General features: G+C 41.8%; 3 protein-coding genes and 1 long non-coding RNA gene across 6 annotated transcripts in view; 2 read left to right on the forward strand and 2 right to left on the reverse strand.

Moving 5' to 3' along the window:
- LOC110076784 (neuritin-like) overlaps nt 1-5,922 on the reverse strand; it is an 8,112-nt gene extending 2,190 nt beyond the window's left edge. Inside the window, exons 1-2 of the mRNA XM_078391493.1 lie at nt 5,454-5,922; nt 4,299-4,452 (exon numbers count right to left, since the gene is read on the reverse strand). Coding sequence (XP_078247619.1) covers nt 4,299-4,452; nt 5,454-5,505 — 206 coding nt within the window. The 5' untranslated portion in view covers nt 5,506-5,922. The remainder of the gene's footprint in view (nt 1-4,298; nt 4,453-5,453) is intronic.
- Nucleotides 5,923-9,864: 3,942 nt separating this feature from the next.
- On the reverse strand, nt 9,865-17,827 carry LOC144588964 (uncharacterized). The gene is made up of 2 exons (XR_013544750.1): nt 12,892-17,827; nt 9,865-12,686 (listed from the first exon to the last, which is right to left on the reverse strand). It is a non-coding gene; the product is annotated as an uncharacterized LOC144588964 (long non-coding RNA).
- Nucleotides 17,828-31,099: 13,272 nt separating this feature from the next.
- On the forward strand, nt 31,100-58,205 carry DBNDD2 (dysbindin domain containing 2). Of its 3 annotated transcripts, none has more exons than XM_020789275.3 (4): nt 31,100-31,279; nt 47,885-48,040; nt 48,263-48,409; nt 57,607-58,205. In XM_020789275.3, exons 1-4 carry the CDS (start codon nt 31,237-31,239, stop codon nt 57,807-57,809), a joined length of 549 nt encoding a protein of 182 aa, XP_020644934.3. In that variant the 5' UTR covers nt 31,100-31,236; the 3' UTR covers nt 57,810-58,205. The 3 variants fall into 3 exon arrangements, with proteins under 3 accessions (XP_020644934.3, XP_078248718.1, XP_078248717.1); XM_078392592.1 differs by lacking the exon at nt 31,100-31,279 and adding an exon at nt 46,132-46,303; XM_078392591.1 differs by lacking the exon at nt 31,100-31,279 and adding an exon at nt 47,035-47,387.
- A 13,342-nt stretch (nt 58,206-71,547) lies between these two features.
- Nucleotides 71,548-72,089, forward strand: part of PIGT (phosphatidylinositol glycan anchor biosynthesis class T) — a 15,242-nt gene continuing 14,700 nt past the window's right edge. Inside the window, exon 1 of the mRNA XM_020789250.3 lies at nt 71,548-71,821. Coding sequence (XP_020644909.3) covers nt 71,641-71,821 — 181 coding nt within the window. The 5' untranslated portion in view covers nt 71,548-71,640. The remainder of the gene's footprint in view (nt 71,822-72,089) is intronic.

Below are 72,089 nucleotides of genomic sequence, written 5' to 3' on the forward strand. Positions count from 1 at the left end.
CCCAAAATTCATTTGGGTATACATCTGAGAATTCTAAGCACATCATCAAACTATAGGTTCAAAGACTGCATCACATGGCATATGAGATCTCCATCTGACTGTAAGAGACCCTATTTAGCCCACACCAGGCCAGTCCAAATGAGTTCTGTAGCCATGCCCTTGGTTGACACTAGTTTCAGTCTTGCATTGTGTGGACATCAGGATGCGGTACTAGTATCATGGTTGCAAGGGAAGTTGGACAATTGTTCAGTGTAGGCAAACCCGAACTTGAACAAAGGGGAGAATGCAGTGCCCTGGTTTGACAAATAACTTTGCCCCGTGTTTAGTGAAAAGTGACTCATATCCTTTTATTAGACTTGGTGATATCTTTTTCCTTGTAGAAGAATGCTTGATTGTAATGGCCAGGGTTTCAAGTAAGAGGAGGTTTCAGCTCATATGAACCCTGATTCTGTAGAAAGTAAGCAAAGTTGGCCAAGACCAGTCTTCCCAAGCCTGCTATACCTCAAACTTTGTTGAACTACAACTCCCACCATTCCCAAGGAACAATTTTGCTTGAAATGATGGTGGTTATAATCTGATAGCCAGAGACAGGGACTTGAGTCATGGGACTCACTACCAAGTCAGACTTAAGTTGCACCAGTGACTTGACTTGGAGTCAATTGGGTTTTGTTCAATGACTTTGACTTGGTTGTGATGCACCATTCACACACTCATTCCCCGTGTTTTTTTTTCCTGAGAAAAACAGCTTGTTATTAGTAGGGACTCGGGACTTGGTATCAAAGATCTAGTCTTGGAACTTGGTATCAAAACTCAGACTTGCCAACATCCCTGTCAATATCTCAGGAAAGGTGCCAGGCTGAGGAAAGATATGCACCACTGTCAATATGCACTCATGAAACACCACTGGTTTGTTTATGTGTGTGTTTTTTTAAAGGAACAAAAATCAGATAGAACATTTCTCTGAATGCCAGCTGCAAAGAGCTCATTAAATAGAACCATTCTGGCAGAAGAAATATCCTGAGTCTGTAATGAGAAAAGCTGGTGCCAAACAAGGTAAACCCAGTTTGGACCTTACCTCCTGAAAACTGCAGCACGTTTATACAGTGCTGCAGAGGAGGGAATTCAAAACAGTCTGACTTTAGATAAGGAAACCGAGAAAGGAAATGTGGGCAAAAGTGTCAACTTTCACTGGATCTTCCTTGTTTATTTTTGGTTTCTCCCCCAATCCCCCACTTTCCGACTGGGTGGTCGCATTTTGCCAAATGCTTCTGTTGTTTGCAGCTACCATCTGTTAAGCAAGATGGGCGATCATCACATGACCCATCAGTGTCAGACTGAGCAAATGTTGCACACAAAAAACAAAACTGCAACCAATTTCATAGCAGGCTGCTCTCAGAGGCATCAATTATACTGATCTCCATATCTGTCACTGATCAGCTTTTTCTCACTAGCAGAAAACGAGCGAGCAAAAAGGAAAGGGAACTGAGACATCCTGAGAAACCCTTTTGTTTCATGCAGCAAAGCCTATGGAGAGTCTGTTAGATTGATGTGTTACAGCAAAACCGCATGAGGCCCATACCATAGTCACTAAAGGACCCAATGGGTCTTTCTAAGTTAAAAACAAACTTTTTTTATAAGACAAAATTTCTAAAGGTTGTGGAAGGAGATCCAAAGACAGGAATATCCAGGGGTATATGTTTTCTGGCCTTCATCCATCAGGAAGCACCCACCGAAGGTCCAGGGAGATTAATATGTAGCCTCTGAGCTTCATCCACCCCTGCATTAAGAGCAAAAGCCAACTGATGCATCTAGAGCAGCGGCTCCCAATCCTTGGTAACCCAGGTGTTCTTGGACTGCAACTCCCAGAAACCCTGGCCAGCACAGCTGGTGATGTTTTGGAATACAACTCGCATCATCCTTATCAATTATTCTGGCTAGGCTTATGGCAGTCCAAAACATCTAGAGGATACTGGGTTCCCTTAGTCTGAGTTAAACAATGCTTGTGTGAGGCACTTAAAAATGCTATACTTCGTTTATTATTTATCAAGCTAGGGTTCCAGTCCCAATTATATTATTTCCAGATCAACTACCTTTCATTTTTCATCTTTTGAGATCTTTTTGTTCCTTTTATTAATCCCTTCTCCCTGCTATATGAAAAATTTCTTCACCCTCTTAATCTGGCCTGTCTTTTCCCCCATATGCTATTCTGATTCGTAGCCATATTTGCTATTCTGTTTTCAGTAGCTCTTCTCCGACAGGGGTCCTGCTCCCCCTGTTCCACTCAGCCAAGTTTGTATCTTTCCCCTGGTTGGTTGCTTCCTGCAGGACCTAATCTCTCCTTTGGCCTTCTCAATCCAGAATCTTCACACCTAGACACCCATTTGTCTTAGCCAATTTTTTATTTTATCTCTCTTCCTTGTTTGCTTTTCATCAAGCCCTCTCCTCACATATAATCCAGGCAGAACTTTGAGAGCCCTGGTCCTTAGTTATTTTATTGCATTCCTCTTGGCCCTGATGACATCATCAGGAAACCAAGGGATGCATCCATTTGAACTTCATGTGTCCCATGGCTAGACATCACGGAAAGAGTTAAGATTCAGAGTTTTCTAAACTAGGCCTCTGTATGTTTATTCAACATAGACACTACTCAATGGACTAAGTGGGTCTTTTTGTGGACCAGATGGTATATCAGGAAGTGAAACCAACTCCTGTCCCTGCTTTACCTTCCCCTCGGTCTGCTTTTATACCATCATCCCCTTTGTTTACTTCTGTTATAGGAACCAGAAGTATTCAGCCCAAGACATTCTGCTGCCTGAGGCAAAAAATAGTATCTCTATCCTTTACTCCATTGACAGTGGAAGGTGGTGGACTCCCCTTCACCGGACATTTTTAAGTGGAGGTTGGATGCCCAACCATTAGGGATGCTCTAAGGTGCTGACTTCTTCTACTGGTAGGGGGCTGGACCAGTGATCCTTGGGGAGACCTTCCAGCACTACAATTCTATGAATCTGTTCCACCTGGGGAAACCAATGGAGCTGGCATTTGAATAAAATCTGACAATGGAATACAGACGTGACACAGCCTAGTTAAGCAGATATAGGAGAAACTGTGTGTTTGGGAAAAAATATCTCCCAGTCACCCCCTTTCTGTATGATTTGTTCTTTAGTGTCTGACTCTTCATGACCCCATGGACCAGAGCAAGCCAGGCCCTCCTGTCTTCCACTGCCTCCTGGAGTTTGGTTAAATTCATGTTGGTAGCTTTGATGACACTGTCCAACCATCTTGTCCTCTGTTGCCCCCTTCTCCTCTTGCCTTCACACTTTCCCAACATCAGGGTCTTTTCCAGGGAGTCTTCTCTTCTCATCAGATGGCCAAAGTATTGGAGCCTCAGCTTCAGGATCCGTCCTTCCAGTGAGCACTCAGGGTTGATTTCCTTCAAAATGGATAGGTTTGTTTTCCTTGCAGTCCAGGGGACTCTCAAGAGTCTCCTCCAGCACCACAGTATGGCGCTGTAGTGAAAATAGCCTCCACCCAACCCCCAGCTCTTCATAGCACTGTACTCCAAGAGAAGGGAATGGTTAAAAGTCTGAGAAAGCACATCTGAGAGACTGACTTTGCTGCCCACCCTGTATCCGCTGCCTGACCCAGTAGCTGCAGTGCACCTAGCCCCATAAGTAGAGTTGGGTGGGTCCTGATTAAACTACCAAATGCAGGAAGGTTAGGCGGGCCAAGGGGGTGTGTTTCTTTCCAGTCTTGCCCACCTATATTGCAGTTAATAAAAAGAAACAAATTTTTACTCCTCTTTTACAGAGGAGAATGCACATATTTACTTAATATGCACATATTTGGGTTGATCCTCATGTTGTCAGCCAGTGGTGGACTGGAGGCTGAGCAAAAGGAGCATCCCACTGCAAAACGTCAGGAGCCGGGCAGTCCTAGCAACATGCTAGATATGCTGCCACACTTCCATGTGACCTCAACCTTTATCTACATTTGACCTTGCAAAATTCTAATGTTTTCAGTATATTAAGGGATTTGCTAGATATGGAGAAACACAACTAACAGGGTCTATGGGTTCCTGTATTTTGCTCCACTGCTGCTTGGTAAAGGACGAGCCTCTTCAGTATAAAAAGATATTACAGTCAAGTATTCCAAACCTCTCTGCACAATAATCCACACGAAAATTCAGCAGGGTGAATTCAGGCAGGAACTAATTCTATATGAATGTGTATCAGCATTGCATATATCCAGTGGTCTTACACACATGTAATACAGAAGTCAGATAGTTTGCTGCTCACCCACAGACAACATGTAGCCCCTGGCTCCTTTCTTCACTGTCATACTGTTCCTCATAGCTGGCCATGTTTTCTCCTAGTTTTAAGATGCAGTCAGAGAAATCTTGGTAAATGTTTTCACACCCAGCTGCTGCAGTCAGTGATTTGAGCAGATACCCTGTTTAAAAGAAAAATGAAAAGGGTCCTTAATAATATGCAACTCATCTCTTCCTTGTATCCTGTACTCAACAGCAAGAGCCGGTGCCTAGAAACCACACTTTAAGAAGGATGCCAACAAACTGAACAAGTTCATGGGAGGGTAACAAGGATGCTCAGGGGACTGCAAACCAAGCCCTGTGAGGGAAGACTGAAATAACTGGGTATGTTTAGCCTTGAGAAAAGAAGACTGAGGGGAGATAGGAGAGCACATGATCACTTGAGGTTGTCAGCTCTCTCCCCGCCCCCACCCACTCGATCCCGAGTCCCTTTTCACCACTACATAAGTTGTGCAGGTTAAACTTTCCCCATTATTTTAATCTCCAAGCGGCATGGGGTGGTGGTGGTGGGGAAAATGTCTGCCATCTAGGCTGGTTAACGAAACCACCGCAGTGCCAGCGAAAACAGTGGACAATCCATACCTGTGTGACACACACCACCACCCCAATGATCAGAGCAGAAGAAACTCCGCTAAAGATCTGTGCACCCTTTTTTGAAAGGTTCCTCGAAGTAAACGGGCGGGAGGTGACTAGCTGTTAGATGAAGACAGCAAATGCGCGCCACCCGAGAGGTAGGGCGGGCGCGGAAAATGGAGGGAAAGATGGATGGATCGATAGATAAATGTGTTTGTTTGTTACCTCGCTTTTCTCCTGGAGAGGACCCAATGCGGCTTATAGGAAGGGGCTCCCGTACCTTCAAGGCCACTTCGGAAGTTGTCGCTTAAAGGTACAGGCGCCTCGTCCTTCGCGCCAAGTGGCCACCGCCGGGAGCAAACGGTCCCCACTCCGGGATCGGGCGACTCTTTGGCAGCGGCACCCCGAGGGCCCCCCCACCGCGCGCCTTCCCCGGGTCTTCGGGTCTCCCTGTCACGCGGCTTCGGGACTTCGCGACTCGGATCGAGCCCAGAGGAAGGGGGACGCCCTCGGATCGAGCGCGGGGGGGGCAGCTGCGCCCGGGACTCACCCAGCGCGACGAGCAGCAGCGCCGACCCGAGTCGCTGGCCCATCGCCGCCATCGCCTGCCGCCGCCTCGTTCAGAGGCTCCTGCCGGACTCCGTCCCGGACGTCCCGAGCGAGCCCATTGCCCCCCACGCAGACGGCGGCGCCTCGGCCGCCTTCCCTTCCCGGCGGCGTCCGGGGCTCCCGAGGAGGGAGCGGGAAAAGCCACGCGGCGGCCCGTGGAGTAACTTGGAGGGAGGCGACCGGGCTTGCAAAGCCGGGGGGGGGGGGGCGGCGGTGTTCTGTCCTCCCAGTCCGCTGCCTCCAGGAACAGTTTGCCCAGTTGCGATTCTGGGGGGGGGGGGGTCTCGTCCGGGAAGCGGAGTCGCCACTTCACGGGGCTTCGCGGGATTGATGGTGCGAGAGCAACACCAGGAGGAGGGAGGAAGAGGAGAAGCAGCCTGGCGGGGAAAGGCGTCGGGAGGGGAGGGGAGGGGAGGCGATCGCTCTTGGTCTGGACGTGGACAGGGCAAGACTGTGCGCGTTGACTCGGAAGCGCAGGATGCTAGATCCAGGCGGCTTACTTCTCTATAGCTGTATGCTTAGGAACTCAGACCGAGGTGCCGGAGGGGCTAAATTACGACAGATTCTTTACAAAATCTCAAACCTCAGGAATGGTTATTATTTGCACCTTCAAAGAAGCTGATAGTCTTCTTTGCACTTCCCTCCTTCACTCCCTCCCTCCCTCTCTCTATTCTTCTTTCTTTCCTTCTTGACTGATTTAATACGCTACCTTCCTCCCAGCTCTGGGACCCATGCCTGGGGTCAAATCGATGGAAGATGTGACAGGTGAAGAGGAAGCAATTACCTGCATGCTGAATAACTGGCCATCTTTTGTCCGACAACATTGGGACATGCATTCCAATGTACACCACCAGGAGTGGAACCTGAAACCTGCTCCTCTGACCTGAATCTCTAGCTGCCATTTTTGAAACATGCTTTGAACAAAGGAACCTGCCACATACCTTTGGCCACATTTTTTGGAATGTCTGTGTAGGTGGGGTTTGCACCATCCAGAACTTTGCAGTGCTCACCCCATTGAAGGATTGAAATCTAGCGTATGCTTCTAATGCCTTGGTGGTCTAATAAAGATAGCACCCACCCTTGGCTTTGAATATATACAAGGAAGACATTTCCCCCCTTTTTCAATACAGTAAAGCTATGAAAACCTCTTCCTAGGCAAGCCCGTTCAGTTTCTTGCTGGGTAGGTTTCTAACAGCAAATAATGATTTTTTCCAAGCCTTTGGTCTGTAGAGCTTTTTTAGGTCTTTGGCCTGTTCTTCTTTTAAGTGACTGATTTATCAGTCTACGCTGGCTTGGGCACGTCGTGAGAATGGCTGATGGACGGATTCCAAAGGATCTCCTGTATGGAGAATTAGTGCAGGGAAATCGCCCCAGAGGGAGACCACAGCTGCGATACAAGGATATCTGCAAGCGGGATCTGAAGGCTTTAGGAATAGCCCTCAACAGATGGGAAACTCTGATGTCTGAACGTTCAGCCTGGAGGCAGGTGTTACATCACAGCCTCTCCTAATTTGAAGAGACCCTTGTCCAGCAGGCCGAGGCAAAGAGGAAGTCACAAAAGCAGCAAAACCAGGGAGCTGGACAGGGGACAGATTGGATTTGTCTTCAGTGTGGAAGAGATTGTAACTCTCGAATTGGCCTCCTCAGCCACACTAGACGCTGTTCCAAGTCCTCCATACAGAGCACGTTACCATAGTCTTTTGAGACTGAAGGATGCCTACTATCAATCTATGTCCATCTCTTATACAGTGTTATGTTTTCATCTCCCCACCCCAAGATGTCTGTGTGATTACAGATGTGATTACAAGTCTCCATATGTTCCACAGAACAAAGAGTGCTGTAAAGTCTTAGCTTCCGGCCCTAAAACTTACTGTAGCTTTTGGGGTGCATTCTCTGGTTTTCAGGCTTTGGACATCAAATCTCAGGAAGTGGGACGCTGGCAACCCAGCTACCCATGGTTCATTTTGAGATTCATTCTCATGGCTTCAGGACATGCCATCTAGATATGCTCAAAAGGACACTTGTGGATGGTTTGGATTGCAGTCTTTTAAAAAGCTTATGCCAAATGAAACTTTTTAATCTTTCAGATGCAACAGAATATTTTTGATCCCACAGATGAACATGGTTATGCACCTGGAAACTAGTATTTCCCAGATGGAATCCTACTGGTGTAACTGTGCCTGCAGAAGGCTGCTGATGTTTTCGGAAGCTGGGAGCTACAAGACAAAAATATTTCATGAAAAATTGCTCCTGCTGGTAATATTATCTTTCTGCAGGCACAATTACACGAATTTATTTATTTATTTATTTATTTATTTATTTATTTATTTATTTATTTATTTATTTATTTATTTATCTATTTATTTATTTATTTATTTATTGGCATGCACATCTTACATTTTATCATATTGTTTTATGGGATTGCTAACTTTTATCTTATTCTTGCTAGCCATTTAGTAGAACAGAAATGTAGAGTGTTTTAGCAAGTTGAAAAAAAGTGGCATTCATTTTTTTGAGCCAAAACTACGTTATGTTGACAATAGTTTAAAAGCTTAGCACCATCTGCTGGCTTTTTCTTGTGCTTTCAAAGAAATCCATATTGGTAAGAGTAAAGAGGGAAAGGGAAAAAAGGCAAAAGTATTATAGTGCTTTAAAGATTGATAGTACAATATTGCTACAACATTTTCCCTTCCTTTCCCTTCCCTGAAGGAACCATGTGATCTGCCCATCTGTGTAATACCTCTGTCTAAATTTTGCTGGAGCAGTGAGAGACTGCGTCTTCTCCCAGTAGAACAGAAGTGGACCATGTGTGGCCCCCCTTTTTCCTCTAGATGGTGAAAAGATATCTATATATTTCCACCTTTGCATCTACAGTGTACATCTAAATAAGTATATCCAATTTTTATGCAAATTCATGAAGTACAGGTGGCCTTTATAATGCAATGAGATGCATTGGACCTCATTTTAATTCATGACATTTATTACTAATTTTGCATCTGTATCTATAAATCTATAAATTGTATGGTTGGATAGCCCAGTGGTTGAGGTATCTGGCTGTGGAGCCAGAGTTTGGGAGTTCAGTTCTCCACTGTGTCTCCTACAAGTACAGCCTGCCTATCTGGCCTTGGGCAAGCTGCACAGTCTCAGTTCCCCCCCCCCGGCAGGGGGGGGAATAGTAACCACTTCTGGGTGTTTTCTACTCAAAAAGGGTTGCCATCAGTCAGAACTGACTTGATGGGACATGATTATTATATACAAGTCAGCACATGCAGTTTTATGCAAAACAGAACATATTTTTGAGATTCACATACACTGTCATGGATCCTTTATTGTAGTTGATATGTAAGTGGCTACTCTAATCTTAATACAGTACTCAGCATCACCACAACTACCATTTCAAGTTTCTTTTTAAGTCTTATGACTAAGGACTGTAATTGGGCTAAATGAGGACATATTGCTTCCAACTCCAAAGCAGGGACAGTCTTTGCTAAGATTTAGCAGAACAAATTGTACTTTTAAATTCAGATTAACCTAAATGACTTCTTGAGAGTCAGGGTGGTGCCGTAGATACAATATAAGAGTAGGACTCAGGAGATCTGGGTCCAAATCCCCACTTGGTCATGGGATCTCACTGGGAAGTGGCAATAAGTAAAGCACTCCTTGAACATCTTACATACGTACTTTGAAAACTTTGTTGCATTAGCATAGTTTGGAAATGACCTGATGGCATATAGCAACAGCAACGGCAACAACTTCTTATCAGAAGCTAGAACAATCCTGAGCTACTGGAACTTTGCTCAGCAACAGTTATGTGACAACTTGCTTGAGAACAGACTGCTTTGTGGATGGAGAGTGTTCAAGGGGAACCAAAGGCTAACTATTCAGGGACAGATAAGTCTCTGTAGTACGTTGCTATGTGCAAAAACTGTCCCAAGCAGATCTGCAGCAATTGCATTGTTGCATTCCTATGCAAACTGCTGCTCTGCAATGTGAAGGTTTCCAAATTAAATTTAGCGGTTAAATTTCCTCCTCATATCCCTTTGCACTCCCATTTCATTGCAAAACAGAGAAGAGCCACGCTTTGCTCAATATCCCATTTATTGCAGGAATATGAGTCAGTAGGACACTCAATAGATCTATGTCTCCAAAGCTGTTCTCAATAGCTTCAGAACATCTGAAAGGAGCATTAATCCAGATTCTTGGGTTCCTTTAAAAAAAGAAAATACACCAAGGTTTCTCAATGCAAGAATTCCCAAAGTACCATTCTAAAACACTTCTTACTATTGCATCACCATCACCATTATCATCGGTATTATTTTAATATTACTTGAAACCTTCAAGTTATATTTGAGTTTTCTTTCTTTTCTTTTCCCATTCTATATGGGTTTCCTTTCTACTACTGAGGCTAAAGAAACCATCCCATTGTAATCTGGCATAACACTTTTTAAGGCTATCTTCAGTCTAATAATATTAATCAAGTCCTTACTTTGTATGAGGGCTATCCAAAAAAAGCCCTTCAATTAATCCTTAGGGGAAAAAACTTGCATGAATATTGTGCAAATGTAGTTTGAGCACCCTAGCACTGGATGTGTACAAAGGTCCTCATTCCCATAGCCAGGAGTTAGGAAGTCTCTTTACTGGGAAATAAACCATTCAAAGCAATACCCAAAGCTATTGCTGAGTGGGCCTCTTGTTTGCACTTAACCCAAGCAGTGGTGAACTGTGATTAATTAAAATTAGTTATAATCTACAGGTGCTTGGACTGCTACCTACTAGTTCTGGATCTATATTCTGGTTCAGTGGTAAACCACACAGATATATGGACTGGGAAATATTACCTGACTGTTTTTCAGGAACAGGTTTTGGCTACTGACAAAGGTCCATAAAGAGACCTGGTTGAATAGCCTCAACCCATCTATCCTACAAATATTCACTCGACCCTAGGAAGAAATAGGCAATTTTTGGCTGCTTACAGGCTGCAATTTCTGACACTTTGAGTAAGGGATGGTGATGACATGCTCCAGAGTCTCATAACATGATCGGGTACAACAGGGTTTCACCCATCTCATTGCTGATGGTCTACAGAGCATCTTGGGTGCAGGCATATGAAATCGCTGAGGCAGGCCTTTCAAGCAGAGCGCTTCATAGAGATCTGAAGAAGCTTCCAAAGATGTCTCAACTGAAGGTTTAGCTTCAATCTCCTTGTCAATTGTGACCTTGTCAACATCCAGAACAGGCTCGCCAATCTCAACAATCACATCTGTTATAGGCTGCAGAGGATCCTCAGAATTGATGCTTATCCTATCAGATGAACAGAGTGCAAACACTATGGATGGCTTTGCATTGCTTTTGACATGTTTCTATTATCATGTTACAAAGAAAAACAAGATCCACTTGTATTCTGTGATCCTGGAGCAGTGATTTATTTATTTATTTATTTATTTATTTATTTATTTATTTATTTATTTATTTATTTATTTATTTATTTATTTATTTATTTGATGGCAAACGTATGGCACATGTGCCACAGCTGGCATGCAGAGCCCTCTCTGCAGGTGTGTGAGCCATTAGTCGCCAGATCGCCAAACCTGAGAAGGCGGCTGCAGCTGCAGTGCTAGTGCCACAACAGGTGGCAGCAGGCCAGGATCCGGAGAACTTGGTGCTGATGGTGGGTCTGGCGTGGAGTCTCAAGGTACCTCCATGCCTGGGGTTCCTCCTTCCACCACCACTACTGCTTCCACCGCTGCCACTTCCGCTGCCACCACTGCCTGCCACCTGCTGGGTTTCTTTCCTTTTTTTGTTTGGGCACTCAGGCCCAAAAAGGTTCACCATCACTGCCCTAGAGGTACTGGGAACATAGCATGGCTTTGGGCAATAATGCAATTCAATACAAACAAGAAAGATCTAGGAACAGAGAAATCAAAGGAGGACCTGATGGGGATCCACTGGGGGAAAAAAAGCAAAACCTCTAAAAAGGTATCTGAATGTTTGACTGAAAAGCCTAAACAGAGTGAAATTGCTGTGTTTTCGTCATTCATTGGACAACCTGGTGCATAAACTGTGGAACTATGTTCCAGTTTGTCATATAGATTGACAAAAATTTAATCCTTAACAAGATTGACTGGATTGACCAAGCTGGTACTGAGAGCACAATCAGAAAAGGTCAACATGGACTGTGGCGATACAGACTGTGAGGTGCTAGATGTTACAGTTCAAATAAACAGCATTTCCTGTTTTTGGTCAGAATTGCAGTTAACTCTGAATTAAGAAGACTTTTCTCAATTATCCAAGAAATGGTGCAGATATTTGGGAGTCCCTCTACAGCAGTGGTTCCCAACAGTTTTTAGTTGCGACCCCCCTTTTTATAAGAGTTAAGTAACCTGTGATCCCCCATATTTGCATAAAAAGGCATATTTAATAGAGTAAAGTCATCTCTTCTCAGAAAGGTTTCTTCCTCCTCCAAAGGGTCTCTTTTTCATACATACACACACACATTAAACTTTAATATCCCTCTCCAAAAGGTCAAGAAAGATATTACTTAACAATTATTTAACCCCCACAAACCCCCAGAAAACACTTCATGACCCCCTGGGGGTCACAATCCCCTGGTCAGGAAACATCGCTGTATAGGCTGAAATATTATAAATTTTCAAATTCATTCTTTTATCTCTTCATTCTCCATGGCTTCCTTCAAATGTAGAAAGAGCTAGAGTGATAGTTTCTGTTCTTTGTAATATGCAGGCTTGAAAAACAGTCATTTCCCTGGTTATTTGAGTAAGAAAGAATCAATCTTAGGCAGGCAGAAAGAGGAAGTTTAACAAAATTGGAAAAGTGTTGGTTCCTTCTTCTGTTTTTGGCCAGTGATGGGGACTAACGCTTGCACAGTTAGTACAACATGTAGTTTAGCCTTAGACATTCTTAAAAAATCAAAATAATGGCCAATCTTTTCTCTTAAATAATCAAAGATGAGAAGAGATCTTAAATTTTTGTGTTCTAGTAAAACACACAGAGAATTGTTTTGATCTACACTCACTCACCCTGAGGGGGAGGCAGAGATGTCCAGAGGGCTCCCAAGTGCTAATGTCTTTCGGTATTTGCGGGCTAATTCACAGAGACACTTGATTCTGCGATTGTGGGTCTTGAGCATTTTAAGCAGAACCAGCTTCTTGATTATCTGTCCAAGCACAAAAGAGCAAGAATTAGTTCACAAACGTTTCTAAACTGCTTACTTCAGGAGGATACTGACTTCCTGTTGAAATCCCTTTTTGCACCTAATTTCTCCAAACTGTTTATCAATGAAGTTCCTTCTTTCTGACTGAAAAGAAGGTTTGTGAGATAATTTAAACTTTGAAGTATAAGAGAACAGAATGATATCTTACCCTCCTTAGGTGGCTCCTGATGTGTACCAAATTGCTTGTTTGAGATGCTCCATTCTCCCCATCATTGATCTGGGAGGAAAAGACAGAATGACAACAAAGGACCACTTAAGCGTAATGTTCTTCAAATATGGCAATTCAGTTTATCATTATAACATCTTAACTCTTCTGGTTTTCTTGACCCTGCCGAGCAGGATGACTGTGCAAACTATATTCAAGGAATGAAATGTCAGTGGTTATTGAACAGCAGCCTTAGAATAAAGTCCAATTGATCTGAAACTTGGCTGTACAGTATAGCTACAGTATTGTACGGGTGGATAAGCCTGGAAAGTTCTGTTTCTGGACTATAGTTTCCAGAATCCTCCAGCCAGTGAAGCCACTAAGGATGCTCCCTGGGGCATTCTGGATTTTTAAAACAGCTACAACTTGTTCAAGCTCTGGCCTTTCCCCACAGATGTTTCTGATTCATTTAGTCAGTTACAGTATATCAAGATATCTTAATAAGCATAGTGTTCAAATCACCCTTCCAAAGTATAAATAGAGTATTTGTATTGCATTAGTCTTTCAGGACCATGAGTCTAGTTCTTCAGTTGCTAGAAATGTTAAGAATGTACATGACAAAACTTTCATCTTTGTTTCATTTGGGGCTCAGAGGGAGCCTCTTGTGTTTTTGTGTTCATCAGTCCTTTCATTAAAAAATGAAAGAGACCACTTTGGGGTTCTTTCATTTCCTTTCCCCTCATTTGTGTTTTTTAGTACTAGTCCAAAACAACCCTAAAGAACCCTCAGAAACTACTGCAAAAAAGGGCAAGGCAGGCAACAGAGAATCAATCTATTCCAAAAACAGACAACAGTATAACCAAAAACAACCAGTCGCCCCCATATTCACCTTTAACAAATGCACAGTGCATTAACCAAATAAATAACAATGAAAATGGATCTGTTTCAGGAGTTCTAAAATGATAGAAGACAAGGAGAAAGAAAGACTTGTCTTTCTGGATTAACGTCATCTGGTAACTGGGGCAGACAAGACAAACTGGAGGAGGGTGAAGTATTGGTGAAGTACTGAAATAAGGAAGTATTGCATAGCTTCTACCTGCTATCTGGCACAAAACATAATTTAAAAATTCCCACACTATTATTTACTATTTATCAGACTGAAACAGAACAGGATTAAAGAGATTTATATGTGTACTGGAGAGGGATGATGGAAGAGCACAGAGCAATTTAAATCCTGACGTGTTTTAGAAAATGTGCATTTGAAATCCTGAAGGAATTAAGAGTTCCCTCTTCCCGGCTTTTCTTTCATCCCCGTCTTGCAGAAACAGCGGGGGAGATGGATTTTAACTACAATGTCCCATCAGTCCCCTTACTTCCCAGTTCTGAAGAGAAGAAACCAGGCTTTCTGAAAGCTGAGATGATGCCTGGACCATTTCACATTGTGAGGCTCCCTCATTGTTTGGGGAAAATGACAAAAATATGTGAATGGCATGGGGAAAAAATAGAGCCATAAACTGCCACCTTCTCCTGCTTCTCCTCCCTTTGCAGTTTCTTCTTGTGTTCTGTGGGAAAATACCCAGAAAACACAGAGACACACCAAGGTCCAGCAGGCAGAAAGGCAGCCCAAGATGGCGGATGCTAGGATGGAGCTCACCCACCCACAAGGAGCAAGTGGAGCAGGATCAGTGAAGTAAAGAAAAAACATGTTTTTGTAGGTTTTTCAGGCTGTTTGGCCATGTTCTGGAGGGTTTTCTTCCTAATGTTTCTTCAGTCTCTGTGGCTGGCATCTTCAGAGGACAGGAGTTAGAACTCTGTGTTTTGGTGTAGTGTGTGGGATAGTAAAAAAGAAAAAGCGCTCTGACTGAGTTGCTGCTAATTCAGGCCCTTTCAGGATCCCTGCTCCCCCTACTGGACGTTCTAATTAGCTGCTGACAGCAGCCTTTGTGATACTATCGGATGGAAAATTCTCTAAGCTATTTGACCTAGAAAGGTCAAACAAAAGAGGGGAAATAAACCACCTTGAAATTTTCATATCCCCCTGTTTTGTTAATATGAATGATAGATATTTCAGAGGCTGTCTTTTGGAAAGTAATGAAAAAACACAAAAAGAAAAAAAGAGGTTCTTTTTTACAAAAAGTATCATGTTAACGTGAAAATCTTGTTCCTAAAAATGTGCCCTGACACCTTATTTGTGGGGGAGGGGCTACATATAAAACTACAGATGACAAAACAAAGACAGATAACTTAGCTTTGTGACCAAAGGACAAAATAATACCTCTCAGTCTGCTGCGTGGTCTAAGGTAACCTACATGCACACTTAAGAATCATATCTCATTATATGCATATAGGATTAACCTGTGCATCTACCCTGTTTCCCCAAAAATCATACCTAACCTGAAAATAAGCCCAAGTATGATTTTTCAGGATGCTCGTAATATAAGCCCTACCCCAAAAATAAGCCCAGTTAAATGAAACCCCACCCTCCACCATTGTGCAGCAAAGAGAAGAAGATGACATGATTGTAAAATAAAACATCCCCTGAAAATAAGCCCTAATGTGTTTTTTGGAGCAAAAATTAATATAAGACCCTGTCTTATTTTCAGGGAAACACAGTATTTTAATTTTTTTTTTAAAAAACTTTTTTCTACTGCTCCCTATTTTAGATTGTAATTTCTTAAGGACATCTAAATAGTGACTAAGACAACTAAAATACAATAGGTTCAGTGTAGACGTTGTAATACTTAGAGCACAATACTGAAACAAATAGGACAAAAATGTAATCACTGACTCAAATTGCATTGTTTCTATGGGGTCTACTCTGACTATGATTAAGCCTGGAGCCAGTCTTATGTTATCCAAAATAACCTGTTGTACTAGGCAAAGCTAACAACACCAAATAGCACCAGTTGCCTAGTTGAAGAACCATGCTTTTAATACACTATAAAAACCCCATTAAAATAGATACCTGCCAAGTGGGCACGGGAAAGGGACTCCATTAATATGGTGGCACTGTGAACCTCTGGGAGCTGCCCAATTTATATCAAATTTGGATCTTGGGAAAGATGTAAAGAGAATTCAGGTTCAAATGAAAGCCAGAAGATCCATATTAGAATAAAACTATCAATAACATTCACAGATATCTGGCCCCTTTTTTTGTTCCTATGATTGTCAGGATGTACATCAGTAATGCTGCATCTCATGAGTCACTCAAGGCATACACCAATCAGAACTTGGCCTAATTTAAGTCACCCTTCCTGCACAGATGCAGTGGCAGAGAGAAAGTGAAAAAGACCATGATGCATGCTTGCAAACTCTGCCTACCACCGCTGACAACATCTTAAACCACCATCATCTAAGGAGTCCAAAACACTTTCCCCATCATCCAATGGCCCTCTTTAGGCAGCCTCATTCTTAAGATGAGAGACATGGTTTAGAAGTTCTTGAACTGGTAATAACGCTGCTATATGCTTTGCTAGATACACAGTTATACATATATGTGTAATGCCATAATCAATTCGATACACAAGTCATGAGATATAGAGGGAGCCCCACAACAACACTGAGCATTTGTTGCCTATCTCTAAAAGGGGCCTCTGATGATTTTAGTCCATAGGTCAAATTTCATTATCACACATCACTTATTTTCAGCTCTAAATAAACTAAACTTCCTGCCTACTTCTTTAATTTTTTTAAAAAAACATTCATTAGGCCTCTAATAGTTTAGTCCACTAGCCTTACCATACTTATCTGGACTTAAGTCTTAATGGGTCTTGTGCCAAAGGAGGCAAGTATCATTTTGCAGTGCATGCCCTCTACTATGTGATGTATAATGATTTAATCAACAACAACAACAACAACAACAATCATACAAACCAAAAAGGATGATAAATAATCAAACAGAATACAAATCTGCAGAAAAAAATTACAGCTGCTTTAAAAAGATGGCAATTATTCCAGAAGGGCAAAAAGACAGTAGTGAGATGTCAGCATAAAGGTTAAAACAATGATTGTTGTTACAGGCTGTCAAAGCCCCTCTGATTTATGGTCACCCTATGAATGAATGAGTGATCTCCAAAATGCCCTGCCATCAACAGCCCTGCTCAGTTCTTGCAAATTCAAGGCTCTAGCTTCCTTTATGGAGTCAATCCATCTTATATTTGGTATTCCTTTTTTTCTGCTGCCTTCAACTTTTCCTAGCCTTACTGTCTTTTCCAATGAGTTTGCCTTCTCATGATGTGCCCAAGTTACAATGGTCTAGCAGCTTTAAAATAAAATCTAGACTAGAGCTAAAAGAGGCTACTTTTTGGACTTGAAAACCCTGAATCTTGGAAATGTAGTCCAAGGAAGAAACTTTTCCTAGCTCTGACTTACATAATACAGTATCTGAAATGATAAAAGTTGAGCTACCTTGGACCATTCTTTCTTCTTTTCTAAGGCCTTCATATTCTTTCGGGTGGCTCTACAAGAGTTTCAGCAGTAGAGTCTGTAGCACACAGGCAAGATAGCTGAGAGAAAGATGGCTGCTCCCTCTGTCTCTGAGATGCTACTGGCCCCTTTAGGGTTTGGGGAGCCCCAAGTAATGTTAAATACACAGGTGCTGTGACATTTCATTGTGACATCAGAAACCAGTTACCATCATAAAAAGAGAGTCATGAACTTGAGGGTTGGCAGGATGCAAGGACTAGAGAGGGAATAAGGCCAGCCCTACCATTAGATGGAGTAAAGCATTCACATCAGACAGCAGATTTTGTTGTGAAAGAGCTATATGTTGTTAAATTACCTAATTGGTGGTTACTGTAATTTTACTGCCAAGGATGGAAAGAGATGTTTCTGCCATTTTCCTTCTTCACATGCCAAAGTAATTTCTCTGGCTTTGGACACTATGTTAAATCATGGAAAAATTGTGAATACTGATTTTGAACAGAATGTGTTTGTTTGTTTGTTTGTTTGTTTGTTTGTTTGTTTGTTTGTTTGTTTGTTTGTTTGTTTGTTTATAGGCTGCCTTTCTCCCAGTAAGGGGACTCAACTTGGAAAAATTACTTTTTGGGGACTAGTGGTGTAAATGACTAGAGTGATCTGAGATCTGTACTCCAAAAGGTAATTTTTCCAAGCTGTGCTTTGGACGGACAGTGGCAAGCACAGAAGGAAGCACCTTCCCAAAGAAGAAAGTTACTGTGTTTGTAACTCTTCATAAAGGATCTATCATTGTGAAAACACAATCATCTCAACCTATCAGCTTTTCTTCCTTGGAATAGAAGATTAGAATCCTAATCCTAATATTCTGTTTCTACCCATGATCAGCCAGAGGCTTCCAGGAAACCCACAAGTATGAAAACAATCCAAATGTGAAATCTTGTTGCTTAGCATAATAACTCATAACTAACGTCAGCCCATTGAATCGATGGAATGTATGGAGGAGTAGACCCACTGATTTAATGGGTCTACTCTTTACATGACTTACTATACTACACAACAGGATTTCAGCCATCCACGTAAGGACAACTCATGATTCATGGAAGGAGTTGTAATGCCAAGAGCTCTGAAAATAAGGATAAAATTAGGGTAATTTGTTCATTCTTTACAACAATGAAAGTGGTGATGGTTGATGGTTAGTTGAGAAAAACCTGGTACCCTAAATCCATAGGCTTGGACTGAGTATTCTTGTTTGAGATCAAGGCTCAAGGTATCCTCTGTAAAGATGGTAAAACAGCATTTTTAAGTAGTGATGATATTAAGATTTAGTGGCTGACTGTGTTTTATTCACTCTGTGTGACTCTGCTTTTAATAGCTTCTTTTGAGTTCACTTCTGGCTTTCCATATTTAAAGGAAAGGCAAAGAAACAAATAAGCAAGTGGAGCAGAAAACACATACACAAAACCAGTCAAAGCCTATTTTATTATCAAGATAATTGATCATTGGAAGTACAGTGAAGCCAGTCAAACTATGGCTGCCTGTGAGTCACCCTTTCCGTGTTGACAAGTACGTATTGTTTTTCCTATGGGTTTCTAGCAACACCTCCAGCATACCATATTACCACAATACTATATATTTGTATTTAGCCATTAATTCCCGATTAGAAGAACAGAAATGAAGAGAGTAGTGTATTTCATATATAAGAATAGTGATGGTGGAAAGGAGGAGATGATCCAGTACACAGGAAGTATATTGATTTGATGACTGAAGCGGTATTAGGGAGACTGTTTAAAACACAAAATGTTCCAGGGGTTTTTCTTCAGCAGGGGGCAGTGTTGTTCATTTCAGTGTCTTTACGCTAAAATCACCATGGAAACAACAAAGCATGATTGGCTGGTAAGGGAAAGGAGGACCACATGTTTGTTGTTGTTGTTTTAAAGCAAGTGTGTAGCTCATCAAGTGTCTGACCATTAGTTAATTAATTAATTAGTTAACATAGATTTTGCAGTCTGTCATGGCTAGTTTATACTACTGGTTGTTTTCTATTTCAAAGTCTTTTCTATTTCCTAACCATTTCTTACGTAGAATTTGCCTTTCCACTATCACTAGACAAGGAAGTGGTGTTTTCAGTTTGCAGTCTACAACATCCCCCAAAGATATTTGGATAACTTCTGTCAGTTCAGATTTCATTGGTGTCTATGTGTGTCACTGAGATAAAATGAGGATAACACAGTTTCCTGACAAGAAACACTAGACTGTTGGAGATCACAGTCTAAATATGACCCCACAGAGCGAAGTGGCTGCAAAAAAGCCAGTGCTGTTTTAATGCTGCATTAATAGAAATACAGTCTCCAAATCGCACACTAGTTCTCCTCTATTTGGGACTGGTTAGGCTGTATCTAGAGCACTAAGCCCAGTTCTAGACACCACACTTTGAGAAGGATGCCGACAAACTGGAACAAGTTCATCGGAGGGCAACAAGGATGATCAGGGGACGAAGTCATATGGGGAAAGATAGAAAGAATTGGGCATGTTTAGCCTTAAGGAAAGAATATGAGGGAAGTTGCAATTGTTGTTGTTGTTGTTTAGTCATTAACTCGTGTCTGACTCTTCGTGACCCCATGGACCAGAGCACACCAGGCCCTCCTGTCTTCCACTGCCTCCCAGAGTTGGGTCAAATTCATGCTGGTAGCTTCGATGACACAGTCCAACCATCTCATCCTCTGTCGTCCCCTTCTCCCCTTGCCTTCACTTTTTCCCAACATCAGAGTCTTTTCCAGGGAGAAGTTACAATAGCAATCTTCAAATGCTTGAAAGGTTGTTATACAGAGGAGTGTAGGATCAGTTGTCAATCATTCTAGAGTGCAGGACACGTAATAATGGACTCAAGTTACAGGAAGCCAGATTTTGGTTGCATGTCAGGAAAAACTTCTTGTTAGAGCAATACAACAATGGGATCAGTGACTTCAGGAGACAGTGCAGGCTCCAACACTGAAGGCATTCAAGAGAAAGTTAGACAACCATGTTGCAGATCTTCTTTGATTCAGATTCCTGCATTGAGCAGGAGGTTGGAATCAATGGCCCTATAGGCCCCTTCCAACTTCATTATTCTATGATTCTATTATTCTGTTCAAGTTGATTCGAACATATGGAGACCCTAACAGAGTTCCAAAGTCTGTGCAATGTATAAGGAATGGTTTTACAATGTCTCCCACCAAGTGAGTTCCCATGGCCTAGCAATGATTTAAACGGTTATTCTAAAATACCTTACAGACAGAACAACAAATATTACATTCTATAGAGACTAAAATTGTGTCACAATGACTTTCCTTATAACATTTGCATTTTATAAGAAAACCTCTTTTTGGAAAGAGTAGTTTTGAGCCAGCCTTGCTCAATTTGGCACCTTTTCAGATATGCTGGATTACAACTCCTGTCAGCCACAGCCATGATTGGGGTAAGACTTGCCTTACTCTTTCCTTGCGCATTGCTTTTGTCCTCTGACCCACAGAAGCCCTCTTTAGTTTCTTTCTGCCCTGCTGATTTTCAGAGGTCTGTTTGTTTTGCTCTTTGCTTTGCAGAAAAAGTAGGGGGCATTTATTTTGTCTCTCAGATGAAACACAGGAGTGGCATTTGCCTTCTCTGCTGCCCCCTTTTCTGCCTCTCACTTTCTGCAGATAAGAATATGCAGCTTCCGGCAGCTGGCCAGGATGACTCCCTTCCCCCTTTTGCACCAAAGTGATGAGCAGGGGAAAAAATTCTCTGTGTTATGTCAAGGAAGTGTTATTAGAAGCGTTGCTGAATAAAAAAAATGTTTACATCATCACTAAACTTTCTTTCACAAAGGAGAACTACAATTAAAACCTGATTGTAATATCACCTTTTATGCCTGCAAATGAGTCAGTTTTTATGCCTTTAAATGCTTTTTTTTTTTTTTTTTGTTAAGAAGCAGATTTTTGGAATGCCTTTCTATATATAAGCAGGATTTGAAAAATAGTTAATGTAAGCTGTGTATGCTGAGTCAGTGAGACCTGAAGAGGCCCAGATTGGATCCATTAAGACATTAAGCTTCCAAGCAGAAAGAGGGTGAGAACTATTCTATTAGGCACTGGAAAACATATTCTTATCATATCTTCATGTCTCGACATGTGCCATCAAGTTGGAAGCGATTTACAGCAGCCCTAATAGAGTTTAAAGGTAAGCTATTTAAGGAGGGCTTTTATCAGTTCCAGAACCCTGTGAGCTTCCATGGCAAATGCTGTTTTAGACTGCATTAACAGAAGTATAGTCTCCAAATCCTATGAAATACTAGGTTCCCTCTATTCAGTACTGATTATGCCTCATTCTGAGTACTGTGCCCAGTTTTGGACACAGCATTTTAAGAAGGATGCTGTAAAACTGGAACAAGTTCACTCTATCCACTACACCACACAGACGATTCTTATCATATCATGTAGCATCAGGATGTTTATCTTAATATAACTTAATTTAATATAAAGGGAGATATCACAAATTGGTTATATAAGTAAGTTTCAGTTCTTCACTTCAGGCCTAAATAGAGATCAAGGCTTTTTAGCACATTACAGATATTAGTAACCCAGCTTCCTGAAATATCATGCGGGTATAAAACAGTTGACCCATTTGACAGAGTCTGACTTTTGTTCCAAAAACAAATTTTAGCATTTCTACAGCATCTAAATCTACCTGGCATACTACTCATCACCTGACCAGGACCTGTAATTTCAAATGATTAGCAGTGTGACAATTCTGTTTTTGTGTTAATGAACCATTATCATTTTGCCTATTTGTATCCTCACTTACTCATGAAGCCTATAACCATGGAGTTATGTATAATAGAAGAAGATATGGTTTTGGGGCTCCTGAAGAAGTGGATTTTGATCGACTAATGGAGCAGAGTTTGGTCCCCCCCCCCCAGTGGTACTGGGGGTGAACAGGTCTCCTAGCAGTAATTCGATGGGCTCCAGAATGGGACAATAGCCGAGGACACTCTTTATTGTGACCAAGGAACCAATAGAAACAGGAACACTGCCCTTTTTACTGCAGGAGCTTTCTGAGGGGTTGAGTTCTTTGCATGGATCCCTCAGAGAACCTCCTTTCAAGAGGGTACCCTGTTAAGACCCAGGGAACCCTGAGGGTCCTGGTCTCACAAAGCAAGAGGGAAGAAGGAGCCTTGGCTTTTCAAGGACAGCTGGTAAAGCTGGGCAGGGGATACTGCAGCTGGGTTGGAGTGGGTGCCGTTGCTCCCATTAAGCAAGGTGGGCACTAAGGTCATGTTGGAGGTATGGTAGGCTCCTGGAGTCCAGTCCCCGGGGTCCTTCATTTGCAGCCACTTATTTTACTCAGTAGGCAGGGCTCAGGGACCAGGGCCTCTCTTCCCAGGCAGCCTCCACCTCAGCTGAGGCACAGAATGGGTGATCCCATGCACCAATAGCTTCTCCTCCTCTCAAGTCTTCACTTCTCCTAACAGTTTATTTCTTAAACTGCCCCGTTAGGGCAATGCACTACTCTGAAGGAAGCTCCTGAGCTCTCTCAGTCTTCCTCTTTCATCCTGGCCTCTGCCTTGCCCTCTCTGCCTCTCAGGTAGCCCTTACCAGCCATCTTGTTTGCAGGTACCTGCCATCCCTCCCGCTTGCCTACTAAGGGCCTGGGATCTAGGGCCTCAGACAGCTCAGCCAGGGCCCCGACAGCCACCTCCACAGAGAGTCACGAAATAAAAGTTTTCAGAGAAACAGCTGTATTAGTTGGTTCCAGCAACCACAGAAACAAAAGCATTGTGACACCTTGAAGACTTATCTCAGTGTGAGCTTTTGAGAATACAATCAAATGGGTTCAGTTTTACTCATAGTATGTTCTGAGTTGAATTTAGAGGTGCTTAATCAAAATTAAAATATTACTACTTGAACAACTATAGCAGAACTTAGAGAAATATATAGAGTGTCATTGGCCTTCTGTGGTTACAGTACTTGACTTTCTGGCCCAAAATGTTCCAGGGCCACAGTTTTCTAATTAGCTTTTATTACCTATGCTTCCCATTCCCTGATTAGTTCCACTGGCGACATAAACAGGAGGGAGCAAATGCTTGATTTCTGGCATCCCTCAGGTGACACTCAGTGATGTGTATATGGAGGCCAAACATTCAAGTGGCAGTGAATAAGCACAGAGAGAAGGAGGCCAGAAAAGCTGAGAGCAGGAACAGGACAATAGTGGCCAGCAGAAGGCTCTCATGTTGACCCAGCTGGAGATGTTTTGTTTCCTAAAGAGAAAACCAGGGCGGTGCCCCCTCCAGAGTTTGGAAGTAAGTGATTACAAACAGTGTAGTAATTAGTGACTCATTACTTTGGGGGTAAGAACTAATGTTACAAGTAGATATAAAGCCAATATTTAGGTGCAATTAGTTACTTTCATGAGTTATGGGGGGATAATCTAGGGCATTTTAAGAGGAATAAGAATTTGTCTAGTTCTACGCCAGTCTCATCAATTCTAAATGGCAAAGGAAGTATTGTCTTTTATTATTTTTATAAAAATTTGCAACATGTAACATCAGAATTCACCACTAGAGGGATCCAGAGTATTCCCTTGTTGGAAAGGTACTGCAACATGTTAATAATAAACGGTGGAGATGGTAGTGGACTTTCGAAAACACCCCCCTTGTATACTCCCACTTTCCGTCTTAGGCAGCACGGTCTCTGTAGTAGAGTCGTTCAGGTTCCTGGGCACTGTACTCTCTCGGGACCTGAAATGGTCAATTAACATCGATGGCATCATTAAAAAAGCTCACCAGCGTCTGTATTTCCTACGACAACTTCGGAAATTCAATCTGCCTCGGGAGCTGCTTGTCCAATTTTACAGAGGCATTATTGAATCTGTCCTCTGCTCTTCCATAACTGTTTGGTTCGGTTCGGCAACCAAACTGGACAAGAACAGGCTCCAGAGGACTGGCAGAACTGCTGGAAAAATAATCAGAGCTGATTTGCCATCATTGGAAGAGTTGTACATTGCACGGGTTAAAAAGAGAGCGGAAAAGATTGCGGCAGATCCACGGCATCCTGGTCACAACTTGTTTAATCTTCTCCCCTCTGGTCGGCGATACAAGACGCTGTATACTAAAACATCGAGGCACAAAAATAGCTTTTTTCCCTGTGCCATCAAACTGCTGAATTTGTAACCATCTGACGCAACTGGGAGTTGAGGCAATCAGTTTTTGTAGAATTTGTTCTTAATTGTCTTGTGAATTTTTCTGTTTATGGTGTGTGTGTGTGTATGTGTGTGTGTGTATTGTTTTTAAGTGTGGCCGGTAGCCATATTAAATTCCGGGTATGGTTTACATACCTGGCCAGTAAATAAATAAATAAATAAATAAATAAATAAATAAATAAATAAATAAATAAATAAATAAATAAATAAATAAATAAATAAATAATAATAATAATAATAATAATAATAATAATAATAATAATAATAATAATAATAATAATAATAATAATAATAATAATAATAATACCCAACAGATTAGCAGTAACAATAGCAGAAACATGGCTGCTGGCAAGTAATGAGTAACCCAAAAACTTTCTTTTCAAAGGTTAGATTCCAAGCTCTGACCTCTCTCCTCTTTCCTTTTGGAGTAGCGGTTAACAGGACATTATACTATTTGGAGAAAGCAAGTTTAGGGAGGGCAAGAATGTCCACGTGGCATATATAGTTCTCCCCTCCAACATATGGACATGGTTAAGGGGTTCAGGGGGTGATAGCAGGGGTGCTGCCACTACTGTCCTCCATCAGTCCTGTTCTCACAGCATTCAAATGCCCCCTCATATCCTAGGAACTATCTGGCTGCAGAGCCAGAGGCTGGACGTTTGATTCCTCACTGTGTCTCTTGTGATAAGAGCTAGCCTGTGTAGTCAGCCTATGTGGTCCTGGGCAAACTACACAGTCCCCAGAAGAAGGGAATGGTAGATCACTTCTGTGTATTCTCTACCTCGAAAACTCTGGAAAGGATTGCCATAAGTCAGAAATGACTTGATTGCATACAATACAATAATATCCACCCTTAACTTTCTGTCCCATCGATTCTTCAGCTATTCAGTCTTGATTTGAGCAGAGTAGGCACCTCACCCTGAAGTTTTGGGATGCAGTGCCCCCTGAGTTGGATGAGAGGTTTCTGAGCGAAGGCAGGTATTGAATAACATTATAGGAAAAGCCTGCTAAGTATGTTCATCCTCACACCCAGTTGCACTAAGAGGAATGGAGGATGTTTTTTTATCTAGTTAAAGAGCAATATGATGTGCTTTGAATGAACAAGCGCGAAGATGTGAAGAGTCGGTTTCTTTATCTCCTTTAGCTAAATTCAGCAGCAGTCTTCATCTCACCAGGGGAGAAGAAGAGAGTCAGAAGTACTTCAGTCACAGACATCATGGGGATCTGAACAGCTTCTTCATTTTCCCCCTCCCACAGTCACTCACGTCAACCCCCCCCCCGCCATTTCCTCAGGCGGTCTAGTTTTGTTTTAGGGAGACCCCGCGGGGAGCATCAGCAGCGGTTTCTTGGCAACCGTGTTACGTCCATCCTTCTACTCTTTGCCAGTTATGAACCCTATTGAATGTCACAGGTAGAAATGGCAGGCCTGATGCAAGTGGAAAAGGTGTGTGTGTGTTTGGGGTGTGTTCCTACTCTGATGCCCTAGTTATTACTATGTATTCAGGTGTGTGTGTGTGTATTTTTTTCCCCAGCTGCTGTTCTGTGGGAACACTGTAAGTGATAGACTTCTTATTCTGAACTTCAGTCTTCATTTATATATAACATCCAGCTCCAGTGCCTTGCAGCCTGTATCTTGCTGAGACATCTCATCATACCAACCCCTACCATCTCCATCCTGGGCCATCGATACATGTGCTTTTTGCCGGTTTTATTATTACCAACATCAGCATTAGTTTTCATACATTTTTGTTTTATTGTGTTTCCTTTAGGCAGCATGTATGTTTGCCCTTCCTTTCCCATGCTCAGAGCAGCTTGGAGGGGTTGGTTGGACTCAGAAGTGCTGGCTGGCCCAAGGATGGTGGATGTGGGCCATGGGCCAAGTATTGGACCATCACTGAAATGTTGGAGTCAGGAATTTCCCAATGATATCACTGTCGCCAAGGACTGGCTAAATCGGGATTAGAAGCTAAATTATCTTGGTCCCAGTCTGATGCTAGCCATTACAGTACAGTAGCTCTCAGTAGCTTCAGCCCTTAAAGCCCCAAACAGCCTGATATCAGGAAGCTCAAAGGAGTGTCTCTCTATCAGGGATAGGTCTTTCTTGGTGGAGACACCTTCATTATCACTCAGAAATGTTTATCTCATGCTATGTTTAATGTGGAATCATAGACTTTTAGTACGGACTTTAAAAAAGCACCTAGTGAGTGTTGTTAACAACGAATACTGAGATTTGGGATCCCTTCAAAACCAATGACAACATTTTGCAGCACAGTTTTGCAACCTCCATTTTTAATCATACCACTCAGGCAAAGTTATTTCACGAAAAAGACAATGTTGATTTTGGGTGATTTGTAGGACTCCCTATAAGATATGCCAGTTGCACTTTGGTATTTGCACTTTAGTGTTTGCACTTTGGATCAATGTTGGAGCTGGTATAGACCAGACAAGAAGCAAGAGTTCTATAAGCTTGCTCTTGGGGAAGGCCACAGCTGAAACGCATCAAGCCTGAGCTTTTCTAGATAATACAATCTGCATTGCCAATTTTTTTATACATCTTGAGAGTCAGTCTCCCATTTATATTTTGTCCGAGGTCTTGAGTGAAAAGGATGGAGGGTAGAAATTGCAGTATTCATATATGAATGCAAATACTCCCACACAGCTGGATGTAACGAGGGTCCGGCCTCCCGGGGCTGGAACGTCCACTCATGAGTCCACTGGCGGTACTGGTTCCACTCTCCTTTCCAATCACTCTGGAGCTCCTGGTTGGCTATCCACTCATCAGCCTTGGAGGGAGATTCATCTTCCCTCCTTCCCTGGCTAGCCGACCGGGAGCTCCACAGCAATTGGTAGGGAGACCGGAGCCGGCGCTGGAAGTGGATTGGACCCTTGTTACGTCCAATGGTGTGGGGGTATTCAAATTCATATACGAATACCCGGATCTCTAATGGAGGGTTAAATTAGGAAAACTGATTTGATCTGTCAATCACATCATTTGAGTGGCACTGAAAAATTACTGCAAAATTTTGGCATAGGCTTTGAGGGGACCCCAATTTTAAAGTTTCATAGTAAAAAAGAGTTACTCTCCTATTTTATTCTCTCCATTTGTCAGTGCAGGAATCTGACAAACAGAGCATCATAGACTGGAGGCTATTCAGTTTCTGGTTAAGTTTTCTTCACCAAAGCAGAGGCCACTATCTATTGGGGCAGTCATTCTACTGTTGACCATCTCTTACTACTAGAACTGTTCTTTTAATTATTTAACTGGAGCCTGTTTCTTTGCAAGCTCAATCCTGTCAGTTCTAGACCTGCCCTCTGGATTAGAAGAGAACAAGTCTACTTCATGAAGGCCATCCAGATATTTGAGGACATCTGTCAGTTGATTGTGGGCCCAGAACTCATCACAGTTACATAACCTTGTCCCCCCCCACTAGAGCCCCAATAGTGGATGGCATATAAACTAACTAACTAACTAACTAACTAACTAACTAACTAACTAACTAACTAATAATAATAATAATAATAATAATAATAATAATAATAATAATAATAATAATAATAATAATAATAATAATAATAATAATAATAATAATAATAATAATAATAATAATAATAATAATAATAATAATAATAATAATAATAATAATAATAATAATAATAATAATAATAATATGCAGATAACAAAGCTGTATTCTTGATCTCTATTGTTGATCTAACTGGCTGGATAGCTCAGTGGTGTAGATTTCTGGCTGAGGAGTCCAAAGTTAAGAGTTCAATTCCCCACTGTGCCTATAGAGAAAAGAGCTAATCTGTGTGGCCTTGGGCAAGCTACATAGTCCCAGGGTGCCCCCAGAAGTTGTGAATTGTAAACCATTCTGAGTATTCTCTACCTGGAAGACTTTCAAAAGGATCCTAAGTCAGAATTGACTTGATGGCACACAATTCTTATTTTATTTTTGATATGTAGCAAGAAATCAGATTTGGCTGTGTTCTGTGCTACTAGCAACAGATACTTCATAAAGCTAATGAGTTTTAACTGATCACTCAAGATGAATCTGACTCAAGCTTCTTTGCATTCTCACTTATTACCATGCTTCCTGGGGATTCTGGGATGTGTGGTCCAAAAACTAACTTGCAATCTGCACCCTCAGCAATGTATTATTACCAGTCTCTGTTGTACATACTACTGTGTTGGCACAAATCCTAAAAAGAAAAAAAAATGCTTGGCATCCTTGCTCCCATGATGAGCCAAAAGGTGCCTCTGGAGAGCCCACCAGGGCTCATAGCATTGTTCCCACAGTTGCTTGACTCCCAGCAATGTGCAATCAGTTAAATGATGACTCTGAACAGATTCTATGTTCTGTATAACCACAAAGACTAAGAACTATTGATAGGCTTATTCTTTATGAATTTGTTTAATCCTCTTTGAAAGCCATCTAAGCTAGTAGCCATAACCACATATCTTGTGGCACAAAATGCCATAAATTAATTATGCATGGTATATAAAAATACTTCACATTGGTTAATAATAGAACAAAAGGAGATCAAACTAGTTCAAAATAAATGTACATCAGAAATAGGATTGTCTACAAAGAGAAATCTGTGCACATGCAAAGACATTACATTGTGGATTTTATAACTCCTGGGGCTATTAAAATACTATTGCTTATACAGTAGTATCTAGCAGCATTATAGGCCTGTGTGTTTCAAGGAGCATGGCATATATTCATTATTAATATCATCAGTCATCAGTCAAGTGTGGAGAAGACCTTGGTTTTCCTCCATGTACTGTGGTGTCTGCTCTACATGCTTCAACTCTCTTGACAATGAGGTGTGAAGGTGAAAGGTGAACACCTCTCTTTCCACTTCCCATAAATGTACAACAGCTGAAAGCATGGTTTATTTTTCCATTATTGCTGTGCTGGACCCATGAACAGACCAAACAGAGCAGTTAATCTAGACTACGTATTGTTCTATGCTTTAAAAAAGAGAGAGCTAGGGACAAGAAAATAGTGTCAGCCTAGCTGATTTACTTTTACAGTACTTCTTTGCTGATGATCATGAGGCTGAACTATTTCTTAATCTATTCTTTTAGTAACTGGCAATCAGATGTTCTGCTGCTTGGGGCAAAGGAGAAAAACGGCATGTTCACAATTTTATTGCATAACAGGACTGGGCTGGGAGTTTGGTCTCATTTCAGCCCTGAAATGGGAGCCTCACCACAACTGAGGGCAATGGAAGTGGCAGTCAGGTCACATAGCACACATAGCTTTATTTTCTAACAACCTGGAACTTCTCCCTACCCCCTTTATCTGTCACCTAAGGCAACCTTATCCATTAGGCTTAATACTGCCAGACCAGCACACCTGGTGCCCTTGTTTTAATCCTCTGAGGTAGCGGGGTGATGCGCTGATCTTCCTGGTCAAGCCTGGGTCATCCAGGTCTCAGTCTGACTAACATGGCTACACCGCACCAGCTCTCAAGCCAACTGTAGTAAGAGAGAAGTTGAGCTGGTCACTTTTCTCCTGGACAATCAGTCCTGGACACCCCTCAATTGAAACAGGATGGTTCCAAGATGGTATGATTGACCTTGTATGGTATGAAATCACCGAGAATAAAGTGATCAGTGAGACAGGAAAGGCTTCATGTCATTCTCTGAGGCCCTGCGCCTCTCACAACTGGTGTGAAACCACCAGCAGGACGTTGCTCTTGCCTTCCCATGTCTTGCGGTTGGGTCTTTCCACAGGAATCTGGTTGGCCACTGTGGGAGCAAATTTGTGGAGTGCAGTAAGCTTTTGGTTCGATCCATCAGGGCTCAGGAGGCCATGAAGAATGACTCGGGGCAAAGGGTGCCCTGTCAGGTTGCCAGAATCCTAGCATTCTTTGGGGAGAAAAAAGCTTTTTTTTTCTTGTTGTTGTTGTGAATATCATGCCCCAGGATTCTGAAGCCAGCCTGACCATGGGCCCTGCTGACTGGAGGTTTGTGGGGAGGTGTCGTCCAAGAAGGAACGTTTCCAAATTCTGGGATGGAGAAGAAGAGGAGCAGCAGCAGCAGCAAATGCAAGAGGTCAACGTTAGCCGGCGCCTCCACTGCTGCAACCTCAGGTCTCTTACAGCCTGATGGAGCCCCTTCGTTCTTCTCTCCCCTCCACTCCGGACTTGATCCTCTTTTCTCGTTAATCCTCATTTGCCGCTCGAGCTTGCCCCGGCGTTGCGAAACTTAGCCTTCTAAAAGATAAGGATGCCTATAATAACTGCGCGGCCGCCGTTTGTGAGGGGATTTCTGCCTCGCCGGTGGGGGGAAAAAAAAAGGGGGAAACTGAAGCTCTCCCTCCCGCCGGCACCTTCCCTTCTCCGCTTCCGACCTCGGCGGTGGTACAACCCACGCGAGGAGGGACACCGGCCCCTTCGCGAGCGCCGCCTCCGCCGCCGCCGCCTCCTTCTTTCCCTCCTCCCCCCCCGGGAAAAAAAAACGCTTGGTACGTTCTGCTTTTGCCTGCCAGAGCTGGAAGGGGAGCGAGCAGCCGGAGTTGCACCCTCGCGCCCCGCTGGAGGAGAGCGAGCGAGCCTCATTGCTGGACCACTCCCTGAAGATGATGAGAAGCGCCCCGGGAGCTGAGGGAGCTCGGACGCGCCTCTGTGACCGGCTGTGATTGCGCCCCGGAGTGGCCCTTGGGACGGAGACCGACCGACCTCCCGCGCTTGGACTGTCGTCTGAAGGCGATGTCAGGACCCGAAGCGCACAGTCACAACCGGAGGCTGCCCTGTAAGTCCGTCCTTCGGCTTAGGCGGTGCGTGTATGTGTGTGTGTGTTGTGTTAGGAGCGTGAAGGGAGGCGGATTCTTCGGCACGGGAACAGGGAGAAGGCCAGGACTTTTCTCTTTTTACCTCTCTTCTCAACTATCAGTAGGCATTTCTGTGAAATGGGTCCAGCCTTCTGCACTGCTTGTCCGTGAGTGGAGACAGGCGATGTACACCATCAGCATAAGAGCAACGAACAAGGGCATGATTCTTACTCACTGCCATGATTTTTTTTCCTGAGCAGAGGACTTGCAGGATTAAACAGCACCTCAGTGCTGAGGACCCACCCTAGATTCCTTCCCATGCTTAGGGTTCAACTGTGTTAGTTTCCTTCCACGTATACAGGTGGAAAAAAGGTGTGTTTTTTAGTCCCAGAGAAGAGCAGCATTCAGAATGAAAACATCTTATCCTGGTTTGCTGCAGGAAGCACAGGCATATGGACTTGGTAAAATGGACATCAGTTCACCCTAAGTAGATGGAAGCTGCCCCTGGAACAGCTTAGAGGATTCACACCTCTTTGTAATGATCAACAGCTGGGAACTATCCCGAGCCATGGTCTTGTAATTATAGTCCCTCATTAGTATTGTGTTGTCATGCAGACAGCAGCCACAGCATTCCTTTCTTGAGCCAAGCGGAGCTGACTCACATGCCTGCATTGTCTCTTTTATTTCACACATTCAAACAGGATCTGTTTGGCAAAGCATTACTGTACTTGACAAAACACACCTGTCGGCTTTGGACTTTTGCACCTCCTCTGTTCTGTCCCCTCCTTGTTCGCATGCTGTACTTCAGCAAAGGTAGATCTGGGTGACTTTTCTCATTGACACTGATTGGCCTGTGAAGTCTTGCAGAGGCTTCGGTCTCTGTCCATACTGTGTTTATGGATAAAATGGATAGATTTGTTACTTTCTGACAATCATGGGCAGCGTCTAGGGCTGGCCCAGGGCATGTAGCTACCTAAGGCAAAGGATAAAATGGTACCTCAGAACCCATTTCATGCTTAGAAGCCGACTGAAGCAATATTTTAATATTTGGATGCTTGTGAGCACTCTCCGCCATAGCTGAAACAATAATGTAATGTAGAGGGCCCAAATCAGTCTCATGTGTTCTCTGTTTTATGAGAATGAACAAGGTGGGGCCCCAGAAAGAACAACTGGGCAAATTGTTGCCTGAGATCATTTGCTTCCTTTTGCCTAATGGTAGGGCTAACCTTAGCACCGTTTCTCCCTCTGCCTCCACTGTCACTATTACATTTGAAAATGCTTAGTTCCAGAAAAGGAGAAACTATAGCTCCAGTCGGGAGATGAAACTGGCATGTATATTTGGATTCATCTGGAACAAGATATAGATCCTTGTTCCCATTAGATCAGTCCTTGAATTCTGATGGGGGAAAGATAGAGAAGACCTTCATGAAACTCTCCAGGCCCACCTCCCATTTTAACCACACTCTCCTTTACAGCCAGAGCTAGTCAAAGGCATGTTGCTGCCTGAAGCAATGGGCAAGATGGTTCCTCCCTCTATTCTGTGCATAGTAGCAGAGAATACAGGCAAGTGAGCCGTACTTCATTACTGGCAATGGGATAGGATCCTCCATTACAGCCAAGGGGAGCAGGCTAATACTTGTAGGACTGACTGTATGACAAGCAATTGTGTCTTGCAAGAGAGAAGAATGGCAAGAGGATGAGTTTCATCTTCCGTCACTATTCGTTTATTTGCAGCCCGCTCTTCAGTTCTGATGTATTCACATGACTCCCCTACACAACACACTTTATACTTTGCCAATGCCCTGTTCCTTTGCCACAGAAGCCCCCAAACTGCCCTGATCCTTTCACACTCAATCATGCTGTCTTCGGCTCCCCAACTCCCAATGCATTCCACATGTATTTTGACCCTTAATATAGATATGAAAACCTGTTTTTTCTTTAAAAAGAAAATAGCTAAATATAGATGAAACCTTTTAAAAAGTGCTGTGTAATGAAATGCAAAGATGCATCAAACATTATGCCCAGCTGGGTCCTTATTCTATTCTGGTTGTTAGAGTGTCCATCATTGTTCAGCTCAGGTGAGCTAGAAACCCAGTTGAACTCTCTTCCTGTTCAGGCTGAGGGCCTTCTTCCAGAAGAATAGTCTGCAAACAGCACTTCAGTAGCAGCGCTTCTGAGGAATCCACTCCCTGTTTTGTTCTCTAGAGGAAAATAGCTGAGCCTGAAAGGGCTGCAGACACTTCTGCTGCTGCATGATGATGGTGGGAAGAGAGATTTTGGGAGCACCCCAGAAATCTCTTGGAATGGACTGGCTGAAAACTGGACTGCCAGAATTCATCAAAGACTCCCATAAAAATACTCTGCTGAGCCTTCCTGTGGGAGATGATACTGCAGCAAAAGCGTAAAATAATCCATACCACTTTGAGAGGAAGTCCAGAATGGGAAGGCAGGGAAGGAAAGAGGGAGGGAGGGAAGAGAGGCAGTGGTTTTGGCAGGGAGTTGAGAGAAAGAGCCTGGGGTGAGGAGGTGGTACCCCGTGACCCTTCTCTCTGTCACAAATTCATAATAAAACCTAGACTAGCCAATCTCCAAATCCCTGGAGTCTCAGAGCTAAAAATAACCCCCCTGTCCATGGCTCTCTCCCCAGCCGAGACTACATCATAAGACCCTGCTATTTACAGGGCTAGGAGTTGCTTTATATAGCATTGAGAGTAGGATAAAATCCATGAGTATATTAGTGAGGATGACAGGAGGACAAGAGGCTTTCGAAACACACCAAGGACAACAAACAGTGGCCGTGTCTATGTAATGTTTTGTCCACAGTGAGCAAAGTCATCATTCCTGCCTAGTTCAGCCAGAAGGACTGTTTTGCTACCATGAAGAATGTACTGTACAATGTGTGTGTGTGTGTGTGTGTGTGTGTGTTTTGAGAAGATGCTTCCTGAATCTTGCTGCTGTCTTAATGGTCTCTCACAGGCCACCAGAACAAATTTAATGTGGATTAAACCAATGGCTTAAAGACAGTGCTTAAATGACAGTGGGTGTCTGAGCTCAAGCTTGGATGCAACCACATCTTTTGAGGATGAATCCCTGTCACTTTAGCTCAAATGCATGATGGTAGATGGAGTGAGGGAAAAGGCAATCTGCATATGTTCAGAGGAACTGTTCTCTCCAGTTGCCCTAGAAATGCGGAACACTATAGGTTCACTAATGTTCATGCAGTAAATGCAGAACTTCCTGGTGAAATTCATGACGGGGGTTAATTAAGCTTAAGAAACTTAGTTATGAGTTGTTCCTTAAGTGATCATTTCTGGACTACATACGTCTTGGAATGCATTCTACTACTGTATATCTCTTTATAATAAGACATAGAATTATAGTATTGTTCTCTAATGTTATTTCATAATTGCTTCTTGTAATTATGGAATTTGCCACCAGATGCAGAATCTACTAAATTCTAGGAAGCTTAGTGTCACTGTTTTTCTTCCTCGGCTTTTTAAAGCACAATTCCAAGCTGCTGCAGTTTTAAAGATAAACTTGAAAGTGTTTGTTCATTGCCTTGGGCAATCTCAGAAGCCCAAAGTGGCCAGAGTAAGATTTCCTGCGGATATATATAGAGTCTTCAATGCCTAGCTTAGCTTTTTACACCTTCTCATGAGCAGCAGAAACAGAATAAATTATGTAAAATAAGAAATACGTGCAGATATGTACCACTTATATAATTCAGCTTTTCCTGGTACAGAATTTGCATATGGAAACCCAATTGCTTGTACAGAACTGTGGGCTTATCACTGTCACTTTTCTTGGAGGTTAATGGTTTTAAACACCGAGTTCAGTGTAACACAGCAGCTAAGAATATGAAAAGCCTAAATCTCACCTTAGCCATGTATTTGCATAGTGACCCTTATGCACATCATTGTCACTGAACCTCAATGACCATGTGCAATAGGAGGATAACAACTGTGGGGTTGTTCTAAAGATGAGGGTTCTTAGTGAAGTTCTTGGAGTAAAGTCTTTGGCATGGTATTCTCAAGATGTGTCCTATATTAATGTCATTGTCTAGAATAACAGTAGGCTAGGAATGATGGTTGTTGTAGCCCAACATGTCTGGTGAGTGTACATTTGGGGAAAGCGGCATTAGATGATTAGACCTACTGCTGTGGTCTGGAAGAATTATTGTCGATGTTGCTATTTGCACTGGTGCCTATAGGGAACCCCACCCCATTCCAAAAATCAAACACCAGCTTCAAATTTGAAGCTTTCTTTTTTATTTAAAAATAAACTGCCTATTAAATACAATGATATAGTATGGGTTGGCCTAACTTGGTATGAAAATACAGATCTATGTAATCTGTCAGAAGCAGAAAAGTTTGGGCTACCTGGGTCTGTAAAAACCTGGTCAGGTTGTTTATAGTTCTCCTGGGACATGGAGGAAGAAACAACAGAAACAGGAGGTTATTTAGGTAACGCTTCTTTGTGCAATGAATGGTTTAGAAGCTCAGATACCCAAGGAGCTGTCGCTTTTAGATTAGGAATATTGACTTCTTCTAACCTAAATATCTAAGTACTGGTTTGGTCAACATTTCTCCCTTGAATTGCAGGGGTCAGAGCGGCTTTGGTTATAGGTGGATAAAATAAATATTTTTAAAAATAAATATTCAATGAATACTGTGCTGCTGTTCGTCTTCAGGAAGTGGCCTAAGCAAGGTGGGTCATGGATATACCGAGGCCTCTGTTGGTGGTGGTGCTGTGGTCCTGAGTCTGATGACAAGCGGCCTGGCCGGCTTCTTCTCCTGGCATGGCAGCGCCACATGTCAGTCGGGGGGGATGCTGGGGCATGCTAGGAGGCTGACATGGGTCAGGGGAGGTCTCTCTTTCTCTCTCTGTGTTAATCAGCTGTTTATGCTTTGTAGCTATGATTTGGGGGCCAGAAGCATTATAAACAGATTTTGAACTACATGGGGTTCCAGTACCCCTAACCCCAGTTTTGTTGAAGAGAGAAGTGTATATGATGACGACACATAGTTTGTGGGCATGAACAGAATGCCTGCCAGCAGGGACACTAAATGAAATGTTGCAGCTAATTTACATGGCATAGTTAGTAGATGAAGCATCGTGTCAAAACAAAGACCCAGGGTCAATGTAGGTTTAAATGTAACTCCAGTTGAAGAAGTTCCACATTAGTCCTTTATACACTGTACCAACCAGAATTTATGCAATTTCTTTTACTTGTAGAAGCTAAGTAGGGTCAGGCCTGGTTATTACTTGGATGGCAGAGCACCAGGGAATACTACCAAGGATCACGAGGTAGAATTCAGAACAAGTCCTGTCTAAGATTTAGACAGCTGCTCCCAGTTAGTGATAACAAGACTGGGCTATATGAACCCATGGTCTGATTCAGTATGAGGCAGCTTCTTATGTTCCCTTTTGGACCTCCTATCTGACGGCTTCCCTTTCTCCCTCTGTGTGTGTCACTCTGTTTCTCTCTCCCATTTTTTCAACCATGAGAGTTAGAAACTTGGAGAGAATCTGAGGAAGCTAAAATCTGTCCACAGCATCTGGTTTTGCATGCATGTCATTTGTAAACAGTAAAGAGCATATGATGATCCAAAGAATTGTGGTGGCAACAATAAGGGGCCCCGGGAAATGGGTTTCCTTTGCGCACATGTAATCATTTTGTTTTTTATTGTGGCTGGTTGGGTGGCCCATGAACAATGGGTAAGAGAGCCAAATGTGGTTTGCTGCAGTTTCCCATTCATACTCAAAAAAATCTGCAGCCTTTGCAGTGCCCATAGAACTATATTACTGTTTTTATGTAATATTAGAATTGTATTAGAATTATATTACAAAGAATGTGGAAACTTACTCTTTCTTGCAGAAATCCCAGAATCCCCAGTTACACTGGCTGCGCAATTTTGGGAACTGAATTCACCAAAAATAACTTTTAAAGGCTTTACTCTTCTCCATATCTTGCAAATATGGTTGTCACTCTTCTTTAGTCCCCAGTGACCCATTAGAGTGATTTACCCTTTAAGCATCTTGGGAGCTTCCAAGGACTTTGAAGAGCCTTGCAATGAATAAAAGCCTCCCCCTCCCATCTTTTCTTGGATTTATGCCTACATTAACAAGCTTCCCCCCTTTGCCTCACTCTTTCATTCATGCTGCCTGTTGCACAGAGGGTGTTTGTATTCAGGACCCTGCAGGCCAAGGAAGAAATGACAAACGTCACCACTCCCTACGGAAATGCAACCAGATGATCCTGTCAAGGCCAAAATAGGGCATTGCTTACTAGTCTCAATGCATCCCAAAGAATCCGTTTGCCCTTCCCGCTTGAACTCTGAGGTTAATCCATTCTTCTGTTCCCCCCAGTACTTCTGTACAATTTCTCATCATTGTATTTGGTGCCAATTTCTTTCTGAGAGAAGGTAGAAAGAATTTCAGTGTTATAAAGATTCATATACGTACTGTATTCAGGACAGTTTTGTTTGGCTGTGATGGCTCAATAGCATCTCCTTGTTCAGAAGCAGTATGCCACTAGGTATTGGTTACTTTAGGGCAACAGTGGAGTGTATTTGTCTTTGAGTTACTTAAGGAGTTCCCAAAAGCATCGTTTGCTGCTACGGAAAAGACTAGCTGACCCAGATTGTATGTTATATCCTGTCGAGTTGGAACTGACTCATAGGAGGGATTTGAACCAAGGGCCAATGCTTCTAAATTCATGCTATCGGTCCCTGTGCCTCACATTGTCCTTTACAATCATTTCCTTTATATCCTTATAACAGTCTTAGTGGCTAAATTCCTCTTGTGTAGTTACAACAGGGTAACAGAAGTCACATAACTTTTGGAGGTGAATTGCTTCAAATTTATCATTATAAACATTATCTACTGCATACAGTGGTGCCCTGCTTGATGATTACCCCGCTCCACGATGAATCCGCTTTACGATGAGGTTTTCGCGATTGCTATTGCGATTGAAAAACGATGTTTAAATGGGGAAAATCCACTTTACGATGATCGGTTCCCTGCTTCGGGAACTGATTCTTCACTAAACAACAATTTTAAAACAGCTGATCGGCGGCTCTCAAAATGGCTCCCCGCTGTGTTTAGGACGGATTCCTCGCTTAACAGTCACCGGAAAATGGCCGCCCTATGGAGGATCTTCACTGCACGATGAGGTATTTTGCCCATTGGAATGCATTGAACCGGTTTTCAATTCATTTCAATGGGTTTTTTACTTTCGCTTGACGATGATTTTGTTCTTCAGCAATTTTGCTGGAACGGATTATTGTCGTCAAGCGAGGCACCACTGTATTGTGTGACTCAGCACACAACAGATAATGTTTACAGTGGTTTGTTAACTTGAGGCAATTTCACCTCCAGAAATTAAAAGAGTTGTATTACGCCAGCATAATCTACACAAGAGGATTTTGGACAATAAATCAGTTTTTCCCGCTTTACAGATGGAAAACCAAGAGGAAAGCAACTTGTATAACACAACCCACCAAATCCATGCATAGCTGACTCATGATCAGGGTAGATATACTCATCAAGTTTTTGGAAGGTATAAACTGCCCTTGAATCCCTGTGAAGTGAGATTTGAACCTCTGTGTTCATCTTTAGCTCTTTCATTGAACCTCACAGACCAGCATGCTGTCTGCTATAGTAGCCACAATGTCAACTCAAAATGAAACAAAACAAAACAAAAAACCCTCTAGTGATTCTGTCAGCAAATTTTCAACAGGAACACACTAGGAGAAAGAGGAAATTATTTTGCTCTTATTAGTAATAGCCAGATAACAAATTCCAGTCAGCAAGTTGAAACTGTGTAAGTCTTTCCTGGACTCTTATGGCAGCTAAAATATGAGTACATATTATTGAGGCATGTTTTCATGGATGCCATACCATTTAATCAGATGCAGGACAGGCAGGTAAACATCCAAGGCATTACAGGTATGGACCAGCAGTACATACACCAGAGTGCTGAAATGGGGATTTGGGCTCATGAGATTCTAATTCAGAGCTATGGCCTGCCAGACATTGATGAATGATCCATCAGTACTGGCCAGGCTGGCAGGAGCTGATGGGAACTGGAGCCTAGAACTTCTGGAGATCAAAGGTTCTCCTGTCCTAATTGTGGTAGAACCCAGTCATTTGAAACTGGAGTTGAGAACAGATTCAGAATTAAGCCACTGTGGTTTCGTACCATTGAATCAGAAGAAATGAGCCCTGGACTCACTCCTGCTCAGTCATAAAACTCACTAGATTAGCCTGGGCCAATAATGTCCTTCCACAAAAGGACCTACTTTACATGGCTGCTGTGAAAGCAAGGGGAGAATTATGCACCTCACTCCATTCTTAAATAAGAGTTTTGACATAATATGCAGGAGGAAGCAATGGTCCAAGACTATATGGTAGTTGGGCTTTACTACATTTAATTATTAAATAAAATATACTGTGAGTATCTCCAAACCAGCTAGGGGGTGCTTTCTCCTCCAATCCCAAATTTGCAAATTATTTTAACATAATTATTTTAACATAATTCATAAATTTAACACCTATACCCTCTGTTTTAGTGTGGGTGCTACTGTATGCATGTGAATTACGCTGCCATACCAGTATGCCATTGTGTAGGTTTCCTTTCCTGGAAAAATGCCTGAGGATGCTATTGGGTTATAGATGACCTTTTTGTTAACTCAGACATCCAAGATAATTTTATGCCCTTCTTCCCTTGCGAATAGGTGACGCAATGGTTCTCCAGCTTCTCTCTGTGTGTAAAATTGTTTGTGCACAGGATGAACAAAGGAATTCGGAGGAAATCCCCAGGCCAACTTTATTCATTCCTTGCCCTCCATATGCCGTTTCCCCGAAAATAAGACAGGGTCTTATATTAATTTTTGCTCCAAAAATGCATTGGGGCTTATTTTCAGGGATGTTTTATTTTGTTTTCATGTACAACAATCTACATTTATTCAAATACAGTCATGTCATCTTCTGGTTGCTGCACAATGGTGGAGGGCAGGGTTTCACTTAACTAGGGCTTATTTTTTTGGGATAGGGCTTATATTACGAGCATCTTGAAAAATCCTACTAGGGTTTATTTTCAGGTTAGGTCTTATTTTTGGGGAAACAGGGTACTTGCATTTAAGCACAGTCTTTGGTGTGTGAGCAGTGAGAGCCAGAAGATTTAGCAGGCTTTGGGGAGTCTGGTGCCCATTTGATGTTCTTGGAACCCAAGTGGCAGGCCAGCAGGCCTGTTGGGAGGTCTTCCGAGGGTAAGGGGGGTTGCGTTTACTCCAACTATGAATGTGCATGAGCCTGTTCTCCATTGGTTGATGCCATGGGAAAGAAAGAAACAGCAACAGGTATCTTCCCCCTTTAGCCTTTTGAACAGACTGTAGCGCACAAGGAGCAGTTCTGTGCAGGAATACAGAGCTGTCATTTGGAGGACATGCCATCCCAGTGAGGCAATCTTTGTACCCAGCAGCCCGAGTGTGAGACCATCCGTCACGCGGAGAAGGGGGAATGGTACGCTGTCTTCTTTTCTGCTCCGGTCTGCAGGGAGAAGATGGGTACATCTTGACCTCTTTGCCTCTCACCCAATCTGAGATAAATAGAAAAAATAGTAAACAAAATGAAAATGAAGGCGGGCAGGAGAAGGCAGACAGCACTGTCTCTGACCCTCACCGCAGTCATGCAGTGGTCAGCAGGACCAATCGCCAGCTGCTCAACTAACCCTCTGGGTATCTGCTCGTGTTACATAATGGCTGTTCAGTGCTTATGGCCAGCTGCCCAGATGGCTAATGAAATCTCATCAGGGGAATTTATCAGCAGGTTTGTTAATTTTCCCGGGGAATAAATCCTGACACATCTTTCCAATTCAGGTCGTAACATAAAGACATTTTGTGTGAGGAGTGGCATGTACTGACACACACAGTACCAATCGGTCCCAGTCTTCCTTTGTCTGGAGGCCTCCCCCTTTCTGTGGGCTGGCTTCCTGGTACATTCCCCCAGATCTGCCCTGAAAGAGACAGGAAAGAAGAGGAGGCTCATTGCAGTGGCCATGAACAGCACTGTGCAGTCTAGCACAATATTAGCCAATTATGGAATAAGACTGGGAATTATTTTCAGGAGCCACGATTTAGGCCAGTTGGAAGCTATGCCTTCTGAGCTGAATCCAAGACTCAAAATCTTGGATTCTGGTGGAAGGAAGACAGTCAGGTTGGCTTTGATTATTCAAATGGGAAAGAAGTGCACTCTTTACATGCTGAGAGGCAGTCTTTTTCATTACAGTGGCGCCTCGACTTACAAACTTAATTGGTTCCAGAACTCCAGTTGTAACTCTAAATGGTCGTAAGTCAAAGCACCATTTCCCATAGGAATGCATTGAAACGCAATTAATCCCTTCTGGCCGAAGGTGGGGGGGGGGAGAAAAGCAAGTGAAGCATGCAAGACCCATCGGAAATGCAAAGAAAGCAAAGCAAAAAGCAAGCGAAGCGTGCAAGACCCATCGGAAATGGGGGGAACCCAAATGCAACCAAATCCTGCAAGGCCCATCGGAAATGCGGGGGGGGGGGACTCAAAAGCAACCAAAACCCACAAGACCCATTGGAAATGGGGGAACCAAAAAGCAACCAACCGCCCAAGACCCATCAGAAATGGGGGGAAAAACACAACAAACAAACAACTCCCCAAAGACCCATTGGAAATGGGGGGGACTCCAAAAAGCAAGCAAACCCCCCAAGACCCATTAGAAATGAAAAACAAAAACAAAAAAACACACAACCCCCCAAGACCCATCACAGCAACGGAAACATAATCTCCCCATCCCCAGACCACACTGCAAAACCCAACCAGAATAGTTTTTAAAAAGCAGAAGGCGGCACCTTACCTTACCAGGCAGTCCGAAGCCTCCTCCGATCGCACTCACTCTAACCGTTGGGATAAAAGAGCTACAAAGAAGGAGCCTCTTCACCTACCAACGGTTAGCAATTTGAATTTCCTGCCGCTTTTTCCTGCTTTTTCTGTTCATAACTGGAAGTTCCGGCCACAAGTCGAAGCAAAATTTTGCAGCTGGAGCTGGTCGTAACTCGAAATGGTCATAAAATCAGGACGTTTGTAAGTTGAGGCACCACTGTATTTTAAGCTGAGCCCCGGCATTCGTAGTGGTTCTAGGTGGTTGTTCTATCTCAAATAAAGCTGTGCTGAGTAAAACCTAGCAGTGTTTGTTTTTTCCTGTCACAGTGGAACAGTTTCAACTGGGGGTTAGGAGAGCTACAACATTCCCTCTAATTTTCATCCCTGCTATGCAGGAGCCTCACCTGTTTCTGTGGCGGAGGGGTTTTTCATCCGAAACCCAGAAGTAAACAGGCATCAACATCGGGTACTGCTGCACACCGCCGATGGAGCTCTGCGCATGTGTGCACACATACACCTTAGAAGAAATTTAAGATGGCTATCTAGAAAACTTCAACTGTTACTTTTAAAAAGTAATTAGTTGCAATTGCAGGTCAGATCTGTTGGAAAAATTAGGTACCATTAAAGTTATGTTCAGAAGTAATGTTACTTTTTTGTTATTTAACTGCAATTAGTTATTTTTAATTGATTAAAAGACCATTGGAATACTCTGAGGAACTAACCCGTGGTTACAAAACACATAGTAGCCCCCATCACTATAAAAGTAATTAAAGCAGTTAAGTTAAACTGAAAAAGGAGTAAATTTATCTCTAGTTACGACACAACTGTAATGTTAACAATATACTACATATTGCTATGGCAAAAAGGAACAAATTACAAATAAATAATTACTTTTGTGTTTTACAAAGAGAAATCAACGCAAGATGGGCAACATCCAGTCCCCTTAATGATTCTTTGTCTTTGAGAGTCTATCCAATCCAAACTGAGTTTGAATAAAGAATGCCTTCAAAGAGATGACTGTCCTTTGTAGCTAGGTGCTGAGCTGCTTTTTGGGGATATGGTGGCATATACAGACCATAAATTAAACAAGATAAGTTTAAAATAATAGCTGTGGCGGAGTGGCAGGGTGGCTGTTGGGGTAATTAGACAGAGCAATTTTTAATCACCACATGGTGACATCTTTAGGAAAAAATAACACCATTCTCTTGGCAGTATGTTTAGCAGAAAATGTAGTAAGTTTCAATTTCAGAACTGAATATGGAATAGAATACTGGGGTTGCGGTATGTTTTTTAAAAAATCAAGTTTCGAGTCATTTTTCTTTCATGGATAGTACCAAGACTGATGATGCCTAGTGTGTTATTCAGTGAAACCACTGGAGAGGACTAAACCAACCTTTCAGCTCTCTAGTGGTTAGACTTCAGTGCTTTTATTGCACCTGTGTAAGAAAACACACACACAAAAAGACAGTCTTGTGGCACATTTAAAGACTCGGAGGTTTATTGTAGCACTCTGATTCATTTTCACTTGTTTCTCCTGCATGCACTGTCTTTTGTTGCAACAATTTTCAAGGAGGTAGAAGTGTGTTATTCTTCCTTCTCATTTATTTGTTTACTTGCTCGTTTGTTTGTTTGGCGTTTATACCGCCAATCTAGATGAGTGTACTCTGGGCGGTTTACAGTCCAAAAAAGCAATAAAATTAAAAACATCAATTAAAAAAAACTAAAACAAGCAAACATAATCCAAGATGGAAAAACCAGGGGAAGAAATTAAGTAATGTCAGGTGGGAAGGCCTGCCTGAAGAGCCAGGTCTTCAGTTTATTCTTAAAAACTCCCAGCAAGGGAGCTAGGCAGATCTCAGGGGGGAAGATGATCCAAAGGCAAGGGGCCATCGCTGAGAAGGCCCAGTTTCTAGTTGTCTTATATTATCTGTGGCAGCAGACTTGAGTTGTGTTTTTGTTTTGTTTTGTTTTTAATAGAGCCTGAAACAGACTCACACAACTTCTCTTCACAAATTCCCTCTGCTGATTCCCCATAGGTAGCAGAAATAGGCAATTTTGCAAAATCTGTGTACTTTATAAGTTGCAAAATAACACACCGCTTTTCTTGGGGAAGAATTTGTGATCCCTCAGCTCAGAATTACTTTTTTTTAGCAGAGGAGAATGTACTCAGCCAAGCACAACTATAGGACTCCTCCTCGTCTGTCTCTTATTATGTTGGTTAAAACCAAGAAAATAATCTGAAACATCCTGGTTGTGGGAAGTGAAGGGTTTGTCCTGTTTTTCTTAGTTTTGAAATAAAAAACTCAAGGGAGGTTCTCATGATAAGATGGCTTTGCAAAACCAAACCACCAGCTCCAGACCTTAGACTTGGAGGGACTAGTATCAGAGTACAGTAATCAAAATCATTGTGAGCAAGTTCTTCTCAACATTCATTTGCTGCTGTTTTAATTGTTTAGCACTTTCTGTGGGAATACGAGGCTAAGCAACTGGCTGGTCTAGCCTGTTAGTAATGGCTTCCAGCTATGATATAGTTTCAATTTTTCTAGAATTTCTTTTTTAAAAAAAACAACCCTAGCATTAAGAGGTAGGCAATAGACCCAACTTAATATTTTTAGATTGCAATTCTGTGTATGCTTTTTAGACCTATCCTAGATAGAAACCTTATGCCAGGTCAAATAATAACATTTGAAGTTTTCCCGCCTGTTCATTCATTTTAGTGAAAACATTTTATACAACTTCATTTTAAAAATCCCAAGAAAATTTATAATACAAACAAGATAACAATTAAACCAATTGCTAAACTAAAAAAAAAAGCAATGATAAAAAGATTTCAGTAAAAACATGAAAGCTTCCTCTTTTTTTTCCTTCTGTCTCTTCCGGAAGACGTCATGGTTATCTTGTCTCTGGATGTGGCAACTTCAAAGAATGATGTTGCATTCTGTTCATGTTAGTCTCCAAGATTTGTCAGCTAAAAATATATCCTTCTAGTGCTTTGCCCATTTATATCACCTTGAATGATCAGCTGTAGCAATCTGTAGTTTTCATTTCTCATTACATGACTGACAATCTTTATGATTTCTTGATCTTTCTCCACAATTGTTTCGAGGGCCAAAATTCTTGCACCCAGGATTGTCTTTTCCACAGGTCTGAGGCTTATCAGATCTACTTGTTTTTTACAAGAACTCTCAGATCCACCTAACAGGGCCAGGTTCCTCCCTATGCTGGAGGTACTGCATGACGGCACACTAGTGCCTTCTTACTAGTGTTAGCTCTTTAGGAAGTTGTGGTGGTGTGTGTGTGGAGAATTCTCTCTGTTTCTCCTCCTTGCTTAGTCCATTCTTCTTGTTCCATGTTATATTTGGAATTAAATTTTCAATCAGTTCTTTGATCCAGTGCCTCCTCACTTTTGCTGCCTCTATCCTCTTAGTATGGCTGCTGAGAATGATGTGTGTGCTGGCTGATGGACTTGTGTTAGTGCAAGCCCTGCCTGAATTTAGTGGCTTGATCTTGTAGAAGCATAGAATTTTGCAGCTGCAGATGTAGTCCCAAAGGTCCAAACCTTGACTAAGCAGTTAAAAGATACGGTAGCTGTTGCACAAATCTTCTGGGTGGCTTCTTAAAAAATGGAAGCTGAATACCTTGGTCCCAAAAGAGAGGCACTGCCTTGTCTTCTCCCTGTTTTTCCACAGTTGGCCACAGCATTCAACACTTGTTGCTATTTAGCAGAAGTTTCCCCTGAAGCAACAGGCGAGGCTGTTCACTGGAAGATGGAGACAATTAAAATTTTTAGTGTTTGTTTGGTTTCCTTGGTAATGACACTGCCTAGTTCAGCAATCACATTTTCCTTATACCAGTCTGACTGGACATTGCATCAACAACGACTAGAGCATCTGATGCTGGCTACTCCCTCTTCCTCTTCCTTACTTTGATCATTGGTTATAATAATGTTTTAATAACTGCAGAGCTAGAAGAGACCATGTGGACCATCAAGTCCAGCCCCACTCAAGGAGGTCTAGTGGGGCAATTGAACTTCCAACCTCTGGCTTCCCAGCCAGAGACCTAAGCCCACTGAGCTATAGATCCTTCAAAAGGTGGGGAAGAGGCCACTCCTACCTTCTTTCTGTTCAGAAGATGTTGTCCTTGTTATGCTTGTTGATGGAATTTGGTAATTTCCCTCTTATGCTCCCTTGTACTTTTGCATTATGGGAAGAACTAATGCTTTTCAATGTAGTCAGGAACCTTGTTATCTGTGTGCATGTTCAAGGGTGACTCTTTGTATGTGTCTGGGAACTGTGTGGGTGGATTTAGATACTGAAACTCTTGCATTAAAGACATTGGGAACAAGCAAATGTGGCAGTCTTTCCACTTTATCCAGAAGATAATCCAAGAGCTTTTCTTTTTCCAAGGGAGTTCCCTGTGATTTTATTCTGGTCAGTTTCCATCACCCATAGAGGTGGCAATGAAGTTATCAGATGTGACGTAAGAGTGAAGTACTTTTTGATGCAGCTTCTGTCAAGTGCAATTAGCTGAGAAGGCATCTGATCATGTAGTTTCATGCATCTTCACAAGCCAGGCAGAAGCTGAGCTGCAGGTTCCAGGCAGAACCCTTTAGATGATTTTAGCAACTTTGCAAATTCATTAAGGGACACTTTGCTAGATCTGAGCTGAGATAAAAAAAAACTTGCAGAGATTTGGAGTGGCAACCTTTCATTTAACTTTTAAGTATAGCATGATTAAGGTGCTTATTTGTCTTGTTTTGTTTTGCTTTGAGGAGACATGTGCAAATATCTAAATGCAAATATTAAAATGACCACGTCCGTTGTTTGTTTTCATTTCACGAGTTGATCAGCAGAAGCAGAACATGGAGGATTTCTTACTATGGGAGAGGAAGTTGAATCTCTCTGTTTCAGATTGAATAGAAGAACAGTAGATGTGAACGATGAAAATAGCAAGGCTGGGGACACTGGATATGAGTTCCAATCTACTAATGCATAGGATAGCTCAGTCTACAGTGCTCCTCTGCTTGACTGCTTTTCATGTTACTTGCTCAAGAGTGCATGAAATTCTGAGACAGGTGGTATAACAAACAGCCATCTAGACAAGCTGCCAGTTGTCATTTGAAAACTTATAAAGAGGGAGCTCAGAAGGATAGCAGAAGAGCCTGACACTTCTCGGGTTTGTATAATCTGTCTTGCCCCACCATTCTATAGTCAAGGCTTCTCAGCATGCTGCCTAGAGATGACTTTGGGAGGTGGGTGGGTTTAGTTCCAAAAAGTTACTTTTTCCAAACTCTTGTTATCGTTTGCGACTAGTATTGCTCCAATAGCCAGTGGTTGGGCTGGATACAAAGAATAGTGCCCCCCATCCCCAATGTCCAAGGAATGCTGTTTTTGATCTCTATCATCATCACATTTTCACCTCCGTTAAATTGGTTTTGGAGGGTTTCTTTTCAGAAACATGCTGATCAGAAAGGGACAATAGGGCAGGATAAATTCTTTAGTAAGCCATGATGAATAAAATTTCTTATCAAGCCATTTTCAACTTGTTCTCTAAAATACCACTCTCTGTACATGCTCTGGGAGTTTAGCCCTTTTGAAAGAGAATAGGGAGTATGCTGTCTGTTATGTCTTCTGTTTTACGACTCATCTCCTTTTCTCTGGTTCCTTTTGCAGCTGACATGGAAAATGGGCAGCGGGGACTAGATACGGAACAGCTGCAGCAACAGCAGCTCAAACTCCGCGAGAGGCAGAGGTTCTTTGAGGAGGTTTTCCAGCATGACGTAGACTTCTTCTTCCCAGTGTCCCATCTACAGATAGAACACAGGAGACGTAAGTGCCAATAAAGCTACTGTAGGCAGTGCATCAGATCATGAGAAAAGTCTGTCCCAACTACATGAGAAATCTCCACATTATTTACATATGACTAGGTTTTAGTGGGGAAGCTAATTGGTTAGGAAAGATGCAAGAATCCAGTTTTACAATGGTAGGTGTAAGTGTTTTTTCAAGTAGACTTAGGTAATGAATATTCATCATGCTGTGTGTGTTTCCCAGCTCCCTTAGGCAGCATTTCCTCTATGGAAGTGAATGTGGATATGTTGGAACAGATGGACATGATGGACCTCTCTGACCAAGACACTGTGGATGTGTTCCTTGGTTGCGGGACAGAGGACAACAACAATGTAGCCACTCTTTTGCCAGGTATGTGAGATTCTCCCTATTTTGAGAAAGCTGCACTTTAGATTACAACTCCCAGAATCCTGCAATCTGCATGGCCAGTAGCATCCGAGAGTAAATTGTCTGTGTCCTTTTGGGGATTAGAATATAGCTTTTCTGAGCTTTTCCATTATAGAGAAGAGAAGCTAGAAATCCAGTCTAGAGTTTGAAGCAGGTGAAGTGGGCTAACATAACTCTATCACAGACACTTATTTAATTGTTGCTTTTATACCTTGCTTTCTTGCTCCCTGCTTTATTGTTGCAACAGATCTATGAGATAGGTCAGGCTAAGAGACTGTGACTGGCCCATGACTCAGTGAGTTTCATGGCCAAATGGGGATTTGGCCCCACATCCCCTGGTGGTAGTCTTATATTCTTACCACTACAACCACACTGGCTCTCAGATATCAACTGGGGCGCAACAATGGAACACAGAGATTTGTGTTCCTGTGATTTCAGGACCACTTGTGGTGTGAAAGTGGGGACATCTGCTATTTTGAGAGGTCATGAATATAGGGGGTGTTGCAGGGAGAGGCAGGTTATGTGATGTATCATGGAGCTACTGAATAGGGCCTTGGGACCTGACATAGGTTCAAATCCCCATTCAGCTATGAAACTAACATTGTCACAATCAGGTAACTCATATTGTCTCAGGCAGACCTCCGTAATGGGGTTGTTATGCTATTAAAACGCTAGGAAGGGAAGCATATTCACCACATTGTGCTCATTGGAAGAAAGTTGAAATATAAATGTAAAAATAAAACAATACTAATAAATTGACCAGATATTCTACCTGCATACAGATTTTTATTCCTGCAACATTGAGGGCTAAAAAGTGTACAGTATCTTCGGTTTATTACTGGAATATTGAATGGAGCAGATTTGGAAGGACAGACAGTCCTAGTTATAGGATTTATGGAGTTAATTCAGGCACCTAGAAACAGTTTGGGGCATTAGTCCTTCATACACTTGTATAACAGACAAAAAATAAAACCTTTCAGATCTTTCATACTTATTTGGGAAATAATGCTCGCTTGTATCTGCGTATTTTTACCTGCGTGAATGATGCATTTTACTTTGTGGTAAACAACGAAAACTCTCTTTTACTACGTATCAAGAAATTACAGCAATATCTGGCTCTAATGAAGACAGTCCATTTCCAGGCAAGCACCTTTGAAGTGAGATTACTGTCACCTCAGTGGAATGTGTAATTTTGGAATCAGCATCATTATTTGTATCTAGAGATGGGAGCTTCATATTTGTCTCCCAGGGGAGATGAATCTGAAGCTCACCACCACAGGCAGCCAGTCCGGTTGGACCCTCCTCCTCACGGAAGTAGCCTGGCTGACCAATTAGTAGCTGAGTAGGGAGGATTGTCATCCTGGCCCCTCACTGGATTAGTTAGCAGCGCAGGGAGGCAGAGGAGTGTCAGCCAGGCTACTTCCATGGTTGGCATGGTGCAAAGGATGATGGCTGTATATGCCACACCAGAAGCAGTAGGTGAACTCCCAGTTTTGTGGGGAGGGTCTAACCAGACTGGACACCTCTGGTGGGAGATCAATACAAAGCTGTAATTTTATTTCCAAGACATACTATCAAATGGCCAACAGAGAAGACTGTTACAACCTGTGTGCAAACTAACTAACTAACTAACTAACTAACTAACTAACTAACTAACTAACTAACTAACTAACTAACTAACTAACTAACTAACTAACTAACTAACTAACTAACTAACTAACTAACTAACTAACTAACTAACTAACTAACTAACTAAGTTTTGATTCCTAAATTCTTATCCCAAGCAGAAAAATCCAGAGGCTGGCTACATGGGCATTTAGCTTACTTTTGGGTCCACTGTAGAAACAGGTTGGTTCACTCTTGAAGATGGCAATCAGACATATTTGTTGAAATGAACCAGCTCATCTTATCCATACCTTTCTGAGCCCCCTATTTTTTTGTGTGGGTAGGATTGTGCTGCTCTGGTTTGGATAAGTACCATTGCTCTGAAACCGATCCCAAGTGAGACTTCCAGTTTGAATTTTCCAGTATATATATAATTCTTTCTTTGTCTCATGTTAAAAGACCAGTTCAGAAACTACCCACATTTGAATCCAGGGTGGTGGTTTCAGCTGCAAGCTGTTTCTTGACCAACCCTTTAAGAGAAGGCAAAGAAAAGATTTAAATTTTTTTATAACTGATGTAGTCCATCAGCACTAGTTCATACACAGTAAAAACAAAATCACTTCTGTCCCCTCTGAGGAGCAGAGGAAGTGATCAGTTTGCTAATATCCTGAAGTGGCTTGCTTATTATGCCACTTCATGATATTGCCAGGATAGATTTCCATGTGAATCAGAGGGCCTTTTTAGATCACTGTAACCAAGCTTCCAAAGCAGCCCACATTAGCTTGCTCCCTGCCGCTAATGTAGTTGCATTTCCAAACACCTCAAATCAATTTGTTTAAACCCCAAAAGCAGTCATTCAAAAGCCATCATATGATTGATGTTTGATGATTTAGGAAATTAGATTGTCATGGTTTGGCAGAATCACAGCATGCAAAATAAAGATACTACTCAAGATAAAATTTCTATTTATGATGCTATTGATAAAGATAACTGAAGAAGAGTTAAAGGACTAGCAAAATATGATTAATACATTTTGCAGTGGAGATAAGAAGTCAATAAGAGGAAATGGTTTAAATCTGAATAAGTTGTTAGGGTTGGGATTTCCCAATTTGAGGCTGTACTATATAGCCAATCAATTAAGACGTTTCCAGATATTATATTTCAGTCCAACAAATTAATTTGGTTGAAACTGGAAACACAAGAATTGCATTTGAACATTGTTAATTTTTTTTCCTATACAAGATTATAAAAAGATAGTAAAAATATAGAAAACACCTTCTTTAAAAACATGCTCTTAATTTGGAAAGAATATAAAAATATTTATTCCATCAGTTTTCTCCATAGCATCTGGTGACAGTGTTGGAGAAATTCCCAGGAAATCTAAAAAGATTGATTGAGAACTTACTAATAAAGAGACAAGTTATTAGAATAAAGTATTTGTTAGGGAAAATAAAGAAGAAATAAAAGAAGAGAAAGGTAAGATAAGATATCTTGGTATAATATTATTTAGCTAGAGGGGTTGACAAAAAATTGGGTAAAAATGGTAAATAGAGGGAATTTTAAATATATGAAGATATATAATAAAAGGAAAGAGAATGTGAAAACAAGATAGGGAAAGGGATAATAAGTAAGGTTTATAACATGATTGGAAGCAGAAGATTAGGAGTGCTGACTCAATTTGTTATGGAAATTTGATATGGGAGAAAAAAATAAGTACTAGTGCTTGGAAAAATATTTGGAACATTAGAATTCTGTACTCTATGTCAGTAAGGATAAAAGAACAGTTTTATAAGTTAGTTTGGAGATTGTACTGAACTCTAGTGAAATTAAGATGTGCTGGAGAGGGCGCCAGAAAGTAGATATGTATTTTCATATGTAGTGGGAATTGCTAGGAATTCGAAAAAAAGCATAACATTTCCAGTTAAATCCTCGGTATAGGGAAGTTCGGAATATAGCTGTTAATGATAAGCTACAAGTTAAGAGGGGAATAATAGGCAATAATTAATCTATAGAGATATGGGAAGAATTTATCGATTTAGTACTAATAACAGGGAAGGGTCAAGGCCCATTGGAAGTGTCAGTACAATTCTGGATGGGAGACGGGGCTGCACAAGGGTAAATGTTATAGGTTGCTACTCCTAAATAGTCCAGGACCAGGGGAGCACTGTGCATTTAGATTTTTGTTTATTGGACTTTTTACTTTCTCCATTTATAAATAAACATGTATTTAAAAATTCCATGCGCTAATTTATCTGTATGGAAACATATTATAATTTTGATAGAAATGCAGCATGTATCTGACTATATGTCTGAACAGACATATCCTGTTCAGTCTGCTGTTCTCAAATGCTGACTGTTCAAGAGCATCTTCAAGGTTCCTCTTCTTATGAGGGAGAGCACATGGAGACTGTTGCCTAGCAACTGTGTGCGTGACACAAGAGCCTGCTAGACAGTAGCACTTTCTTCATGCCACCCCTGATGCCAAGGTTGGGATTCATGGTTGCTTTTAAATAAAGTTTAATTGATGATGATGATGATGATGATGATGATGATGTTTACAACAGTTTAACATTGGGAAATGAATTCCTGTGAGTTAAGAAAACTCTGTAGGCACCCTGTTGTATATTGAGACTCAGCACGAGCAGTAAGGTCTACAGAGATTTCGTAACCTAGGGCAATTTGCCTGCAAGACTACACCATTTGCCTAACTGCACAACAGGATTTCAGCCATTCTAAGTCCTGTAGCAGTGCCTGAGACTTTCAGAAACAAATCAACAATTGCAGCAAGGAAAATGAGGCTCTAAAAGTGGCCCCTGAAGCATCTTCTGGTCTGTGAAAAATCTCTACTTACATACCTGCTTCTGTTGCAATCTGCAGCTGTGCCTTTATTAACTGAGGTTAGCAAGTGATGATGCTTAATTTAAATACTGTGAAGAACTTCAGTGCCTCATTTCACTCAGACACGGCTGCAGTTGAAAGCCAAGGAACAGGCTTTTCTTGCCAATAAGGTGCTTAATGGTTTTCTTCACTGAATAGTCATTGACCATGCTGGCAGATTATGGGAGCCCTTGTTGATGAAATGAAGTTTTCCAATTGCTGTGCCCTAATAAATGGCCTAGAGACATTTATCGAGTTGTAACAGCCATTTAATTTAGCAGGACATAGTAAAAGTTCCTTTCTTAGACAAATGCTGCTGTTTTTCTCAAATTTCCTTTCCTCGGGGGAGCACCTAAATTCCCAGCTAGGATGCCAGATGTGGAAGATAAAATAGAATTTTATATTTTTTTCTAGAAAAGTAAGATGCATAACATCACAGCTTGGAATAGTTCCTTTCTTGGATGACAGCTAAAGACATGTCCCTGACAGCACAGGAGTTTAACAACAACAGCAACAGCAACAGCAGCAACAACAACAACAAACAACAATAATAGGCACTTTAACTACTAAAATTTCATTAAAGTACTAGCACCTTTTGCCTGGTTTTGTGTGAGTGATTAGTGTATTTGTGTGAGCATTCCAGCATCCCTTTTATTTCTGTGAAGGCATTATTTTCTATGTGCTGTTTGCAGATAGGTCTACAAAACTGATTTCAGCTGCCTACAACCCAGCTAAGACCAGATCCTTTTTTGAAACTCAAACATTTATCCATATATTAGGATAGGATGAGACTTTATACATCATTAAGTCCCCATCAAATGGCTGATGGCTTCACTCATCGGCTAATCACACTGAAAGTCTTATATTTGAGCAAGACTTTGTGAAAATACTAACTGGATATTTTGTCTTGCATCTTTGTTTTTGCAAGGTGTAGAGACTTAATTCTTTTTTTTAAGGAAGACTTTGAGTCTAGGCCATCTCTGGTGGGTTGTGTAGAATCCAGATTGTGTAAAATCTGGACAATAGAGTAATAAAACAACCTCAATGAACTGCAGCCTAGAATCCACATGAAGCCCCTTGTGACCTGACACCCCCTTTTTAATGTAAAAGGACTCACACACCCTCTTGCAGGGAATGATGTGCTCCTTTTTGGAAGCTGCCCCCCCCCCCGGGGTGTACGTATTTTTTTTTTCAAAGTTAGCAGTTGTTTCTAGTTTTTTTTTAAAAGCCTTACGTTCAAAGCCTAAAATAAGGCACAGTTATTCTTTCTAAGTCATTTAGGAGAATGAAAGGTCCAGGTGTAATCCCTCTAGAGAGGGCATAAACAGCTCCCAGATCTCTGGAAGTTGCCTGCCCATTCTTCAAAAAAGGATAGTCTCCACTACCTTTTCTATCCCATTACTCTGTGACAGCAGGTAATTCTACTATAATGGAGTAGAAATATAGCTGCATACTGGGCAAACTGTGTGTATGGAGGCCAGGGAAGTGCAAAAGGGCTACCAGGAGTCCTGACTTTATGGAAACCCCACCCTCTGAAGTTACAGATAGTGGCTTTTTCCATGATAATATTCCTTCCACGGAAAGAACAATGCTTGATCCTGTAACAAGGAAGCATTAGAATTATTTGTAACTTGAAATGCAAATGAAATGAAACGAGCATCGTGGCATCAGATCAAGGTCTATTTTGAAAGCATAAAGGCATCAATTACCCCAGATGTCCAGTGTTACTGTTCATTTCATGGATGGTTTAAATCTGTACAGGTTGTAAGATTTGGGGTGTGTGTGTGTAAAAGTATAGGGCTGTTAGCTTTCTGCACTATCCTCTCCATCACAGATACTCTTAGGCTGGGAGGCTCTGGGCAGATCAAGCCTAACGGGAAAGTAAGAAAAGCCTGTTATTCTCCAGTGATTCAGCCAGAGGCTGATTCAAATACTTTACCAGCAGAGCCTCCCTGCATTCCAGTCAAACAGGCTCATTGATGAGATCTCCAAGCAGCATTATTTACAAGCCATGCTCAAAAGCTGCCTCTTGCCAAACATGGAGATGGAATGTGAAACACGTGGGTTTGTATAATGACAACAGCAGGGGTTCACGGAAGACCTCTTCTGGCCAGAACAGACTGGCAGACGGGTTTTTTTTCTTCATGGAAGAACTAAAGGCTCGCTAATTCATCCTGCCCCCATTCCTCAGGTCACTGTGTCACTCATGCAACGATGTCCTTTGCTAAAGATTCTTTAGCAGCCTGAGTCATAAGAATTATGTAGAACTAGGAAAGACTGCTGTTAAAAGATTGTTTAAATATATGAGCTCTGAGGTGCCATGTCCTGTGCCAAGACCACACAAATTCTTATCAGAAAGGAATGTAGAAATATAGCAAAATTCCAGTTTATATTGTATAATTCACCATGCCTTTGAAATTCAAGTTTTCAAATACTTTGCTTAACATTTTGGCAAGGTTAGTGGAAGAACAGAACAAAAGAGTGGAGACGTAAATTGCAAGTAGTTTGGCTGATGGAGAGCTTAATAACTCAGGATAAGAATTTCAGCAAGAAACGCAAAACAAAATCAGAAAAGTCTAGCTGCTCTATTTTAATGTAAACTTTTTGTGAAACATGTCCATTTAATTAGACATAAGAGTTAGAATACAGAGACTACATGGTAAAACATTCATGTAAGGCTCTAAGATAAAGGGACAGTGCTGTTTCGTTGTATTTCACACCCAGAAGCCTAGTTCTGTAAACAACAATGGTTAAAGGAAACAACAGAGGAACATGTGATAATACTGTGATAGACTTTGCTTTTGATCGTTGTTCTGAAAGGGTAGGTCTGGTTAGTTGGGAAGGAAAATAACAGTAGATGACAACATTATTACATTTGGGAATTGCTTAAGAAATCTTAGTATTTAATCTGTTGAGATGAGGTTCCAGCATGTGTATACATTTTGGCTGTTTTCTTCTGGATTCTTACTTTGTAGTTTTTCTTATGTTAAAAAATATGACTTATGATATGAAAAATTATTTCTCTGGGCCACCAGAATTCTACAGTTAGTGTGGCAGTTAACATACCACTAAAGTGGTAGGTGTAAAAAGCAAGTGTTTCCATTTCTGTTAAGCAGAGGTAGGAGCAGTAAGAAGTTGTGGAAAAGAATATAGATTCTGAATCATTGGTTGCCCTAACACTTTAATGTTTCTTCCAAATATTTGCAATTTTTCCTCTACATCATAAATGGCAAAATATGTTTTGTTTTGTTTTCTTTTTGAGCTTCTTATAGAGACCTTGGTTTTGTATCAGAGATGAGATTGTATGTTTATGCAACAACGTGTGCAAAAGAGTAGACTCCCTAACTAAAAATGTGTAGATTCTAACAACAGTACTATAGTATTCCCCCTCTTTTTACATCTTCCAATTCTACACCTAAAATTTCCACAATGCGAACAGAACAGTCAATGTGCTGGACAAGGCACTTCCATAAATCTGACATGTCACTAATGGTTGTGCTGTCATGTGATGAAGAACAGCCTCCAAGTTCTTGGGACTGGAGGATCTGTAAAGTGTGGAGAGAACACAGAGGCACTCGCAGGGCTGCTTCAGTGCTTACGTTTTGCTGTTTACATTTGAAAAAGACTGAGCATGGTAACAGACAGCAAATGTCTACAAATGTTATTTTTATAATACTTTAAATTAGGTCAGGAGGAGTGAGACACATGTACAGACTCTACTTCCGGCAAAAGGTGCCAGAAGACTGTTTTTTTCATTCTGCATTGCTTTTGTTATACAGTACTGTATGTACTTTTCAACTCTAACAAAGATTTATCCAGAGAAACAGAAGGTAGTATGTCCCACCTGCATTGTAAGATTTACGGCTGGAGAAAGCAAATTCTGGCCCTTCAGGGGTTGGGCATAGCCTGCATAGACACTGATAAAGAACAGTGAAAATTGAAACAGTGAAAGGCCCACAGGTTGCACACCACGGCTTTACAAAATGGTTGCAAAAAGCAATGGTCTCAGTTCTTGCAGCTGCATAGCCTGTGCTGTGTATAGAGGTCGTTTGAATGGCCCTTGAGATATGCAGATATGTGATGCATTATCCTAAGTAGCCTTTCCCAATCAAGTGCTCACCAATATTTTCAACTGCCTAGCATCCCCAGGCAGTGTTGCCCAATGGTCAGGAATTCTGGGAGTTGTAGCCCCCAAATGCCTGGAGGGCATCAGTTTGGAGAAGGCTGCCTCAGAATGTACCACAGAATCCTCTGCAATCTGTTTATGGCAGATGGATTGATCAAGAGGGAAAGGGTTCCTGGTTGAAAATCCTGTGTCCTAAAACATTGACATAAGTGTGGGCTTTTTTTTTGCTGAGCGCACATTGCCTTTGCAAGTGATTTGTGTGGGTTCGGTTTTGCAATGGAATAAGGATAGTATGTGTTTCTGCAATTCTACTATTCTTTGTGCTGCAGCAATAAAAAACAGGCGTGCAGATCTGGGGCATTTTGGGAGGGGCTTTAATTTTATTTTGCTCATGCTGCCCAATAAATTATGGGAGTTGTAGTCAAAAATAAAGCCTCTCTACCCCTCTAATTAAGAGGATGGAATCATCCAGTCAAGGGGAAGGAAGAAAAATGCCTGCAACCTCATCAGTTTGATGGTTCTCTTTTTGTTTTTGTTTTGTCTCCTTGGTCAGATGCCAACCACTACCAGGAGGAAATTTCACTGCAAGTGCCCAACACAGCTGAGACCAAATCCCGGATCTCATCCACATCCTCTGCTTCTACGGACCTGAACAGCCTCGACACCAGTGAGGAAGGGGCTGAGACCCCTGTGGTGCAATCGGATGAGGAGGAGCTTCAGCAAGAGAGTCCTGAAGAACAGGAGACCAAGAGCTAGCTCTCGAGGGATGGAGGGGATTTGGCCAAGTTCTCTGCATCCACCCCACTGCATGGAACCCACCAGCCCAAGATGGTGAAGGAATAAGCCGGACTGACTTTTTGACTCCCATTGAGTAAACCCCATCAAGGCTCTCTATGTCTCAGTTGTTGTAATTGGGAGGGTTTCCTCCCCTTGCAGAATGGAGAAGGCAACAAGCAGAGGAAAAATGGGGGTGAGGCAAGGGAACTGTAAAATATATCTCACTCATAAAAATTGTAACTCGCCAGGCTTTCATGGCTAACACTCCTGCTTCCATCACCCTGACTACTCAGTTCACTGTGAGCCCCAACACACACACACACACAACAAATGTTTAGCTGTAACATAACAAAATTATATTCGTTTCTGAAACAAGCAACTGGGATACTGTGTATTATTGGGAAAAGATCAGCAGGGCCTCCTGCGTGGTAAGCATGAAGAACTGATGGCTGAATTATACCAAAGCATGATGAGAAGCACTGGAGTGAAACAGTGGGGGAGAGGCAGAATTTTCAGTTTGCTTTTATCTTTAGCTGATGTTATATTATCTCACATTGCAAGTGTGCAGCACATGTGCTGAGAAGGTAAGAAGCCTAAATATGATTTAACAAAGAGGGGAAGGTGGACCTTAAGCAACAACAACAACAAGTCTAGTTAGAATAGACTTGTATACCTTCACAATGTTGAAAACAACCCATAACTGTCATAGCTGGTGCCCTATCAGGAGCCTTAAAAACTAGTATGATATAGAGGTTAGAGACCTGGACTACGAAGATTCAGGTTCAAGCCCACACTGAATAGCTACTTAGTGACCTTGGGCCAGTTGCTCTTAACCATTATTTACTACAGAGGATTGTAAGAAGGAGGGGAAAATAATGGGGAAAACTTGAAATAATATAGAGATACAGTATCTCAGGATGCAATGAATCAATGGTGAAAATCCTGTTGCTCAGCATAGTGATCAAAGTGATTTGGTGAGTCAACTATTCTGTAAGTTCTGTCATAATTAGTGTAAGCCAATTCGAATCAATGGAACTTGCAGAAGAGTTGACTCACCAAATCCCCATTGATTCAGTGGCCCTATTCTAGTGTGATTTACTACACTAAGCAATAGGATTTTGGCCAATGTTTATTGCTAGGCAGATTTCAGTCTGTCAATATTCCAAAGGTTTCTTCAAGGGGATATAAAAGTATGTAATAGACAACACCTCAGTACTTTTATACAAGCATCACAAACCATACAGACATTCAGTTGTTTGCACACTGGGCGTTAGAGGCTAGATGTCCTTTAAAATAGACTCTTGGTAGAGGTTTTTGTTCAAGATCACCAATCCAAGAAATATTGAAGGAGTTCTTTGACTATTATTGACAGTTGGAAAGACTCTGGGCTTTTACAGGGCAACAGTAATAGTTTCACAGCATCCTGACGTGTATATTTTGTACATGGGGAGGAGAAGAACCATTCAGGTCACCATGAGCTCACTGGAGGAAAGATTGGGTAGAAATGAAATACACAAAGCTGTTAGAATGATATTACAAAACAGCTGGTCATCAAGCTCCTGGCAGACTATTAATAGCTATCAGGTTGCATTTAACTTGATAGAGTACAAAGGCAGGTAGATATTTTAGTAACAGAGTTCACTTTATTCTTGGCATAATCGCTGAGAGCCTAGGATGCTGGAGATTAATCCAAGAGCCCTGATTCATTTCTCAGGAGTGTGAACTCATGAGATGGTGTGTAGGCAAGCTATTATGTCTTGACCCCAATCTCCTTCCACTTCTGTAATACAGGAACAGTAATAAGTACCATTTGACAGGGATTTTAAAAGAATGTGTATATGTTAAATGGATTGACTAGAGCTGCTAAGCTTTCTTATTAATCAAACATTTTGAAATGGTCAAGCTCAACCCCAGTTAATGGGAAGTGTTCAGTAAGTGTGCACAGAAGGAGACACAGGCAGAAGTGGTGGCTTAGAGATAAGCACACACATGTATGGTAAAGGTCATGTGTTCAATTTTTAACATCTCCAGTTAGAAGGATCTAACTGAGAAAACAACTCCTAGGACTTCGTAAGTCAGTTGCGAGTCAGAGAAACCATTGTGTTTTTCCATCCAGCTTAGAACTGGACCTGTACTGTTGTTCATAACTAGGACAGGAGGCAAACATATGTAGGAGACAAGAAATGCTAATCTAGGGACAGGGAATCGTATGCTGATCTAAGGACGAGGAATACCTCCAGGTATTATTGGACTCCAGCTCTCATCAGCTCAGGCAACATGGACAAATGGACATGGACGAAGGGACCTACCATACAACACCATATGAAAGATCACCTTCCTCTTCCTGGTTATAATTAAAGGAAACCATCTACCAAGCAGAACGACAAAAGGTTTATAGCAATACCATTCAAAATGTATTGTGTAGCTATCCATCTCCTTCTCCTTGGTAGATTTTTTTTCTGGTGGGAAAAAAGACAAGTATGAAAACAGAGGTATAAATGGAATATATCAGCTGGATCCCTATCTCAAAAATTTCCTGAATTATTTAAGTAGCTTTCACAGAAGAAAGCAAACAACAAATTTAGAAGCAACTTAAGTATGAATAGCCATGGCACGTTAGATGATTCAACTGCTTTTATCAGCTGATCATCTCACCATGGGAAACAGCAGTTGATGTGGGTGTCATTTGCCTGTGGCCACAACATTACTGTAGTTGATTAGCTTTATTGACTCATACACGAAGGAAACAATGACCCCAGTTAGATCACTACTATCTTGAGGGATTATTTTTAAAAACTTGATGAATGGTTGCTGGTTGCTGGCTGATAGCACTATGTAATCACAAGGTTCAATGTGCAACAGGCACATTTGCATCCTTCACATTTATACCGCTGAACGTGGAACAAATATTTGGGAAAACCCCCCAAAACAAATCCTTGAATTTTAAAAACAATACACAATAAATGGACAGGTTTGGTCCATGGATAGGCACCAGTTAACAACCAGAAGTGGAGAGGGGGACAGGAAAATCATATGAGCACTTCTGTATCAGAAAATTAATAATGTATGATTATTTAAACAGCCCTTGAAAATAATGTATTCAGTGTCCAATGAGACAAGTAATTACGCTGTGTTAGAGATGTAGAATTGAGGCTGAGAGGCTGCAACTTTTGTGGATCATTATTATTCCCAATTGAGAGTTCTTGTTAAGTAACTGTCTTCTGTAGGCTATATGCAAATTTAAACTTGTCTGACCATGGGATTGACTTTTAAGACATGGCAGAACAAGAAGAACATACAGATCATGAATGGGAATGTGTGACCTTCAAGATACTATTGGACTGAATTTCCCATCACCCTTGTCCAGCAAAGCCCATGGTAAGAGAGGAAAGAAGCTGCAGTCTGATAGCATCTGGAGAATCACGTTAGCCATCTGTGATGCACATTATCATGCACATTTTTTTTTGCTAAAAGCATGCACAAAGAAGCCGTATCTGATTCCAGTTCCTGGTTAATAAGTATGTACATTAGACCAATATATTCACATTTAAAAGTATAATGCACGCTAGTAATATAATTTGCATGCTTGTTCCCACGCTAAAAAAACTGATCTGGGAAAGTAGTGACGTTTGAAGCTGTTTTCTGTTTAAAAACTTTGGTCTAGTTTGAACTAGACAGGTGGCAATGCTATTATAAATGGAAAACAAATCATGCTGACTGTGAGAGTGGAATAATCCCCAGAAGAAATAAAAGAAACGTGATTTATAAATAATCCTGAGCCCGCCCAGGTCCTTGGAAGCTCCCTGGCAGAGTTACCCAACTCAACACATCCGCCAACCCTCTTGGACCTCAACTGCAAACGCTCCTATTAGGGTTTGCATGCAGGTGCAAATGAGTCATGCTCTTTCTCACTTTCCTTGCAAACACAGGGACTAGCAATTGCTTTCCAGTGAGAGGTTGAATAGCGAGGGCAGAACCGAAAAAAGGAAGTGACTCAGAGGACTGAACAGGTGGGAAGGGAAAGAGTCCAGGGATAGAAGATTTGGCAGGCACATAGACAACCCACCCATCACAAGGAGGAAACCAGTGGAAAAATACAAGTGCTAAAAGGGTAAGCTGCTGAAGTGCAAAGAAAAGAAAACAAGATGGAACCGTTCCGCCTAAAATCTCCTGACAGGAACCTTACTGGCGCATTCAGCACGTTGCCCTTCCACAGAACAGCAAGCAGTCTTGTAGCATTAGACTTCACAAAGTCATTGTGAGACATGTTTCTGTGATCTAGTGTCCACTTCATTAGATGCAGAAAGCTTTGGCTTCTGTTGGCGGGCATATGTGAGTATTCATTTCTACCTACCTGTTTCGATGGAGAAATGTAAACAATATATTTATTATTTTATTTCAAATACTTCCCGCCCAACCCAGTAACCAGTGACGGGGTTGTACTACCATTGCTAAGAGCCAAGACAGGTTTGAAATTAAGTTGGCGTGGCCAGATGCAAAATCTGATTTGCAGATTTCATCTCTTTTAATTATTACGTAGAAGAATTCCACCAGGAAAAGCTTGTCATTCACACTTCTTGTTGTTGTTACTTGCTGTCAAGTTGCTTCTGACCTAGGGTAATTCTTTGAATGGGAGATCTCCAAATTGTCCTGTCCTCAAACAGCCCTGCTTAGCTCTTGTAAACTCAAGCCAGTGGCATTCTCTAGGGAGTCAATCCATTTCATATATGGTCCTCCTCTTTTCCTGTTTCCTCCAACCATTCCTAGCATTCTTTTCTTTTCCAGAGAATCTTGTCTTCTCATGAGGTGCTCAAAGCAGGACAGTCTGTTTCATCATTTTTGCCACCAGAGATAGTTCAGGCTTGACTTGATCTAGGACCCACTTGTTCATCTTTCTGGCAATGTAAGGTATCCGCAAAGGTCTCCTCCAGCACCACATTTTGAACAAATTAGTGTGTTTTCTGTCAGTTTTTTAAACTTTCCAGCATTCACACTCATATGTAGTGATCTGGAACACAAGATTTGTGGATGACCTTGGCCTTGGTCTCCACTGACACATCCTTATACTTGATTATCTTTAGTTTCTTCATTGCTGCCTTTCTGAGTCTTCAGTCTCCTGATTTCTTAGCCACAGTCTCCATTTGGATTGATGACTGAACCAAGAAATACAAGATCTTTATTTCGATTTCTTCATTGTCAAGGCTAAAATTGTGTAGTTCTTCTGTAGTTTTTATTTTTGTCTTAATGTTCACTTCAGACCTGCTTTGGCATTCCCCCCCCCCCGCTTCACTAAAAACCATTTCAAGTAATTGCTGCTTTCTGGCAGTAAGATGGTGTCATCTGCAAATCTTACATGATTGATGTTTCTTCCACTAATTCTCACTCTTCTCTCATCTGAATCTAATCTAGCTTTTTGTATGTTACGTTCTGAGTACAAATTGAACAAATAAGGGGATAAAATGCACCCTTCCATGACACCTTTGCCTCTCGGGAACTATTCTGACTCTCCATATTCTGCCCCAACAGTAGCTTTTTGTCCACAATACAGGTTACACATCAGGACAATCAAGTGCTGAGGTACACCCATTTTTTTTCAGAACAACCCATTGTTTCTCATGATCCACATAGTCAAAAGCTTTGCTGCAGTCCAGTAGTTCTCACCCTTGGGTAACCCAAGTGTTCTTGGACCACAACTTCCACAAGTGGTGGTAGAGGCTTCTAGGAATTGCAGTCCAGGAACACCTAGATTACCCAAGGTTGAGAACCACGGCTGTCGTCTATAAAGCATACACTGTTTTTCCTCTGAAATTATTTGGTGCACTTCAGTAACCAGTGGATACTTCCAATATGATCTCAAGCGCCTCTCCTTTTAAGAATCCATCTTGAATATCAGACACTTCTTGCTGTATATAAGGTACAAGCCTTTGCTGCAGCACCTTGAACAACACTTTGCTAACATGGGAAACTAAGTCAATGATACTATAATCACTCCTTAGCATCTCCTTTCTAGGGGATTGGAATATATAGAGAGAATTTCATGTCTGTGGACTATTGTTTTGTTTTCTATATTTGTTGGCATAGTGTTGTTAGGATTTTGACAAAGTCCATCTCTGTGGCTTGAAGCAGCTCTACCGGTATTCCATTTATCCCTAGTGATCTATTTCTTCCTACTGCTTTCAGAACAGCTTTCACTTCACTTTCTAGAACTGCAGGTTCTTTGTCACAGGATTCCTATTTAAAGGAGTTGGTCATTCTTTTATCTCATTTGTATAGGTTTTCAGTATACTGTCTCCACCTTCTCTTTAATTTCTCTTGGTCAGATAGTGGGCTTCACTGTTGCTCATTTAGCAATCCTAATCTAGGCTTCAATTTCTTGGATCTTCTGAAATAGATTTCTTGGTTTTCCCTTTTGTTAAACATAGACTAGTGGCAAAACTACAAGTGCTGATTCTCCATGAGTACTTGTTGGCAGAATGATTAGCATAAGGAGCCTCATGGTGCTTTGGTTAAACTGCAGTATTGCAGTGAAGGCTCTGCTAATGACCCTAGCTGGCTCAAGGTTGACTCAGCCTTCCAACCTTCTGAGGATGTAAAATTGAGTACCCAGCTCCCCAGGTGAGGGGGCAATGTGCAGCCTGCATAATTAAATTGGAACCCCCCTCAGGAAGAACTTTTAGCACTATGAGGCTATATATAGGCAGAATGCTTTGCTTATAAGTAACATCAACAACACCTAAGAAAGCAGTGGTACCTTGTGCAAGGCACTGAGAAAGGAGTTGTGCAACAGCTTATTAAATGGATATCACTAAGGCTTTTTACAATAACTGCACAAGCAGAGTCAAAGCACTGGCCCTGACATTAACACAACATGAAAAACACAGTTTTTGGAATCCAAAGCTTTCTTCAAGTGAAACATCACTGAATAAAATCCTAGGAGACCACAGTAACTTAACATAAAAAAGACCAACACAGCCACTATCCTACATATATGGTTTCTGTTAGGGAAAAGGCAGCTGCTCATTTTAGTCATCCTTTTTTTCTGTGTAGCACCCCTTCTTTCACCTCACATTATTCTGTATAAAGTTTTCTTGTCCAGAATTAGAGGGAAGTATGTGGAGCCAAGTGGGGAGATATGGAAGAGTGTCAAGTCAGGACATGCATAAGTTCAGTAAGAGAGTTTGAAAGAGATACAGGAGATACAACGGTTGTAGCTGCTGCACATTAACATACTGTCTAAACCGACCAAAGACTAAAATGGAAAAAAAAATGTTCTGAGAATAGAAAAATAACCTCTAATCATCAGGAGCTAGTATTTTAAAAATGGCATTTGCCAAAATAGTAAGATGCAAATTCTGCGAGCTGCTAAACCACATGGAAGAAGCTGTCAAACCGCAGGGATCTTCAGACTGCAACCCACTCTTTTCTCTCCATCCCCATATGAGTCACAAAGTATAATCTGATACCTAAACACCTCGTATTGACTCTGCCATCTCTATTTTGGGACTGACTTCATAGCTAGTACATCTAGACAAATTTCTAGACCCGTATGCTTTCCCTACAACTTTTTTTGTGCCACATTGCCTGATAATGATTTCTGGAGAATTTGAAAGCCTGCACACTCTTCCAGACTTGTTTTTGGTCTTCATAAAGGCAGTCCCTGTTTGTATTATCAGATTTGTTAATTAACTTTCATTAATGAACAACACTTGGTTTGTCCCATAAATGTTTGTGTTTATGTATAATAATCATGTGGTATAACTGGAGTATCTAGAGAAAGAATACAGTGGTGCCTCGCATAACGTTTTTAATTGGTTCCAAAAAAAAAACCTTATGCGAAAAAAACTTTATGCGAAACACCATTTCCCATAGAGATGCATTGGAAACCGGTTAATCCGTTCCAATAGGCACGGATTGCCGTCCTTAAGCGAAAAAACCCATAGGAAACATCGTTAAACGATACAATGTATCCTCCATTGGAATGTATTGTAGCTGACTCAATAGGTTTCAATGGCTTTGCGAAGTCAATTTTTGCAAAATTAAGTGTGTCATAAAAGGGTCAAAAATGGTTTTAAATGCTTGGATTAGCTTCTGCACCCTCTAAAACGGATGCAAAAGTTAATTTGGCTTTGATCTGACTTTTCGTTAATTAATGGTGATTTTTTTTCCCCCAACTTTTGACAGCTGTCAAAATCTGACAGCTCCATTATTTCCTATGGGGGAAGAAAAAATTCACAAAAAATTAATGAAGACTCAGCAACTGTTCTAAATTCTTGGGTTCGTTAGAGGACCCCCTAAGTTGTGTGCAAACCTGATTTGGCATTGATCTGAACTTTCGTTAATTTTTTGTAAATTGTTTTCTCCCCCATAGGAAAGCATGGAGCTGTCAGATTTTGACAGGTCCATTGGTTCCTATGGGCCAAAAAACAAAAATTCACAAAAAATTAACGAAACGTCAGATCAAAGCCAAATCAGGTTTGCACATGACTTAAGGGGTCCTCTAACGAATCCAAGCATTTAGAACCGTTTTGGACCCTTCTAAGACACTTTTTAAATTGAAAACAAAAAAACGTTAAGCGAAGCAGGGGACCTAAAACCAAAAACGTTAAGCGAAGCATGGTCCCAAAAACGCTATGCGAAAATCGCCCATAGGGAAAAACGTTATACGAAGCACAATCTGCCTCTGAAAAAATAAACGTTAAGCGAAAAAAACGTTAAACGAAGCAAACGTTAAGCGAGGCACCACTGTATTGTGTCACCTAGATTCTGAAGAATATCGTCAAAAAGAATTTAAACATCTACCGTCTATAAACATATTCAGACCATTTGTCTAAATTACCTCAGACTGTCTCCAGTTTGTAGAGTTACTTTACAGCCATCAGCAGACTTTGGATGAGAAAATCCAGTTACTGAAGTGTGTTGCTAGACCACCCCAGAATAAGTACTGCAAAATTCCTCAGTTCCTTTGTTAGTAATAATTATTTAGTGCTGCCAAATTAGTTCTGACTTAATGGTGATCCTTTGCAGGCTTTTCTAGGTATAGGGCACTCCAAAGTGGTTTACCACTCCCTTCTTCCAAAGGTGCTTTTGGACTATGCAGCTTGCCCAAGGCTACACAGGCTGGCTCTTCTCCCAGGAGCCATGCTGGGGAATTGAACTCTCAACTTCTGGTCCACAGTCAGATACTTAACTCACTGAGCTATCCATACAGTGTCTCTTACTATGGCCTCCTCCGAATTCCTCTGCAAATATTCCATGTAGTACTAATGCTGTCAGGTATAACTAACACTGCCAACCAGAGGTGTCATCAGGACAGATCTTTGGGACAGCCACTACGACTGTTCAATAGTATTACATAGGTTGTAGAACTGTATGGCAGAGTTCTTCAGAAAAGATCATGCCTGCCCTCTGGTGGAGAAGTCTTTTAAATAACAAATTCAAACTTGTTAATGTCTTCTTTTTTTAAGGGACCATGTAAAAAGCTACAAAACAATGTAAAATGTCAAGTTTTCCTGAACTATTCATTGGGTTACAACGACATACAAAAGTCAAAATTTTGCACAACTTGAAAGCGTGCAAATGTTTTTGTAGCCTTTTTGTTTGCCACCATCAAGATTTTTCCCAACTATGGATCTTACAGGTCAACACAGAAATCTTTGTTTTCTATTTACGCCGATCTCTGGAGAAGTGGAAAGTATACCCAGGCTAGAGGCCTTCAGGATTAAGCAAATGTCCTAGCTTCAAACATGTTATCTCTCTGGATGTTTGCAGCCTACAACTTCCATCTTCTATCATGGGCAATGGTGAGTGATGAGGGGAGGACTGCTTATTCCCCATCTCTGCTTTAAGCTACTGGAGGCTGCAAATCTAAGTAGGCTTCTACTGAAATGAACAGAATGCTGAGTAAATATATATGCAAGACTTCTTCCAGTTTAAGGAAGAGACCTGTAGGCAACAGTGAACTAGCTTTAACACATGCCTGTATATCGATAGACTGATACGGTATTTTTATTTCTAAAATTCTTTTAAACCATCACACCTGAAGAAGCTCTTTGGGTTATTCAAAAGTTGTTCACCTCATATCAAACACTGGTTAATCCTAATAAAACCTATTATTTCAATTACCACGCAATGTCCTCCCTTGGCATTTCTCATGGATGAGTATGATTACCTCTCAGTTTGATTAATTCTTAGTTAAATGCTTGTCCTTGAATAATTTGCTGAGATAATATTCTAGGTCAGTAGTTTTAAAAATTGCAGGAGAAAACATGCATTCTGCTTGGCCCTCTCAAATCCATGGGATTCTAAAGATCTACAAAGCCTTCTCTTAAAGCCAAAACAAGGTTCGTCTGAGAAGGGATCTTCTTTAGAGAACCAACTGTTAAGCAGAAAACAGCCTGTTCTGGGCTACAAGATGGGAATGGTGGCACGGAACCTAAAACTCGCCCCATCGTCACACAGGCTGTACTAAGAAATGGTTCATTTACTTAAAACTGTGTTTAAGAAAATAATATTCCTTTGATGCAGTCCCTCAGTTAGCCTACAGACAAACCATATAGGGCTTTAAATTAATAATCAGAACTGAGCCTCAAGACAGGCAGCTAGGAGGGCACCATTTGGGCGGATTTTCCACTCCAATTCCCAGAATTTCTAAAACATTCCTTCAGTAGAATTATGGGATTATCTGTCCACAGATATACTGTACACCACAGACACCTACATTTCACTCACCTAAAACAGACCCTGTCCTCTAGGCTGTCTTGGCCTCTTTTCTGTACAAAAAGGAAACTGCCCTAATATCTCCTGGAAAGCCTAGGTCCTAGTGGGTGTCCTCTATAGAGCTTAAGAGACAGGAAGACTACACCTCCCACAAAGAACTAGGTGAGGAAGCATTGGGGCGTTTTTCTTTTTGTATATATAAGTACGCCCGAGATAACCAAGAATATGGGGCCAGTTCTAGGCGAGTGAAAGGTAGGTGTGTATAGGTGTCTGGAGCTGGCTGGATAGTTCATTAGTTTAGGTACCTGGTTGTGGAGCCAAGGGTTAGGAATTTTATTCCCCACTGTGCCTTCTGTGAATAGAGTCAGCCTGTGTGGCCTTGGGCAATCTGCACAGTCCCAGGATGTCCCCAGAAGTAGTAAATGGTAAACCAAAGTTCTGAGTATTTTCTACCTGGAAAACCCTGAGGAGGGTTACCATAAGTCAGAATTGATTTGATTGTACTGTATGTGATTATTATTATAGGTGTCTGTAGGCAGGAACTTGCAGAATTCTGCTTGGGGAATTATTGGAGAATTCTGGTAGCTGAGAGTCCAACACCCTCCCTGCCCTGAATGGCACAACCTTACTGACAGTGAGTGAAGCTGTTTTAATAGGGTGGCTATATATATACCCCCTGAAATAAGTGCCCATCTGTAATGTGGTTGTGTTATGAGTGACAGTGTGTGACAGAGTGTGCGTGGGTTCCAGAAAGACCAGCACCCCAGACCTGAGAAGAAGATGGAGAAATCGCAAGGGAAGATGGGATAGTGTGCCTAATACAGAGCTTCAAAAGAAGATGCAAGTTGCAGACAGAGACTGTTTCATTATTAATAAGAGACCGCTGTGTGGGCAAAGGTCTGGATTTTTGCAGTTGTTGTGCCCAGACAAGAGGGAAGTGAATGGGAGCAAGAAGTCCAAATATTACTAAAACTGGAGAAAGCAAGCTTAAGAAGCAGGAAGCAGGCTAGCTGAAGCCAAGTCTGTGGCAGATGGAATAATCTGTACACATGAAAGGAAGCATTCCTGCATGACAACAGATTGTCTGCCCCCCCCCCCCCGCTTGTCCCAGCCCAGGTTTAGCCCACTAACACAGCCCACAAGGAAAAGACCTATAAGAAAGATAACCCAGGAAGAAACAGGTGGGCTTTGGAACAGCACTGGAACGACCCCCCCATCACCCTTTCTGAGGATTGATCACCCTCAGAGAAGGGCCTTCTGGATAAGAGAGTATATCTTGTGTGAATGGGAAGTATGAAAGAGAGGCCTCTTGGTACCTTTCATCTTACATCCTATGTCTTATGTCTCATCAATAAATGTTACATGAATAGTGCTTAACCCAAAATTGTTGGTGTATGGTCTTCTTGTCAGTAGTCTGGCTGGGCTCTCGCTCTCTCCTCTCATGGTCTCTCTCCCCAGGATATAAAGAACAGGAACCCATTTGAGGTAACAGTTGCAGCATTTTGAACCAGCTGAAGTTCTGAATGCTCTTCAGAGGTGGTCCGGTGTAGAATGTCAAAACCACAAGGTAATTTTTTTCCCCATATGCGCCTGAGAAACTCGCTAGCCATTTAGATCTGCACTTTACACAAGGTGAGCATCTTGTTGCCCTCCCAAGGTTGTCACATTATAACTGCCATCAACCCCAGCCAACATATCAGTGGTGCACAACTATGGGAACTGCCCTCCAACAAACACGTTGTTTCTTATGCTCTTACAGACTTGTTAAATGTAGAGGCCTTGTCCATAAAACGTGGCAAGCAGATACTAGGTGGGCCCGATTCACAGACCTTAATATCCTACCAGTGAAATGGACATGAACTGGAACGCCCTGACTCTTCCTACCACCTCTTGCAAGCACCCATATAACAAGAAATAGCTCAGTGGTTTAGCCAGACGTTGGGAGTTCGATTCCCCACTGTGCCTCCTTGACAGGGGCTGATTCTATGATTCATAGGATCCATTCCAGCTCTGCAGTTTTAAGATGCTGGTGATGGTGATATGTATGCAAGCATAATATAGAGTGCTGCATGGAAATGCATACTAAATTTTGGGAAAGGACCCTTCAGGGATAATTTAAAAAGCTAAATTAATTTTTGATACAAGGACAGTTAATGTATGGAGGTTTGGCTATTCTAAACCCCATTCCCTTCCCTCTTAGTTGCAATATTAAGAGCCTGCTCTAAACCTTTCTTAGCCCCACACTCTCAACCTGTACCCTGGGGTCTCAGCCTTCAATAGCCTGGTAGGATTTTGTTTGCTATGGTCAATCCAGTTTCCAAACTGTAGCATTAACAAAATACTTACCAAGCGGTCGCACGTTCCTCTCTCAAATACACCTCTAAACCTGCAATGTATAGTTTGGAATTTGCATGTATTGTAAAAAGCAAACGCCAGCTTTAAAATATTCATATTAAGTTGAAATTCAATTAGAAAGAATCAGAATTCATTTCATTATTGCCTTTTTTTTATTTCTTTCTCCGTGGATCTGCTGGTGGCCAGGCACGGTAATGGAAGGATAACTGATTTTTCAATTGTCTTCTAACAGCAACTGTTAGTTCTGAATCTTCTTGCTGCTTCTTTCATGCAAGGAGTTTCATGTCATCATAGTTCGGGAAAGAATAGAATAAATTAGAATTGAGCTCCCTCTCGATCCAAGAAAATCTTAGCCTCTAACACTATATCTCTTTGATAGTAAGCAGCGTTAAAGTCAACGACCCCGTGCCATGAGGCAGAATCAAGAAGATACGGCACCGGATCACGCACATTCTCAAAGCCGATGTTAAGCTTTTGTCGCGGTTATTCTGTTTTTCCAAATCAGCGATGATTAGAAAAAGTTTATTTGTGAGCCTGGAAGATGGCTATCCACAGGAATAGATATCGCTCTTTATTATTTCTATCTCTGTAGTTGCCGAACTCTCAGAGAAACCTTTCATTGGCTGTTGGGACCGCCGAGGCGGAACTTTGGAACTTGGTGGTCGTTCGGCTGCTTCTGATTGGCTACCGGGAACCGGGCTGTGGGAGGAGGACCTTCGCCGTGGGGGGGCGGGGCGAGATGAGCATGGTGCTGGTCGAGGTGGTGCTGGGGCTCTTGTTGGTGTCCGGAAGGAGCGCGGCGGAGCCTCCGCGGGATTCCTTGCGCGAGGAGTTGCTGCTCAGCCCGCTGCCCTCCGGGGATGTGGCCGCGACCTTCCAGTTCCGGACGCGCTGGGATTCCGACCTGCGGCGAGGAGACGGTAATGGGCAGGAACGGGCAACGCGGGGTGCGGGGCTGCTTTGAAGTTGGGGAGCAAGACTTTTTTCCTGATTTGCTACGTCGGCCTCTTGCCTTTTCTCCAGTGACTCAAGGCAACGAGCACGATTTCCTCCACACAACAATCCTGTGGGGTAGGACAAGCGGAGAATAACTTGCACCCAGAACTCCCAAATCCCAGGGTGATACTCTGAACCACTGTCGTACAATCTCTCTCTCTCGCTCGCTTATCTCGTTGGGAGAAGCGAGTT

This window comes from Pogona vitticeps, chromosome 4 (genome assembly GCF_051106095.1).
Source record: "Pogona vitticeps strain Pit_001003342236 chromosome 4, PviZW2.1, whole genome shotgun sequence".
Lineage (NCBI taxonomy): Eukaryota > Metazoa > Chordata > Lepidosauria > Squamata > Agamidae > Pogona > Pogona vitticeps.

Excerpts from the sequence above, each read along its gene's own strand:
- DBNDD2 (XM_020789275.3), top strand. The coding sequence starts at position 31,237 with ATGTCAGGACCCGAAGCGCACAGTCACAACCGGAGGCTGCCCT. Across the intron at positions 31,280-47,884 it reads TCACAACCGGAGGCTGCCCT|CTGACATGGAAAATGGGCAG; the intron begins GTAAGTCCGTCC and ends TTCCTTTTGCAG. Across the intron at positions 48,410-57,606 it reads TGTAGCCACTCTTTTGCCAG|ATGCCAACCACTACCAGGAG; the intron begins GTATGTGAGATT and ends CTCCTTGGTCAG.